At 38.7% G+C, this 72,089-nt stretch overlaps 1 pseudogene; it reads left to right on the forward strand.

Annotated features, from left to right (window-relative positions):
- The first annotated feature begins 23,620 nt into the window (after window positions 1-23,620).
- On the forward strand, window positions 23,621-24,270 carry LOC116747067 (annotated as a pseudogene).
- The last annotated feature ends 47,819 nt before the right edge of the window (window positions 24,271-72,089 follow it).

Below are 72,089 nucleotides of genomic sequence, written 5' to 3' on the forward strand. Positions count from 1 at the left end.
TAGCATACAGTTAGTTGCATCACCTTCACATAGGGAAGGCTTAAATTGAGGTAGTTTCCATGATCTTCTTTTTTATATGGAGTCACACACATTCATCCTTGTGTATGACTTCTGGACCATCCTGCCAACTGAGCACCAACATCATGGTTCTGGATGTAGAGTTGAGCTTCAGTCTGAATGCCAAAAACAGCAGCCAGCACCCTTTGCATGAAACCCAAAGCTGGAGCCTCATTTCCTGAAATAGAATAACATTCTAGCTTTCCCATCTGCCAATTGTAACACACAATTTGTAGTTAAGATTTGAATTTCTCAGCAACTGTGCCTAAGGGTCTCTGGGACTCTCCTAAAATCAGTGAGAAAAAGTGACAGTCTGTGAGCAGCTTGCTCAGGTCCGTCATCTTTATTTAATGTTAGCACATAATTGAACTGCAAGAAGTTAGAGTACTGGGGCAAGAGAATGTTCCTTTCAGGGATTTTTTTTTTTTTTCATATGTTTTCATTTCAGACAGGGTGGCTCCCTAGTTGCTGGAATAGGAAGGGACAAGAAAAAAATCTGCTAGTTTTCTTCATTTACTCATCTCTGTTCAAATCTGGTTTCACATTTTGATTCAAAAGAAGGCCATCAAAAGAGGTTGTGCTCTTCAGCTCCATCATGTAGGTGACCCTGAAATCGTAGAAATTGGGAGAAAGTCAGAGCCTAACACATTGCATTTGAGGGCTGTAAAACAGACAGCAATGATATGGCCACTGATTTTTAGTAGGTACTACTGACAGAAGCCTCTGGTCTCTTCATCAAAGAACTGCAACATAAGTTGACTGGAAGGTCTTCTCCTTTTAATGGTGGTGGGAGAGACTCTGGGTTAGGTAGCTGCTCTGGTGTGAGTGAGTTTGCCTCTTTAGGATGTTCTACTGTGAAGGGGTTCCTGGACTACTTACTGCTATTGGCAGGTACTGGGAAGTTAGCCAAACTTCTCCACAGTGATGGGGAATGTCCAAGTATGACATATGATGGGATGGGCCCATGGTCTGATGTAAACTGTATTTGAATACTGGTGTTACTGTTTTCCATCTGTGTTAACCTGGGAGCATTAACCTCTCTGAGCCTTGGATTTCTTATCTGCCAAATAGGGTGTATTAGTCAGGGTTCTCTAAAGAAACAGAACCAACACTGTGTATATGTATACACACACAGAGAGAAAGAGAGAGAGAGAGATGTACTCTAGGGAATTGACTTACATGATTATGAATACTTGGTAAGTTCAAAAATCAGTGGAGTAGGCCAGCAGGCTGGAGATCCAGGGAAGAGTTGCAGTTCAAGTCCAAAAAGTGTCTACTGGTAGAATTCCTTCTTGCTCAGAGAAGGTCAATTTTTGTTCTATTCAGGCCTTCTACTGTTTGGATGAGGCCCACCCACACTGTGGAAGGCAATTCCCCCTACTCAAAGTCGACCAATTTAAATGTCAATGTCATCCAAAAAACACCTTCACAGAAACATCTAGTATAATGTTTGACTGAATATCTGGGCACTGTGGTCCAGTCAAGTTGACATAAAATTAGCCATCACATGGAGATAATTCCACTTAACTTTAGGACTGTTTGAAGACTTAATGAGATAATGTATGTAAAGTCAAAAGAAGTTGACCTTTCCACAAATGGTGGCTGCTATTTTCCTGATTGAGCTGTTAGTAGCCAAAAAAACAAGATCAAAATTGGTATAAACTTCCTGGAGGGAAACTTGGCAATATGTACAAAAAGCCTTCAATGATTTGTTGTTCGAAGTGTGCTTCCATAATTAGAACTGTATCCAAAGGACATAACTCAGGATGAGAATAAAATCTAGTTTTGAGGATGCTCATAACAGTGATATTTATAATACAAAAAATTGGAAACAATCTAAATGTTCGACAATATGCAATTGAATTAATAAATTAAGATATAGGTCACACAATGGAGTATTAAGCAACACTTTACAACAATGTTGCAGAAGACTTTTTAAATGGAAAATGGTGATATAATGAGAAGTTAAAAAAAGGGACTGAAATAAATATGTACAGTGTGAGGTTGTGATTGTATTAAAGCTATATGCATAAAGACTGAAATGTCATTCTCCAAAATACAAAGGATAGTTATTTCTGGGTGGCAAGGTTAAGGGTGATATTTGATGTTACTGTTGATATTTTTTGTACATCTGAATTTTCTGATTTTTTAAAATATGAATGTGTCACAAAGGTAATTTTTTTTTTTTTTTTTTTTTTTTTTTGCGGTACGCAGACCTCTCACTGTTGTGGCCTCTCCTGTTGCAGAGCACAGGCTCTGGACGCACAGGCCCAGCGGCCATGGCTCACGGGCCCAGCCGCTCCGCAGCATGTGGGATCTTCCCGGACCAGGCCACGAACCCGTGTCCCCTTCATCGGCAGGCGGACTCTCAACCACTGCGCCACCAGGGAAGCCCACAAAGGTAATTTTTAAGCAGTTTTGTAATGGGTTTGCTACAGTAGACATGAGACTGGTCAGAGAGAATTTGGCCAGGTGGTGATGCTCTGAAAGAAGCGGTAAGGCAACAAGGTCAAAATAAGTGGAATCTTTCAGGTGTGGCCTCACCTGGAAAGAAAGCCAGCTCCAGGAGGAGCCTTCACTGGAAGAAAGAGGGTGCTCTTTTCTCGACCATTTGAAAAGCCTTCATAAGCAGGGTCATGCCAGAGGGCTTTTGAGGTGTCCAATAGGGCCAGGACTAGGGTGAGGCAAGCAAGGAACCCAGGGTACAAGATGTAAGGTGGCACACACTCTCAGGTGCTGACCCTGTGCTTGCACGGCAAAGACATTCCAGCACCTTCTTTAGCACATGCCTGAGTAAGTGTTGCCTTATATTCTGCACCCTGGGTGCCTCAATTGCCTCACCCTAGTCTCTGTCCTGGTGTCAACAAGTAACTCCTAACTGATTGCTCCTACAGAAATGTTATTAGCTGAGTTGGAGCTGGAGTGAAGGAAATGTGTCACCATGCTCAACAGGTGGATGAGTCTGTGGGAGGTGGGTCCCTCTTTCTCTACTGCCTGTCAATCTAAGATGTGTTACTAATAGTATGAAACTGACTATCGTTTGTTTTTGTAATTGGGGTGGGTATATTTTGGGAGTTTGTGGTACTGGGCAGGAAATGATACAGTAAAATACTTTACAGTGATACATGTTGGCTATTTGCTATGGTCTTATTAAATTACTCCTAGAGTAACTCATTTATCTTACATGCCCAGGAAATAGATGCCAGACATTAAGATAAAGACAGTTTTAAAAATTAAGAATCTAATCAAGGCTGAGGAAGTTAGCTACAACCTCAGTGAAGATTACAAATTTCTCTGAGCAGTCAGAAGTCAGAAATGGTGCCCCTTGAACTCACGAAACCTCAGCCATATAAAGAGCACAGACATGGAATCCTGGTATAGTAACTGTGAGAAGATTCAATCTAAAATTCTCTTAAATTTGAAGATACTAGAATGATTCAACTTAATGCATCTGCCTAAATCCATTGTACAGTTATACTTTTAGATGGGAATTATAAGGCTGACTTGTTAGACCAGTTAGACACATTTCTTTAAACATTGCAAGTACACAAATGCCAAATAAGTGCAGATTCCTTACTGTAAAAAATCAAAACACATAACTCTTAAAGATTTATGTTTTAGTTCTAAACCTTCCTGGGCTTAAAAGAACTCTATCTCTGTGGTAGGCAGAATTCTAAGATGATCCCCCAATGACCCACACCCTTGTGTACTCTCCTCCCCTTGAGTGTGGCTGGAACTTGCAAATATGATATCATTCCTGTAATTAGGTTACTAATCAATTGACTTTGAGCTAATCAAAACAGATTCCTGGGTGGACCTGCCTTAACCAGTGAGCCTTTGAAAGAAGGAGAAGCATCAGAGAAATGTGCTCCTGCTGACTTTGAAGATGTAGATCAGCTCTGGCCAATGGACAACAAAAAACCTGGGACCTCAGTCCTAAAACCACAAGCAATTCAATTATGCCAGCAACCAGTAAATTTGGAAGAGGACCCTGAGGTTTAGATGAGAACCAGTGCCCTAGATTTCAGCCTGGTAAGACCCTGAACTAGCCCATGCCTGACCTCCTGATCCACAGAAATGGTGTAATGAAAAACTAACGTTCCCTCTGTAGTGGATTGAATTGTGTTCCCTGCAATATGTTGAATGCATTGAGGCCCTAACCCCTGGTACCTGTGAATGTGACCTTATCTGGAAATAAGTTCTTAGCAGATGTAATCAAGTTAAGAGGAGGTCATATGGGATTAAGGTGGTCCCTAAATCTGATGACTGGTGTCCTTATAAGGAGAGGGAGATTTGGAGACATGCATACACACACAGGGAAGATGGCCAAGTGAAGATGAGGCAGAAATCGGAGTAATGTAGCTAAAAGCCAAGGAATGTCAAGGATTGCTGGCAACCACCAAAAGCTGGGAGAAGCAAAGAAGGATTCTTCCCTAGAACCTTCAGAAAGAGCATAGCCCTGCTATCTTGATTTCAGACTTCCAGCCTCCAGAACTGTGAAGAAATAAATTTCTGTTGTTATAAGCCCCTGGTTTGTGGTAATTTGTTATGGCAGCCCTAGAAATCTAATATACTCCCTAAAGAAACACTTATGCTATCTCTGGCAGAGACTGGCCAGATGCTTACCAAACCCATTTCTTCGAGCACATGGCTAGACCACATTTCCCAGCTGTCCCTCATCTGGAGGTGCTATGTGCTTAGTTCTTGCTGATGGATTGTGAGCAGAGGTGTTGAGACACGTCAGGTCATCGAATTAAAGCTGGTGTGCTTTGTCCAAGCTGTATCTTTTCTTCTTCCATGGTGACCTTGGAGGTCATGTGTCGAAGCTGGAAGGCCCACAAGATTAAATGAGCCTGGATCTTTGAGTCTCTGCTTAGAGGAAAGCCCTAGGCCAAGAACATCTGCATTGGACTTTCCATGAGAGAGAAATAAACTTATGTTGTGCTAAGCAACTGAGATTTGGGTGTTTGTTTATTGCCCTATTACACCATCCCAAATATTCTTTGACAGTTGATAATACACAGTGTCCAGAGATATCAGCTGGGCTGCAAAGTCTGAAGCAGCAGCCAGACAGCAATGTTTTCCTAATCCCAACTGCCAGCCTGAGGTCCCTTTTTATACTCATAGTGTCTTGTACTATATACAGACTAAAGATTAAAAAAGGATGATCTTTGTATTCGTCAGGATTCTCCAGAGAAATAGAACTGACAGGAGATAGATGGATAGATAGATAGATAGATAATGAGGAATTGGCTCATGCAGTTATGGAAGCTAGAAATCACACAATCTGCCATTTGCAAGCTGAAGACCCAGGAAATCTGGTGGTATAGTTCAGTCTGAATCTGAAGGTCTGAGAATTAGGGGAATCAATGGTGTAAGTCTCAGTCTGAATGTAGGAGAAATCCAATGTCCCAGGTCAGCAGCAATCAGGCAGAGAAGGGATGAATTTTCCCTGCTTTTGTCTTTTCTTTTATTCAGGTCCTTAAACGATTGGATAATGCCCACCCACATTGGGAGGAAAATCTGCTTCACTGATTCAAATGCTAATCTCATCCAGAAACACCCTCATAAAAATACCCAGAAATAATGTTTAGCTAAATATTTGGGCACCCCATGATCCAGTCAAGTTGACACATAAAATTAATCATCACAGTCTCATAGCCCATGTTCCTGTTTGTGCCTAATTATTGCCAAATTCTTCCATCCACTCACAGAATCCTGTAACCTCAGGCTGCTCCTTCACAGAATGGGATTTTTAATTTTAATACCTCAAGATACTTAAAAGTCTTTATGTTTAGTTTTAAATACTTTGAACTTGACTGAATCTTGCATTTTCCATCTTTCTCAACATAACTCTTACAGATTTTAAAAAGACATCTGTAATAATTTCTTAAGGCTTTGTCCCTAGTTTTTCTTTTTGATGTTGTTGTTTTTGCAGTACGTGGGCCTCTCACTGTTGTGGCCTCTCCCGTTGTGGAGCACAGGCTCCGGACGCGCAGGGTCAGTGGCCATGGCTCACGGGCCCAGCCGCTCCGCGGCATGTGGGATCTTCCCGGACCGGGGCACGAACCCGTGTTCCCAGCATCGGCAGGTGGACTCTCAACCACTGCGCCACCAGGGAAGCCCTGTCCCTAGTTTTAAGGACATTATACCGACATGTTTGGACATTTAAGAGAACTTTAAGATTCACTATAGTTTTAAGTTTAATTTATTATGTTTATTGGAATTAATTAAATGCTGTGAACGTTTTGTTAGTCAGACATTTAAGGGGCTTAAAAAGTAAACTGAATTATTCAATTTATAAAGATCTTAGTTAAATGGGACCAATTATCAGTCAAAGGCATTTGTATAAGAGATCATTAAACTTTACTAGATTATAAATAGAATAATAAGATTTGTAGGTTGAACTCAAAAGCTTGAGGAAAAGCTAGGTTTGGAGTTTGTAACTTTAATAAATAAAATATTTATATTAAACCCCTTCATTTGATAGCAAATCATTTTCTGCAAACAAAACAAAATCTCACATTATAGCTTAAAAACAAAATCAAATGAACAAATAAACCTGCTTCTACACCACACAGTAGATAGCTTCTAATCTTCTCTGTGTTGGGGAACCAGATAATCAGGATTTTGAGAATACTGCTCCCTTCAGTGTCTGAGGAGCTCCTCAACAGAGAAAGAGCATGAATTTTAGTACACGTAAAAGGTGTAGTGTATTTAGACCAGAACAATCACCAGGGATGTTTGCTAAAAAATCAGGTCCTGGGCCTCTTCCCTGTAACTCTGCTCCCCTCTATCTGAGGTAGGATTTGAGGGATCTGGAATTTTTAACACAGTGCTTCTCACAGGGTGGTTCATGAAGCAGCATCAGCTGCTTAAGATATCTTAAGATATCTTAAGATATTTCTTTACGGGCCACAAAAGGAAAAATACACAAGTGAGACTATATCAAACTAAACAGCTTCTACACAGCAAAGGAAAAAATCAGCAGAGTGAAAAGGCAATATTTGGAATGGGAGAAAATATTTGCAAACCGTCTATCTGATAAGGGGTTAATCTCCAAAATATATAAGGAACTTCTTCAATTACATAGTAAAAAACTAAAAAACAAAACAAAACAAAGCAAAAACTAATAGCCTGATTAAAAAATGGGCTAAGGACTTGAATAGACATTTATCTGAAGAAAACATACAAATGGCCAACAGATATATGAAAAGATGCTCAACGTCACTAATCATCAAGGAAGTATAAATCACAACCACAAAGAGATATCATCACCTCATGCCTGTCAAGATGGCTACTATCAAAAAAACAGCAGATAACAAGAGTTGGCAAGGATGTGGATAAATTGAAACACTTGTGCACTGTTAGTGGGGATGCAAAATGGTGTAGCTGCTATAGGTAATAGTGTGGAGGTTCCTCCAAAAATTAAAAATAAAACTGCCGTATGATCCAGCTACCCCACTTCTGGGTATTTATCCAAAAGAATTGAAATCAAGATTTCAGAGATATTAGCACTCCTATGTTCATTGCAGCACTATTCACAATAGTCAAGAGGTGGAAACAACCTAAATGCTCATTGACAGATAAGTGGATAAAGAAAATGTGGTATATACATGCAATGGAATACTATTCAGCCTTAAAAAGGAAGGAAATTCTGCAATATGAGACAACCTTGAGGACATTATGCTAAGTGAAATAAACCAGTCATAGAAAGACAACTACTACATGATGCCACTTATATGAATATATAAAATACTCAAATCCATAGAATCAAAGAGTGGGATGGTGGTTGTCAGGGGCTGGGGGGAGGAAGAAATGCGAGTTACTAATCAGTGGGCATAAAATTTCAATCAAGCAAGAAGAATACATTCTAGAGATTTGCTGTACATTGTACCTATAGCTAACAATGTATTATATACTTTAAAAATTGTTAAAAGGGTAGATCTCATGTCAAGTGTTCTTAACACAATAAAATAAAATAAAACAGAAAGGTAAAATAAAATTAAGGAAATATGGAAAATATTTCTTCTAATGTTCTCTGCTAGTCTGAGTCACTTGTTATTTAGGAATGGCTTCTCTGTTTGCCTGGCTCAGTGGCTGTCTTCCTCCCTGAAGAATCTCTGCCTACTGTTTCTCAGTTCCCAATGTTGCAGACCCATCAGAGGTTTTTATTCTCTTGACACCCCCAGCTTTCAGTCTTCAGATTGAATATGGGCTAGAAGGTCACCCACTGGGCAGAGCCATGACATTTCCTGTCATCACAATAGGGTCTATTGGCTGAGGCAGTCTGTTTGATTTTTCAATGATTCCTTGTGAATTGATGCAAGTGCAATTTTGTGACACATATTGTTTCTTCAGAGGCCTTTTAAAATGTCTTCTTGGTTGTGACACATATAATTGAAATGGCCACATATCAGAGTGTATCTATTATACATGCTTGCAAAATGTGAGGACAGGAAGTACAGTAAGATGTTAGAGGTAACTCTTGGAATGCCACTGTTATCTGATAATTTATAACTGCAAATGATGAGGAAGTCACAAGTAATTTTACTGGAATAAATATCAATTTTTGCAGCATTGCCATTGTCTCCCCATATGGGCTCATGAAAGGGAAAACTGCACTCACCAGGGTAGGCATGCCCCTAACATTTGCAGGGCTTGAGGCAAGAGTATCAGTGAAGACCCTAACAGTGCAGTGCCTGCCTCTTTTCTTTCCACCCCTGGCTTTGTCCTGAACCATTATTCTAGCCCAAGTGACTAAGCTCCATCTACTCCTGCACCCCAATAACCAGCCACCCCTTAGCACAGTCTGCTTTCAGGAGGATGGACCCAGGGACAGGCTTGCATGGGTCCTGGAAATGGCCTGAGTCCCTCTGAGCAGGGAATTTCACGGTCCTGAGATCCAGAGCTTGACCTAGAAGAGGGACTGTGGGCTTTGAATGGATACATCCTCTTGGCTCTATGCTTTACTTGCCTCATGTGGAGGACTCAGCTGGAGGAAATCTAGAGCAGGGTCTTCTAAACATTAAAGTCTAACCTGTGGGCCTCCCTGTAGGTGAGGGGCCCAGATAAGGAGCCCTGGTTGCCCAGGTCTAAAGGTAGTACTGGTTATGGGGTTCAAAGATGAAGAAGATCTAATTGCCAGCAAGGATGTGTCACCATTGGGGAAACTACCTTAGGACCCTTATGGTACTCTTTGTCTTATGTTATGACATTTAATTTTTATCAGTGGCCACAATCAATTAATGTGGGACCCTAAGTCATTATGCTGCCATCACTCTTCTCTTATCTCAGCCACACCCTTCCCCTGAAATCCTCCCCCCAATAACAATTCAGTTTTCCTATATTTATGATTTTCAATCATTAAGCCACCTTTAAGAGTTAGAGTGTCTCAAAATTCTTTGGGAGTTTGAAATGCTTTATGGAAGAGAAAAAGAGTTTAGAGGTTAAATAGGTTCAGGGAATGCTACATACACCCTCTCCCTAACCTGGTGACTTACAATTCAGCTTAGCATATTAAAGGCTCTGAGAATTCCCGCAGTAAGCAAATCTGTTTCACTTTATTTAACTCTTTGTTTCCATATGTACTTGAAAATAGACAGCCCACTCCTTTGATTCCAAAGAGGTGCTTACTGATCGCTTCTGCCCTAAAGGAAAATTAAACTAAGGCATTTTTCTATTTATTTGATACCTATTTATTATCCCAAAGACTGGACTTAGAGGTACAAAGGGAAACTAAAATAAGACTCTGCCTTTGGGGAGCTATTAATCATTTTACCAGTGACTTCAAATGTGATTCAATTTAAATTTGGAGAAAGCTCAGTTTTGTTTAGGAATCTTAGTTCAGTTATAACTTGAGGTCAGTTTCCACTTAAATGGCTGGGAAAAAATGCATGACACAGAGTGTGCCTCCTGCTGATTACATTTTTCAGTGTGCTCTGTCTGTAAAAGGGGTCTTAAAGTTAGAAAATCAGATATCCTTTTATCTTGGATCTTATGTGAGCCATCCCCAAACCTCGGGGTACTTTGGGGCTGATGTGACCCACCACTACCTCCTAGGATTTGTTGGGGTGCTAAAGTGGCCCATTACTACCTCTTAGGTTACTTAGGAACTGATGTGATCTGTCTCAACCTCCCATGGTACCTTGAGGCTTCTGTGGCCTATCACTACTTCCAAGGGTACTTTGTAGGCTGTCAGATGATCAGTGATCTTCCAGGAGGCTGCCCAATCCAAGAATCAATAAAGCATTAGAGTGGTTGCTAATTAGAACCATTGTTTTCTTTGGTGGGGGGGGCACACAGACTCTTTTGGGAGAGTTTCAGTGCTTCCTGTACATTTCAAATCTTCGTTTTATCTCACCACTTGCTTCCCATAGTCAGGAATGTGTGATGTAACCTGAGATGAAATAAGAACTGCTTGTCTCCTTAGGGGTGTTTTTAGGTACACCCTTTAATGAAAGCAGGGAAAGGCCTGGGTGGTCTCTCAGCAGCTCTTTAGTTACCGCGATTGTAGCAATGTTATCGGTGCACCATCTGTATTTCTTCCACACTCACCTCTACATGTGGAGGGCTGCTCACTGTGAACACCTGTGATTCTGCCAGAGGGCTTTTTTACCCCTTTGGTAAGGGGAACATGCTCAGCTCTCACACATAGTAAGCATAAATTGCCAGAGCGTTAATGCTTCTGGAAGCAGGCTTCAACCAATGACAATGGAAAGTTAGTGAATACAGTAAGTCCCCTACGTATGAATGAGTTCCGTTCTGAGAGCGTGTTCATAAGTCCAATTTGTTCATAAGTCGGGCAAAGTTAGCCTAGGTACCCAACTAACACAATCGGCTGTATAGGACTGTACTGTAATAGATTTATAATACTTTTCACACAGATAATACATAAAAACAAACACAAAAAGAAAACCTTTTTAATCTCACAGTACAGCACCTTGAAAAGTGCAGTAGTACAGCACAACAGCTGGCATCCAGGGGCTGGCGTCGAGTGAACAGGGAAGAAGAGTTACTGACTGGAGGAGGGAGAGGAGGTGGGAGATGGTAGAGCTGAAGGATCGCCAGCAATAAGGGCCGGAGGGCAAGCTGCAATGTCACTCACGCCTGACGTTGATGGCACAGGCTCTGGCTCCTTGCTGGATTCAGTTCTATCTAGCCTCTTTTCTCGTCATAGATGACACGGTAGCACTGGATTGCATTCTGAATGGCTGCTGCAACTTTCGTGTACCATTCTATGCTCGGGTCCTATGGCTCAAAAACTAACAGTGCCTCCTCAAATAAAGAAAATCCCCTTGCCATTTCCTGCGTCGTGAATCTCTTCAGTTCTTCAGTTACTTCTTCTTCCTCTTGTCTCTCTTCATCCTTTCTCTAGGCTTCCAATTCCATTAGGTCTTCATCAGTAAGCTCCTCGTGTTGCACAGCAACAGTTCTGGACAGTAAAGTACAAAAAAGCACAACCACTTGTAGGGGATGCACCCACGTGACAATGTACGTCAGACACATGAACTAACTTACATGATTGGACACGCGGACGCACGTTTGTATCTTTGAAAGTTCGCAACTTGAAGGTTCGTATGTAGGGGACTTACTGAAAATACCCCAGCTTTCTCATCCTTAGTTGGAATAGCTCTGAGGTGTATTCTTTATTGTTTCCCATGATTCCCCACTGAAACTGACCTCCAGTTGCCACGATAGTAACTAGCTTAAAAAAACATTCTTTATTGGCTGCCTTCGCTTCCATTTTCATTTCCCCACTTCCCTACTGGTGTTTCCTGACATTGCCTCCTTGCTAAAAATGCCTACACTTAGATACGTGTGTAAAGTCTCCTTATTGGAGAAACCCCAAACGAGCCAGTGATCCTAATACATTTAGTCTTGAAGTTTGCTAATGGAGGCTAGAGAGACCTTCTTTACCTGTGACTATCATTTGGCACTAATTGTTTGAAAAATGTTATAGTCCATTTTTAGTTTGTTACTTTAAAATTGAAGAAAAGTATATTCTGAATCTACTAGTGGTAGACATTATAAATCACGAAAGAAAAACATGTATTGATATCAGGAGTTGCAAAATTAAAACACTTGGTCTAAAGCCTTTTCTGTCAATCTTCTTTTGACTTGAATCTGGCTGAATTCACTGGTACATTATTACTTGTAAGCAGAAAAGGTTTTTTTAAATTATTATGTGCACATCCTACATGTGTTATCTACAGATGAGAAGTCCAAAAGTGGTCGTAATGAAAGGCAGAGGCATCTTGTGTCTCAGTGTGGTAGGTAGCTTCTAAGATAGCCCCTAAATACTTCTACCTCTTTGTACCCATGGCTTCGTGTTATCCCCTTCCCTTGAGTAACTTGATTCAGTAAACTTTCTCAACTATAAGGAGATGTCACTTCTGTGATTAGCTTATAAGAGATTGTAAATTCCATCTTGCTATCCAGACACTTCCCTTTGCCTGCTTTGTTGAAGCAAGCTGCCTTGTATAGGAGGCCCATGTAGCAAGGAACTGAGGATGACCTCTGGCTAACAGCCAACAAGGAACTTGGATTCACAGTCCAACAAGCCAAAAGGAGCTGAATTCTGTCCACAATCATGAAGTGAGCTTGGAAGTGGATCCTTCCCTAGTTGAGTTTTGAGATGAGACTCTAGCCTTCTCTGACATCTTGATTGCCACCTCATAGGCCATCTGAGGCAGAGGACCCAGCTAAGCTATGCTCAGATTCCTAATCTACAGAAACTGTGAGATAATAAATGTGTGTTGTTTTAAGCTACAAATATATGTGGTAATTTATTATGCAGCAATAGGTAACTAATATACTCAGCACGTGTAAATATGTGCAATAGTTAAGAATTTGAACTTTCTTATTCTTTCTGTATTAGGGCAAATATTTGGGATGTAGAAGGAAAATTCAGACTCTAACAGTGTCAATGTCACCCTGAATACTGAATCAAATTGACCATGGTAGTGATGGATTATGCTTAAATTTCAGGCTTGAGCTCCCGCTGTTCTCAAAAGAAAAGGAAGATACCTTCTCTTTGAAAGTCTATCTGATCAAGATTCTTTGTATAAAAACGGCCACTCGTAGATTAGCTTCTGAGTATATTTTCTACCAATGATCTTAAGTCATCCCTAAGCTTATGCAAGTCTCTTAGCAACAGAAGATGATCCCGAATGAGAAAGCATCATGAGCCAACGCCCCTGCAAGCATCTGAGCCAAAAAAGATGGAATTTTAAACTTTATTTTTTTTAATATTTAAAATGAATTCATCTTGAGAAAATGGAGCAGCATGTATAAATCTATTAGCTCTTTGAATAAGTTCAGTTGTTTCAAGGTTACATCTTCTGTGTCTAGGATAAATATATTTTAAAAATCCATACAGTAAAATGTAAAAAAACAGTTTCCTTGGAATCGACATGTCTACTGCCAGAGAAGTCACATTTCTTGTAAAACAATGCAACATAATGGATGGTGGTGGAGTGAGGCCAGGTGGTTTTAAGTATCAAGCTGACGGTGGAACGTGGTATTTAGAAGATAGTCACAGCACAACATACAAGGAGACACAGAAATCTATTGGTTGACAACTTAACAAAATGCAGTGTGTTCTCCAAAGGATTATTTCAGCCTCAGAAATAGCTACCTCTCACATAGCTTCACTTTATGCTCAGCGTATTCTGTCTGTTGTGGGTGAATTCCACAGAATCATCTCAGAGATAAAACTGCTTCATAACTGGGTCTTTTTGTGCCTTTATTCTCTAGCCTACACATTTTTGAGTAGGGGTACGTAAGATGTTACACTGGGGTATAGGAAGAAAATATTAGAATTTTTCCTTTAAAAAAATAGGAAAGAAATTAACCTTTATCAAGAGTTGATATTCATACTGACACTGATGGTCTCACTCAGTTTCTCTGCATAGAAGGCTATTGTGTGTCATGCCCAGTGTCTGTGGTTTCCTGAGAGAAAAGTGAGATCCCATAATGCAGACAGGTTGACTGAGGTCCCTTCACTATTTGTTGGTTCTATTCCAGGGTATTGAAGTTCCCATGAGACTGGTTAAGTGGACTTGACGGTTATATTTTCTTGCAAAGTAGAAACTACATATTGAAACTGTATATTGAAATGAAATGAGTGACCTTGAAAATGTTTTCTACCACACACAAATCCACTGGCTATCCTAAAGCAAAATGTGAAAAAGAGCTGTTGAACTTATTTTTGCTCTTCTTTTTACAGTTTAGATTATTCATTTGAGACCCCTCTTCTTTAATAATACAAGCGTTTATGCTATACATTTCTCCCTAATTATAGATAATTGTGGAAAACACATGGGTAGATCTTGTTTTTTTAATCCAATCTGCCAATTGTCTTTAATTGGCGTATGGACCATCTTAGCTGCAACTCACAAATTTTGTTATGTTGTATTTTCATTTTTTACTCAGTTCAAAATATTTTCTAATCTCCCTTGGGACATCCTTTTTGATCCATGGATTATTTTGGAGTGTGCTAATTTCTAAGAGTTTGGGGATTTTCAAGATGTCTTTCTGTAATTAATTTCTAGTTTAATTCTATTATTGTCAAAGAACATACTTTGCATCATTTTAATTCTTCTAAATTTGTTAAGTTTTGTTTTAGTACCCAGGGTATAGTCTATATTATTGAACATTCTATGTGCACTTGAAAAAAGTGAGCACTTTGCTGTTGTTAAGTGAATTTTTCTATAAAAGGATGTCATTAGGTCCAGGTGATTGATAAGTTTCTTCAGTTCTCTTATATCCTTGCTTAATTTCTGTATACTTGTTCCGTCAAGTACTAAGAGAGGAGTGAAATTTTTTCATCTGTAATTGTGAATTTATCCATTTCTCCTTTCGGTTCTATCAGATTTTGCTTCACGTATTTTGAAGCTCTGCTTGGTGCATACATACACATTTAGAACTCTTATGTCTTTTAGTGAGTTGATCCTTTTACATTATGTAATGTCACTTTTTAATCTCTGGTAATTTTCTTTGCTTTTAAATCTACTTTGCCTGATATTAATATAGAATTTTATACCATGAATAAATAAAAATAGATTTTTGATAATATTTTATATTGTATCATCTTACATTTCTGTTTCATGTATGCTATACAGTGTATGTAATATTTAAGTGCACAGTGGTTGTATAATGTATGTAAAATATAAGTAGTATATAAGTATAATAGTGCTTGCAGATGTATTATTTAAAAGTTTGAACTCTGCAAGCCAGAAGGGAGTGGCAGGGAATTTTGAAAGTGATGAAGGAGAAAAACTGCAACCACGATTACTCTACCCAGCAAGGATCTCATTCAGATTTGATGGAGAAATTAAAACCTTTACAGACAAGCAAAAGCTGAGAGAGTTCAGCACCACCAAACCAGCTTTACAACAAATGCTAAAGGAACTTCTCTAGGCAAGAAACACAAGAGAAGGAAAAGACCTACAATAACGAACCCAAAACAATTTAGAAAATGAGAATAGGAACATACATATCGAAAATTACCTTAAATGTAAATGGACTAAATGCTCCCACCAAAAGACACAGTTTGGCTGAATGGATACAAAAACAAGACCCATATATATGTTGTCTACAAGAGACCCACTTCAGACCTAGAGACACATACAGACTGAAAGTAAGGGGATGGAAAAAGATATTCCATGCAAATGGAAACCAAAAGAAATCTGGAGTAGCAATTCTCATATCAGACAAAATAGACTTTAAAATAAAGACTATTAGAAGAGACAAAGAAGGACACTACATAATGATCAAGGGATCAATCCAAGAAGAAGATATAACAATTGTAAATATTTATGCATCTAACATAGGAGCACCTCAATACATAAGGCAAATGCTAACAGCCATAAAAGGGGAAATCGACAGTAACACATTCAGAGTAGGGGACTTTAACACCCCACTTTCACCCATGGACAGATCATCCAAAATGAAAATAAATAAGGAAACACAAGCTTTAAATGATACATTAAACAAGATGGACTTAATTGATATTTATAGGACACTCCATCCAAAAACAACAGAATACACATTTTTCTCAAGGGCTCATGGAACATTCTCCAGGATAGATCATATCTTGGGTCACAAATCAAGCCTTGGTAAATTTAAGAAAATTGAAATTGTATCAGGTATCTTTTCTGACAACAACACTATGAGACTAGATATCAATTACAGGAAAAAATAGGTAAAAAATACAAACACATGGAGGCTAAACAATACACTACTTGATAACGAAGTGATCACTGAAGAAATCAAAGAGGAAATAAAAAAATACCTAGAAACAAATGACAATGGAGACACGATGACCCAAAACCTATGAGATGCAGCAAAGGCAGTTCTAAAAGGGAAGTTTATAGCAATACAAGCCCACCTTAAGAAACAGGAAACATCTTGATTAAACAACGTAACCTTGCACCTAAAGCAATTAGAGAAAGAAGAACAAAAAATCCCCAAAGTTAGCAGAAGGAAAGAAATCATAAAAATCAAATCAGAAATAAATGAAAAAGAAATGAAGGAAACGATAGCAAAGATCAATAAAACTAAAAGTTGGTTCTTTGAGAAGATAAACAAAATAGATAAACCATTAGCCAGACTCATCAAGCAAAAAGGGAGAAGACTCAAATCAAGAGAATTAGAAATGAAAAAGGAGAAGTAACAACTGACACTGCAGAAATACAAAAGATCATGAGAGATTACTACAAGCAACTCTATGCCAATAAAATGGACAACCTGGAAAAAATGGACAAATTATTAGAAATGCACAACCTGCCAAGACTGAATCAGGAAGAAATAGAAAATATGAACAGACCAATCACAAGCACTGAAATTGAAATTGTGATTAAAAATCTTCCAACAAACAAAAGCCCAGAACCATATGGCTTCACAGGCGAATTCTATCAAACACTTAGAGAAGAGCTAACACCTATCCTTCTCAAACTCTTCCAAAATATAGCAGAGGAAGGAACACTCCCAAATTTATTCTATGGGGCCACCATCACCTTGATACCAAAACCAGACAAGGATGTCACAAAGAAAGAAAACTACAGGCCAATATCAGTGATGAACATAGGTGCAAAAATCCTCAACAAAATACTAGCAAACAGAATCCAACAGGACATTAAAAGGATCATACACCATGATCAAGTGGGGTTTGTTCCAAGAATGCAAGGATTCTTCAATATATGCAAATCACTCAATGTGATAAACCATATTAACAAATTGAAGGAGAAAAGCCATATGATAATCTAAATAGATGCAGAGAAAGCTTTCGACAAAATTCAACACCGATTTATGATGAAAACCCTGCAGAAAGTAGGCATAGAGGAAATTTTCCTCAACATAGAAAAGGCCATATACGACAAACCCAGAGCCAACATCATCCTCAATGGTGAAAAACTGAAAGCATTTACACTAAGATCAGGAACAAGACAAGGTTGCCCACTCTCACCACTCTTATTCAACATAGTTTTGGAAGTTTTAGCCACAGCAATCAGAGAAGAAAAGGAAATAAAAGGAATCCAAATTGGAAAAGAAGAAGTAAATCTGTCACTGTTTGCAGATGACATGATACTATACATAGAGAATCCTAAAGATGCTACCAGAAAACTACTAGAGCTAATCAATTAATTTAGTAAAGTTGCAGGATACAAGATTAATGCACAGAAATCTCTGGCATTCCTATACACTAATGATGAAAAATCTGAAAGTGAAATCAAGAAAACACTCCCATTTACCATTGCAACAAAAGGAATAAAATATCTAGGAATAAACCTACCTAAGGAGACAAAAGACCTGTATGCAGAAAATTATAAGACACTGATGAAAGAAATTAAAGATGATACCAATAGATGGAGAGATATACCATGTTCTTGGATTAGAAGAATCAACATCGTGAAAATGACTCTACTACCCAAAGCAATCTACAGATTCAATGCAATCCCTATCAAACTACCACTGGCATTTTTCACAGAACTAGAACAAAAAATTTCACAGTTTGTATGGAAACACAAAAGACCCTGAATAGCCGAAACAATCTTGAGAACGAAAAACGGAGCTAGATGAATCAGGCTCCCTGATTTCAAACTATACTACAAAGATACAGTAATCAAGTCAGTATGGTACTGGCAAAAAAAACAGAAATATAGATCAATGGAACAGGATAGAAAGCCCAGAGATAAACCCACGCACATATGGTCACCTTATCTTTGATAAAGGAGGCAGGAATGTACAGCGGAGAAAGGACAGCCTCTTCAATAAATGGTGCTGTGAAAACTGGACAGGTACATGTAAAAGTATGAGATTAGATCACTCCCTAACACCATACACAAAAATAAGCTCAAAATGGATGAAAGACCTAAATGTATGGCCAGAAACTACCAAACTCTTAGAGGAAAACATAGGCAGAACAACACTCTATGACATAAATCACAGCAAGATCCTTTTTGACCCACCTCCTAGAGAAATGGAAATAAAAACGAAAATAAACAGATGGGACCTAATGAAACTTCAAAGCTTTTGCACAGCAAAGGAAACCATAAACAAGAGCAAAAGACAACCCTCAGAATGAGAGAAAGTATTTGCAAATGAAGCAACTGACAAAGGATTAATCTCCAAATTTTACAAGCAGCTCATGCAGCTCAATAACAAAAAAACAAACAACCCAATCCAAATATGGCCAGAAGACCTAAATAGACATTTCTACAAAGAAGATATATAGACTGCCAACAAACACATGAAAGAATGCTCAACATCATTAATCATTAGAGAAATGCAAATCAAAACTACAATGAGATATCATCTCACACCAGTCAGAATGGCCATCATCAAAAAATCTAGAAACAATAAATGCTGGAGAGGGTGTGGAGAAAAGGGGACACTCTTGCACTGCTGGTGGGAATGTGAATTGGTACAGCCACTATGGAGAACAGTATGGAGGTTCCTTAAAAAACTACAAATAGAACTACCATATGACCCAGCAATCCCACTACTGGGCATATACCCTGAGAAAACTATAATTCAAAAAGAGTCATGTACCAAAATGTTCATTGCAGCTCTATTTACAATAGCCCGGAGGTGGAAACAAGCTAAGTGCCCATCATCGGATGAGTGGATAAAGAAGATGTGGCACATATATACAATGGAATATTACTCAGCCATAAAAAGAAACGAAATTGAGCTATTTGTAATGAGGTGCATAGACCTAGAGTCTGTCATACAGAGTGAAGTAAGTCAGAAAGAAAAAGACAAATACCGTATGCTAACACATATATATGGAATTTAAGAAAAAAAAGTGTCATGAAGAACCTAGGTGTAAGATAGGAATAAAGACACAGACCTACTTGAGAACGGACTTGAGGATATGGGGAGGGGGAAGGGTGAGCTGTGACAAAGCGAGAGAGAGGCATGGACATATATACACTACCAAACATAAGGTAGATAACTAGTGGGAAGCAGCCGCATAGCACAGGGAGATCAGCTCGGTGCTTTGTGACCACCTAGAGGGGTGGGATAGGGAGGGTGGGAGGGAGGGAGACGCAAGAGGGAAGAGATATGGGAACATATGTATAACTGATTCACTTTGTTATAAAGCAGAAACTAACACACCATTGTAAAGCAATTATACCCCAATAAAGATGTTAAAAATAAAAAAAAATTAAAAAAAGTAAAAGTTTGGAAACCATTTTTCTAAACTTGCATAATCCAAAGTGTACTGTGACTTGCACTCTTTCCACAGAATGTTAACTGATATTATGAATAAATATAAATAATATGAAGGTTCTCATAGACTTACAAGGATAGGAAATGCTGCATTAAGCAGAACTGAACATGTTTCTTTGCTACATGACCTCTTGGTGCCTTTATGGTGCCAGTATGTATGATGACTCTCCAAGATGGACACAGTGTGCAGTATTCTCCAAGCTCTGGTTCTGGGAAGACGTTTGTTAGCCTTATTTTGTGATCAGTCCGTGTGCTTCATTGTACCCAGACTTATGGTAAAAATACTACGTTTGGCTTTTTGTGTGTTTGTAATGTCTTGCTAGCATCGAGTTACCAATATGTTTTTCTTCATCCTAAGTAAAGAGTAGTATCACTTTATTTTCCCAAAAGAAGTGAAATTGTATTGGGCAATTAATCAAATTCTGACCAGATTGGAAATATGAATTACTTTTATTAATCTATAATAAAAATAAAATAATATCAAAATATTCACTACTTTATTTGAAGGTCTAACCAAATAGTGAGATAATATTCTCTCTCTCTCTCTCTTCCCCCCACTTGCTCCATATACATATATATATATATATATATATATATATATATATATATATATATATATGGATTCTGATGCAGGCTAAAGTTTGAGAAGCATTGTGCTACTATAATGCATTTAAAATTTTTTGGATTGCAACCTACAGTAATAAATGCATTTAATTTATTCTTATTTATTTTTATTTATTTATTTATTTTGGCTGCGTTGGGTCTTCATTGCTGTGCGCAGGTTTTCTCTAGTTGCAGCGAGCGGGGGCTACTCTTCATTGCGGTGTGCGGGCTTCTCATTGCAGTGGCTTCTCTTGTTGCGGAGCACGGGCTCTAGGCGCGTGGGCTTCAGTAGTTGTGGCTCATGGGCTTAGCTGCTCCGCGGCATGTGGGATCTTCCCGGACCAGGGATTGAACCCATATCCCCTGCATCGGCAGGCAGATTCTTAACCATTGCGCCACCAGGGAAGCCGAATAAATGCAATTTAAATGGTATCCCAGTACACATCTATATTACATTCTCTCTATTTATACAACTGAAACCAAATTTCCATGAAACAATAGTAGCCCTGAATGTGCACCATGATGTTTTCTAGTCTTTACCATCTCATTCCATTTCACTAAAAAAATATGAATCATGACCCTTAAAATGAATGAATTTTATAATCCATTAATGGATTATGACCTACAGTATGAAAAACACTGATCTCATGTCCTGTCCTGTGCTGTAGAGGCTGGATTATTGAAATCTATGTTTCACAGACTCCCTTGCAACTGGATTCTGCATGTATATAACTCATGTAAGATGGAAGGCAGAGTTTTTTTGAAGCAGCATTAACAGAGCTCCCAATGTCAAGTAACTAACTTCATGGGTATTGAGGGGCAGGGTGTGGGGTTTCAGTTTACCTGTTGTGGATCATAGCAGGTATGGTGTGGTTCTGCAGTAGCGCTGGTAATAATGGTGTCCTGATTACAGCAGCTTTTTTTTTTTTTTTTTAACAGCAGCTTTTTGATTATGGCAGTGGCTATAAGTTTCTGGAGCTAGAAGTTTCCTGATGTAGAGGAAATAGCAGATTTGAATTTTAACTAGATCAGTGCTACTCAAAGTGTGGTCCACGTATCAATGTTAGTCCAAGTTTGTTACTTGTCTGCAGTAAGTACAGAAATTGACATTAAGTATTTTTAAAGTTTTATTGCAATTTGACATTGCTGCCACATTCAAATGAGTGATCAGTTGACTTTGACAAAGTATGGGTCTGTCATCTATTGGAAAAAATTATCACACTAATCTTTCACCATAGGTGATTTAAGAAGCACTGAGCTAGATTATTCTGGAAGTTATATGGACATTGAAATGAAGGTAAAGAAATAGGGAGATTTCCAGTTAGGATGACACAGTGATTTCGTGTTTTATATACCCTTCTAGTCCAAACATATAGCAGAGAGAGATAAAATGTAAAAATAGAAAACCAAAAAAGATACAGCCAGCTCTAAAAACAAGAAAATGGAACAGAAAGCAAAGCAGTAGTACTGGACTTGCTGAGTTCCAGGTTGAGAAGCAGAAAAAAGCATCCAGGATTTTGGTGACTGTGAAGTATAAATTTCTTCGTTGATGATATGTTGGTAGTAAGTTCAGTGTTGTCTACAAATCTCTTTCAACTGATCTTAAAAGATTGCTATTTTCTCTCAGATCCCCATTGTCCTCCTTATCTTTTGGATAAGGAGTATGAAGTCAGTCTATATTTAATCTGCCAGTTTTTTTTCCCAGATAGCTTTTAAGATATTCTCTTGGTCTTTGGAATACTGCAGTTTCACTATGATATGTCTGAGTGTGTTTTGGGGATTTATTTTTACTTATCCAGCTTGATATTTAGTATGATTCCCAATGTCATTATCTTTTCAAATATTATCTTTCATGCTCTGTGTTCTCTTCTTTTGGAACTTCTATTAGAGATATGGTGAACATTCTTATTCTATTCTCTAAGTCTCTTAATTGTGCTTTTACATCTTTTAGTTCCTTTTCAGTTGTACTCCATTTACATAATTTTTTTCATACTATTTTTCTAGTTCAGCACTACTGTCTTCAGCTATGTATAGTGTGTTGTTTAACATATCCATTGAGTTGGTAATTTCAAAAACTATATTTTTTTATTTCTGAAAATTTCATTTTGCTGGTTTTCAAATCTTTCTGTTTAGTTGGTAACAGTATTTCCCTCCATGATTTTTAATTTCTTATTTTTTTTAGCCAATTTAATGTGCTTAGGAAGTATATGTATAATTCCATTATATGAAGTTCAAAAGAATAGTACTCTTCATGTTTTTTTTATGCTGATTCATATTCATGGTGGCCTGTTTTCTTGTATTGGTTGTAATTTGTTATTATGAGCTCATGCTTTGTGGAAGGGGAGAAAATATTTATGCGTGGAAATCCTTTGTGACCCATTTTGAGAATGAGTCCCTTCATAGAAATCTTACATTTTCTCTTCTAGGCCTCTTGAAGTGTAATCTAAGACTACTTTTCCAATTTTATACTGATTTCTAAGGAGCTTCCTGGATCGCTCAATGTGTTAGGATAAGAGAGAATATCTTTATTTATTTTTTGCTTATTATTTTTTTGAGTCCCTGTTTTCAATTCTTTTTTAAAAATTGACTTATGGTAGATGTACAATATTATATGTTACAGGTGTACAATACAGTGATTCAGAATTTTTAAAAGTTATACTCTATTTATAGATATTATAATATACTGGCTATATTCCTTGTGTTATACAATATATCTAGAGAATATCTTATTCATAAGTATGGTATATCACTCAATGGGATCTGATTCTCCAGATTTCCAATGTGTGAGTGTGTGGGGTTTCCCCATAGAACCAAACAATTCTCCAGACACCAGCTGGGGGGTCCTATGATTCAACTCAGTTCTGACACTTATCTACCCGGAGATAGCATCAGATTCCATAGGTTAAGGGGTCAGCCGCACCAGACTGTCCCCCCACAACACACTTCAGATACCAATTGCAAGCCCAGGTTGTCATCTGTACTTCTGACCAACTGACTATAAATCAGAGGTTCCCACGACCCCCTCCTTGGGTTTTATTAATTTGCTAGAGTGGCTCACTGTCCTCTGGTTCTTTCTTTCCTTCCTTCCTTCCTTTCTTCCTTCCTTCTTCCCTATAACTTTTTATTTTGATATAATTTCTAACTTAAAGAAAAATTGCAAGGATGAAGTTTCAGCCTAGCTTCACTGAGGTCATCCCCTGAGTCCACAGAAAGCTAAACCATGGCCATGAACTCGGGTTACTGGAACATTCACAGGCTGGCTCATACCATCTGCCTGCTTCTGGAATACAAAGAATTAAACTATGAGGGAAAGAAGTACATGGCGGGGGATGTTCCTGACCATGACAGAAGCCAGTGACTGAATGAGAAATTGAAGCCAGGCCTGGACTTTCCCAATCTGCCCTATTTAATTGATGATGCTTTTGAGATCACCCAGAGCGATGTCATCTTTTGCTACATTGCTTACAAGTACAACCTATGAGGGGAGACAGAAGAGAAGATTCATGTGGACATTTTTGAGAACTAGGTTATAGACACCTCCAAGTAGCTAGTCAGTGTCTGCTACAGCCCTGACTTTGAGAAACTGAAGCCTAAGTACTTGGAGGATCTCTGAAAAGATGAAGCTCTTCTCACTTTCTGGGGAAGAGTCCATGGTTTGCAGGAGACAAGATCACCTCTCTGGATTTTCTTGCTTATGACAGTCTTGACCTGCACCATATATTTGAGCCCTAGTGCCTGGATGCATTTCCAAACATGAAAGATTTCATTGCCCACTTAGAAGGCCTGAAGACGATTTCTGCCTATATAAAGTTCAGCTGCCTTTGCCCAGGCCCTGTGTACATAAAGATTGCTGTGTTGAGCAAAAAGTAGAGTCCTGTGAGATCAGAAGATAGGAGCTGTCCCTGCTTCACTGGGGCCCTGAAGAAAAGTTGGACCTCCCTGTACCTCCAGAATCATCCCTCTTGTTCTTTTCTCCTTCTTTTCTTTCCCCTCCCTCATCCCTCAGGCCTTATTAGACCGCTTCCCCTCAGCTAATCCCTGTTCATCTTGGCCCTGTAAAGGTTTACTGTACCTTACTTTTCTTTAGCAATTCCACCCCCCCAATCTTATCCTTCCTGCATAAGCCAACCAGACCATCTTTCCCTTCAGTGGTTGCCTCTGCTTTGAGGTACCTGATTGGACCCTTCTCCAGTAGAGCTCAGCTCTGAGCTCCCCAACACTGCTCTGAAGACCAGTATTGGCCAGATGTGGAGACCCTGCTCCCCCAGCATGGTCCCTGACCCAGCCCTGCCTGATCCCCACCCCAGCCCTGCCTGATCCCCAGTAAAGCCTTCTCTCTCTCTCTCTCTCTCTCTCTCTCTCACACACACACACACACACACACACACACACAGAGTTTATGAAGTAATGTACAAGGGAAGAAAATCCTAGACTATCTCATGAAGCAAATGTTACCATATCAAACCCAACAGCACTAAAACTAAATAAATAAATAAAAGCATCTCAACTGTACTAATCATATTTTTTATTTTCTGTATTTTATATGAGGCTTTGACATCTCAGGGCCTTGCTAATTCTGAAGAGACTACCCCTTTCAGAGCTAGCTAATTCCTAGAGATATTAAACAACTTGCCTGCCAGGATGTCTTTGATATGCAAACCAACCAATCCATAGTCCATGCTCCCAACTACCTCCTTTATTGAACCCTCACACACCAAGCCAATATTCTCCCTGCCCTAAGTCACTCAAGGGGCAGGTACAGGACAACTGAGGACCACCCTCATTGCCCAGAGCTCACTGAAATTATTCAAACTAACAAATCCTAAAATGCTTAACTTCTCTTGCCTTTTTCTTCCCACCAAAACAACAATGAAGACTTGTGCTCATATTTTTCCCTTGCTCCTTCTGCCTCCTAACCGACCCTAGTACTTCCCCATGTGGCCCTGCATGGTGTGACATGTCCTCTTCTCTTGGAAACTGTGAGTAATAAACTCTTATTTCAAAGGCAGTTGTCTCCATATCTGTCACTTTACCATACCTGATTAAAACAAATCCCAGGAAGATTTCAAGGCATCAACCAACTAGAGTTTATCCCAGAAACAAAATGATAACTGATTATCAGAAAAATCTATTAAAGTGATATACCACACTAAAAAAAACACAGTCCTATAATCATATCACTTGAGCAGAAAAAGCACTTGATAAAATTCAATCAAATGTATCCATCCAAAACCTAGGGCAAACATATATTTAATTGTGACACTTTTGACATATTCCCATAAAGTCAGGATTTCAATAAACATTAATAAATGCTTCAGTCCTACAACATACTGAAGTTATTAACCAATGCAAAAAGTCAAGGAAAACAAAGTGTATCCAAACTGGATTAGGAAGAGACAAGCTGTCTTTATTTGCAGACTGTGTGATAGTCCACATAGAAAATTCAGGAAAATTCAAGAGAACCTACACATAAATTAGTAAAACAAATAAGAGTTTTGCTGGATAAAATATCAACCTATAAATCCAATTGAAGTCCTCAGGGTGCCTTCAAGTTGTAGTTTATAACACATAATACCTAGTGAAAAGCAAATTTCAGAAATATTCATGTGGTGTGGTCTCACATATAAAGTTTAAAACCTGAAAAATAATACTATATGTGTTCTAGGGATGCATACAAATGTAATCATTTAACTAAAGCTTGCATGATAATGACAAATTCTAAATTCATGATACTGACTGTCTCTGGGAGAAAAGGGAGAAAATGAGATTAGGGGTGGTAACCCATGGAACTTCACCTAGATCTATTATTATTTTCCTTTAAAAATCAGTTACAAATATTATAACAAATTAAGATTTGATAAAGCAGGGTGGTAGATGCATGGATATATCTTATATTTATTGCTATAGTTTTCTGTACAAAACATTTTACAATAAAACCAAAGGAATTAGGGAGATAAGTTAGAAAGCTGTTTGGTAATCTAGATGAAAGTTGATAGGAATACAGTCCAAGACAGTATTCTAGAAAGGAAGAAAGAGAAAGAAATATTTGGGCTAGACAGGGAGATGGGACTGTGGAGGAAGAGTGCATAATATCTCGCAGGTTTCTAGCTTGGATGACTGGTGTGGATGGCATTGCAACCACTAAGATATGACAGGAGTGTATTTTCTGCCATGTTTTGTTTGAAATATCCGTGGGACTTCCTGGCGAGAGTATGAGACTAAAAGTTGAATGCATGATTCTGAAAGTCGGGAGAAAGTACGGACAGGCAATATGGGTATGGGAGTCAACAGCATTATAGAAGGTGGTGAAAACTATGTGAGTAGGTGAGACCATCCAGGTGATGATAGCAGAGTGAGAAAAGGAGCAGGAGGAGGATAAAGTCCTAAGAAATATTAATATTTAAGGAATTGGAAGAGTAGGGGAAGTTCAGGGAATTGTTGGGGAGACACAGAGGAGAACCATGAAATTGCTGTGTCACAGAGGTGCATGGAGTCGAAAATTTCAAGAAGGTAATGTTTGGTGGTTTTACATATAGCAGAGAAGTTCAGCAAGAAAAGGATTAAAAAATTTGCCTATTACATTTAGCAAATAAGAGGTTACTTGTGACTTTAGCAAGCATAGTTTCAGGGAATTGGGAGTTGGGGGAAGAAGTCAGGTTGAAATGGGTTGAGGATATAGTGGAAGATGAATATAGTAGTATAGATTGCTCGTTTAAGAACATCGCCACTACTAGCTTTAACAATATAATCACCATAACTATCGCCACTACCAATAACGATAATTATTTCCCTCATTACCAGTACAATAACTGTCCTGTCCACTGACTTTTTTGTAATTCCTTTTCCCTTCCTTCAGCTTCTCTCTTTGTATGCACATCTACTACATTTGTTTGGCTCTGTGTATAGGATAGGTTCTTGATCTTGAAGGGTTTACTCTGTAGTAGAAAAGACAGGCATGCAAACATGCAACTTTAATACATGCACTCTGTGGTAGTCATTCATATTATTCTCCGGGTATTTCCTGCTTTCCTCATTCTAGGAACACAGTAGGATTATACATCCTTGTTCCCTGTAGCTGAGTGGGGCCACGTGTTTAATTCTGGACAATGAGTTGCGAGTTAAAGGGACATATGCTACTTGTAACCTGGGCATTTAAATTTAATTGCTGGTGTGAAACCCTCTAGAGCCAAACTACAGTAGAGTGGCTAAGTACAGCCTGTAGGCCAAATCCAGCAGGAAGCATGTTTTACAAATAAAGTTTTATTGGAACACAAATGTGCCCATTTATTGTCTATGGCTTCATTTTGCTCTAATAGCAGAGTAGTTGTGACAAAGAATGGCCCTCAAAGCCTAAAATTATTTACTATACAGAAAAAGTTTGCTGAACTTTCTCTAAAACAACTTAGCTTGCCCTGATGCTCCATACTAAGGCAGTGTAGTGATAAAAATTTCTCTGATGTAAAGTGTGGTGTATTTGAATGAACACAGGCTCAGAAGCTAGATGGGGTCTCTGAGTCTACAGTTAGCCCTGGGTGCTATGGAACCCTCTACTCAGGCCTTTGTGTGGCTCAAATCACTGTCTGACAGCACCAGCCACAAGGAAGAATGAAAGCAAATGGAAACAATCTCAGACTTGCTTTGTATGGTTCTTAGGGGTTTCTATAGACTGAAAGTTTGTGTCCACTTCAAATTCATATATTGAAATCCTAACCCCCAATGTAATGGTATTAGGAGATGGAGCCTTTTGTAGGTTATTTGGTCATGAGGGCAGCACCCTCATGAGTGGGATTAGTGCCCTTACAAAAGAGACTCCACAGAGCTCCCTTATCCCTTCCACAATGTGAGAACACAGGGAGAAGGTACCATCTATGAACCAGGAAGTGGGCTCTCACCAGACACAGAATCTGCCTGCACCTTGATCTTGGACTTCCCAGCCTCCAGAACTATGAGAAACAAATGTGTGTTGTTCATAAGCCACTCTATCTATGGTGTTCTGTTATAGTAGTCTGAACATATTAAGACAGGAGTAAAGGGAATATTGATGAGTGAATGTTCAGTATGGTCAAGCACTCTCTAAAAGTCAGAGCTGTCTAAAATCAGAATGAGTTGCCTTGCAAGAATGAAGGGTGCAAGTGACCCTGGGGTATGGAGCATAAGCTCCTTTTTGCCCCAAGTATACAAGAAGAAGCCAACTTAACTCTTGGAAAAATGATATATTAGTTTTCTATAGCTGCGTAACAAATTGCTAGAAACTTAAAACAACGTACATTTATTTGCTCACAGTTCTGTAGGTCAGAAGTCTAGCAGAGCATGACTGGTTCTCTGCTCATTGTGTCACAAGACTGATATCGAGGGGTTGGTCAAGCTGAATTCTCATCTAGAGGTTTTAGGGAAAGATCCACTCCAAAGTTCATTCTTATTAGAATTCAGTTCCTTGTAGTTGTAGGACTGAGGTCTCCATTTCCTTGTTGGCTGTTAGCCAGTGGTGGCTCTCAGCTTCTAGAGGTTGCACACATTCCTTGTCATGTGTCTCCTTCCATCTTCAAGTCAACAATAGCGCGTTGAATCTTTCTGGTGGTTGAGTATCTGACTTCGTCTCCTGTGACCAGTTGGAGGAAACTATTACAATTTTAAAGGGTTCACATGATTAAGTCAGTCCACCTGAATAATCTCCCTGTCTTAAGGTCAATTGTGCCATATAACATAACCTAATTATGGGTGTAAACTCCATTATATTCACTGCCTGGGGAATATGCAAAGTGTGTACACTGGGGTGGGGGGGAACCTGGGCTTGCATCTTAGAATTCTGCCTACTAAGATGAGAAGAGAATTCCAATATTGCATACTTAGCTGGACAAGTTGATGTTCAAAGTACATTCCAATCTTGAGAATCTATGATGCTCTGACTACATCAAAGTTCAGATTGAGAAGAGGGCCTAAGTCACAATTTCTGCCTTCATGCAGTTTTCAATGTGGGAATAAAATTAACACACACAAAACTATTAGCATTGTGCTAAACAAATGGTTAAACTACGTAAATTAGGAGTCTATAGAAGATAAAGGAGGAGAGAGATTGGAGAGGGTTAAAAACGGTTAGAGTGTTTTCTTGGAGAAGGTGTGACTTGAACTGTTATTTGAAGGAGGATGAAATAGAAAATAACAAATGTCTTCCTCTTTCTAAACCTCTGGATGGTTTTTATTCATTGTACATTCACATTTCCAGTGTGATACTGAAAAATAGGCTAAGAAGATTTACCCAAAATTTAGAAATAGGCAAAAGTATGACTACATATCTTTGCAAGGTCATACTGGACTATTGGCAATATACTCGTATTGCATGAAGATCGATTCCCTCGGTCAGTGGTTCTCAAACTTTCATAAGCATCAGAATGCCCTGGAAGGCTTGTTAAAGCACATAATGCTGTGTCCTAGCTCAGAGTTTCTGATTCAGTAGGTCTTGAGTGGCTATCAAGAAATTGCATGTCTAACAGGATCCCAGGTGATGCTGGTGCTGCTGGTCTGGGGACCACGCTTTGAGAATTATTGCTCTAGAGGAACATACCATTGTTTGACTTACTATTTACCGTTGATTAAGGCAAGGATTCTGTAAAGTTACAGGCTAAATTATAGAAGTTGCCAGTGATTTTTGTCCCGAAGAAATACAAATAATTTCTGTCCAATGAAAAATATAATTCCAATAGTTTTATTCCCCTGTAAGACATTTAGCTGTTTTATGTTTCAGCAATTTAGCAATCTTATTTCAGCATTCTTTCCTTCAGTGACTGTATATACTAGTCTCTCAGATCCTTCTTTGAGCTAGCATTAATACATACCCTCATTAACAAGTTAAATAAATCTTCGTGTTAAAATAAACTTTGGACATGCATACTATGTTTGTATGATAGTCATGATTTTTAACTTTTAGAAATGTATACCTTGACAGGGTTGTGTGATCAAATAAGTTTTTGACAAGCCAAGTTAAACAAATTTACACAGGATTCTTAACAATGCACCTCTCCCAGACTTTAATTTGCTATTTAAAAAGTAGATGATGCAGCATTTCACAAACTTATTTGACACTGGACACTTTTTCCTCAAAGTGCCTTTAGAAAACATTGCCCTACACAGTTATTATCAGTGACATCACAGCCATTTCCACAATTTCTAAAAGAAATATGTTACCTAACTGCACATATTGAATCTCATCTCAGTGGGAGAGCATATTTTTAAAGTCAAGGAAGAGAACTTTTGTGTCATTTGGCACTGAGGAGGCCTCCTCCACCAGATTCAGGGTGGAGAAACTTTTGTCCCCTTTTTATCTCTTAATACCAAGCAGGACTCCAAAGTTCCCCTCAGAGTTCCTGTGAGATGACAGAGAAAAGTTCAATGCAATTTTTTCTTCCCAGATCCAAATCTCCCATTGCCAAAAACCTTTCTTTTCAGCCCAAAAAAATGTTTGTAGATTTCTCCTTTTTCAATGATGTCTAGGATAACTATGCCACAGAGTTGGAGAACACTCCACCGGTGGTTTGAGAGCAAAGGTAGTTACTATGTCAGGAATTCAGGGTTCTGTTTCTGTAGCCCCACATCAGTAGAGGCCTGGATTGAGCCCAAACCATGTTCCAACTATGGTTTCTCATTCTGGAAAGTTCTGTTGTAATTTGGGACCTTTTTTCCCCCAGAAAGGCTCTCACTTTCTCTCTCCACAGCCAACTGACTCCCTTGAGTGCTAAACTAAAGTTGGAGAATTTGAGGATTGTAAAGATTGACAGTTTGTGGTTTGCTTCAATTTAGAAGCAAATCTTGTAGGGGATCATGTCTCTAAATTTATGAAGTAGAGAAACTACTCTCCTTATGAGTGAGCAAGGACTTGGAAGACTTCCTATGGTCAATCGTGTGTTGGTCTAAAGTGAGTAAACCACATACGTTTATGTTTGAAGTTCCTGGAAGCATTTACACCAATTGGATTGTGATATGGTCCTTCCGACCTATAAATTTGGTCACCTGTCTTTTTTTTAAATTAATCTATTTATTTATTTATTTATTTTTGGCTGCATTGGGTCTTCGTTGCTGCACGCGGCTTTCTCTAGTTGTGGCGCATGGGGGCTACTCTTCATTGCAGTGAGTAGACTTCTCACTGTGGTGGCTTCTCTTGTTGCAGAGCACAGGCTCTGGGCACGTGGGCTTCAGTAGTTGTGGTACGTGGGCTCAGTAGTTGTGGCACATGGGCTTAGTTGCTCCGCGGCATGTGGCATCCTCCCAGACCAGGGCTCGAACCTGTGTCCCCTGCGTTGGCAGGCAGATTCTTAACCACTGCGCCACCAGGGAAGTCCCTCGTCACCTGTTTTTTAACCTGCTGGAATGTATTCTCTCAGGCAGCTTTTCCCCATGTTCCATTGATATGGAACACCCACTGAGGTTGGTAACCTCATTCTTGGTGGGCTCCACGAGAGTTGTATGGATATCCTTAGCATACATATGTCCACACTCACACTACCCGCACTAGTCCCTTCTATATTGTGCAGATTGGAACAGGCCCTGACTCTACGGAACCACCTAAGGCTGGAGGAAAAATTTTCCTCAGGTGAGTCTCCAAGTTCTAAAACTGAACCCTGGCTTTAACTACCATCAAGGCCATCATGTGCCCACAGTGATTCAGGTCAGCTCCCTGTGAGCAAACCTTTCTATATTTGGTCAATTTTGTCTGCTCCTCTCTTGTAGTTTACAGTGGAGTGCACAAGCAAAGCACTTTTCATACTATGTCACAGGATTTGCTCTTTGCCTTGGAGAAATGTTCCTACGATTCATTCTATTTGCATGTACAATGGTCACCATCTTGCGTCTCCTTTTATTAAAACTTTTAATTTTGAGATAGTTGTAGATTTACATGCAGTTGTAGGAAACAAGTCAGAAAAAAATTGTGTACCCTTTACCTAGTTTCTCCCAATGGTAGTATCTTGAAAACTGTAGTAAAATAGCAAAGCCAGGATACTGACATTGAAACAGTCCAGGAACAGAACATTTTCATCACCACAGGAGTCCGTCCTGTTGTCCGTTTATAGTTATATCCACCACCTTACCTCCCTTCACCTGACCTCCTGGCAACCACTAATTTGTTCTCCATTTCTAAAATTTTACCTCTTCAAAATGTTAGGTAGCTAGAATAATACAGCATGTAACCATTTGGAATTGGCTTTTTTTTTCCACTTAGCATAATTCGCTAGAGATTCATCCAAGTTGTTATGTTTATCAATAGTCTGTTTCTTTTTATTGCTGAGTAGTATTCAATGATATGAATATATTACCACTTGGTTAACCATTTACCTGTTGAAGGACATTTGAGTTATCTTCCAGTTTTGGACTATCACATTTGTGTAAGGTTTTTGTGTGAATTTTAAGTTTTCATGTTATGAGTGCAATTACTGGTTCATATGGTGATTTCATGTTTAGTTTGTTTAAGAGATTGCCAGATCAACTTACGAATGACTGTACCATTCTACATTCCTACCAACAATGTATGAGTGATCCAGTTTTTCCATATGCTTGTCAGCATTTTGGTGTTATCAATTTTTTTTTATTTTATTATTTTTAAAATTTATTTATTTATTTATTTTTGGCTGCATTGGCTCTTCGTTGCTGCACGCGGGCTTTCTCTAGTTGCAGCGAGCAGGGGTTACTCTTCATTGCGGTGCGCAAGCTTCTCATTGCAGTGGCTTCTCTTGTTGCGGAGCACGGGCTCTAGGCACGCAGGCTTCAGTAGTTGTGGCACATGGGCTTAGCTGTTCTGCGGCACGTGGGGATCTTCCCAGACCAGGGCTGAAACCCGTGTCCCCTGCATTGGCAGGTGGATTCTTAATCACTGTGCCACCAGAGAAACACAATATTTTTTACTTTAGCTCTTCTGATAAGTATGTAGTGATATCTCATTGTCGTTTAAATTTGCATTTCTCTAATGGCTAATGATATTGAATATCTTTTCATGTGTTTATTTTTATGTAGGTATCTTTTTTGGCGAAATGCTTGTTTATGCCTTTTGCCCATTTTCTAATTGGATTGATTATTTCTTTACTGTTGCATTTGAGAGTTCCTTATTTATTCTGGATACAAGTCCTTTGTCAGATATATGTTTTGAAAGTATTTGAATAAATTCTATTGATCTGCCCTCAAGTTCACTGATTCTACAATATCTTCTCTCATCTCTACTGTACTATTGAGCCCATCCAGTGAGTTTTTATTTCTCATAATTTTCACTTCTTAATTTCCATTTAGTTTTTTATAACTTCTGTTTCTTTGCTGAGATTTTTAAAAATCATTTTTCACTTGTTTCAATATAATTTGTAATTGTTTACTGAATCTTTCTCAGATAATTCCAACACCTGACTCATCTCAGCATTGACATCAATTAAGTGTTTTTTTTTTCCCTTCAGGTTGTGATTTTCTTGGTTCCTGATGAAGAGGGATTTTCGATTGTACATTGGAAATTTTGGCTATTACACTAGGAGACTAAAAAGTTAGTCCCCACTAACTTTTTAATTTTAACAGGCATTCACTTTATTGAGATTTAGCATGCAGGTCCTGGCCTAATTTGGGGACTGTGGTTCCAATGACAATATAATTTTCAGAGCCTTTGTGGTCCTATTTTTGTCCACTTGGCTTATATCATGTCACTGGGGCTCTCATTGATCCTTGCCAGTGTTGTTTGAGGGAGCTGAAGAAGTTTGCTCAGGCTTGGCTGTCTGGACCTTGTAGGTGGGGGAAGGGAGTCTCCCTTCTTCAGGGTTGAAGGGTGTTTCCTGGTGCTTGTTTTAGCAGGTTCCTCCTGTCTGGGGGGGATGACGAGTGCCTCCCTAGTTGGGTGCTTGTCGCGAGAGTTCCTCTGAGTGTCTGTGAGTGGGGGCAGGGAGAGTCTTAGGCCTGCAAGGACAAATAGGCTTCCTGGGCTGGGTGCATCCTGTCGCAGTTTCCCACCCCCCCCCCCCCCCGCCTGTGGAAGATGGAGAGCACATCCCAGGCTACATACACAATTACTGTGGCATGATCCACTTGTTAATCTCCCCTCTTCGACCAGTCTGCACACAGACACACATGCACACATACACAGTGTCTCTGGGTGTAGGAGGGTAGCCTCAGGTCCAATGGGGAAGCAAAATGCTTTCCCAGTTGGCACTCGTGCTGTTGACCCACTTTGCCAGAGCCCTATAGTTGTGTGGTGTCTCTAGGTGGGGGAGGTGAGTCTCCAACAGGGTAAGGATAGAGAGTGCTTACCCTAGTAATTTATTGTCAGTAGGGTTTCCAATTGATTCCCCTTGCTGGTTCTGCCAGGTGCACATAATAATGTCAGTGGGACTCCTGTTCCATCTGGGGGAGGAGTGAGCCTATCTGGGCTGCCTTTTCTCTTAATAGGTTAGGAGTTAAGATATGCCAGGTCTGGGTGGCCTTCCTGGCCTTCTTCTGTTGGGTGGTGGTTCAAAAGATGCCCTGCCACTGTTGTGTTTCTCCAGTCTTGTGGTCCATCTTCCACCTTTCAGAGTTTTTCTTTGATTGTCTCTTGCGTTGTTTTTAGGGGTCATAGTCATGTTTAGCAGGGAGCAGAGAGAGATATGTCTACATCATCTTGTCTGGATGTCTCACCTTTCTTTTTTATATATAGTCTCTATTTTAGCATTCCTAGTAAGTTTACAAGTCTCTTCACTATCACTTTTGACTTAATCACTGTTTTTGCACTTATCGGATGTTAAAGAATTAATATTTGTAAAGCATCTTAGAACCAAGTACAAAGTCAGCAAATATGCATCCATCTAACAAATACTGTGAGAATAGACACCAAAACGTTGGCACATAAGCACTAAAAATATAGTAATCATGCTTTTTTTATAGAGCAGGACTTTCTTTGTTCTTATGTAAGTTTGTAAGTAAAGAGGACTTACGTGTTTGAAATCATAGTGATCATTTATTGAGTTCTTACTGTCCCTGGGTAGTATGCTAAGGTCTTTAGTATATTAACTCACTAACTCTTGACAATAACCATATATGATAGTGTAATGGTTGAATAGTGTCCTGCCAAATTGACAGCCCAAGTCCTAACCCCCTATACTGGTGAATGTGACATTATTTGGAAAAAGGATCTTTGCAGATGTAATTAAATTAAGGATCCCAAAATGAAATCATCCTGGATTAGGGTGGGCTGTAAATTCTATGACTAGTCTCCATATAAGAGAAAGGAGAGGGAGTTTTTGAGATACAGAGAAGGTCTGTGTGAGACCTTCAGACAGGTATGGTTCCAAAGCAGAGACTGGAGTTATATAGCCCTAAGCCAGGGAACATCAAGGTTTGCCTGCAGCTACCTGAAGCTAGGAGTGAGGCATGGAATGGATTCTCTCTCAGAGCCTCCAGAAGTAACCAACTCTGCCGACATTTTGATTTTGGACTTCTGGCTTCCAGAACTGTGAGAGAATACATTTCCGTTGTTTTAAGCCACCAAGTTTGTGGTCATTTGTTGACAGCCTCAGGAAACTAATACAGGTGTATTATTATATATCTCCATTTTATAGATGAGGAAACATGGCTGGAAATGTTAAATGACTTGCATATATCCACACAGCTAGTAAGTGGTGGAGGTGGGAATTAAACCCAAGACTATCCACTACAAAGCTTGTATTTTCAATCTTAACTTTCTAAAATATCATTCATAACAGGTTTAAACAGCACCAAAGCCTCCACACTTCTCACTCCCCCAACCCTTTCTTCAGAGGTCTTTCCCTATTCCAAGAGACTTCCGTTGCTCTTAAGCTGTTCCTGCTTCATGTTGCTAGTAGAGATGATTGATTCACCTCATGGTTCGGTATTACTGACCCTCACTTCTTCCATCTCAAGGCAAATTTAAAGCGGTTCTAGAGGAGAGGGCAGTGCTTAACACAAAGGAAAAGCTTCTGATAGGCAGTCTTCAGGCCATGAGCAGCCAATCAGAAGTAGAGATGCTTTTAGACTGAGCAGGGTCTGTCAGTTCATGTCACCCGTGCTGATGCCTTGTTTCCACCACACTTAAAGCCATTCCAGCCATTGTTTTGAGGATCAGGCTATAGCAAAAGATACTTGCCTCCTGAAACTCAGTCTGTGGGCCCCGGAAGTGAGCAAGAGCTGTCATGCAATTTGTCCCTTGTCAAGAAACCTTGTATCAGGTGCTGGGGAGAAAAGAAGCAATTGTTACTTCCCTGTGGTTCTTCTAAAAATGTTTCTTTGTTAATAGGATGTCATTAAACATTATGCACAATTGGCTGGATATTTAAATTATAGATGAAAACATTTTTTTTTTGTAAAATATGTGCATGTAAAAATAAACCAATGTGTAAGAACAGAGTGCCTAAGCAGCGGACGGCACGCTGTGGGGCTGGGCATCCTGATGTTATGTCTGCCATCAAATTTGGTGTCACTGAGTAAGTTGTTTCAATATCATATACTTATTAAGCACCTACTGTGTGCTAGGCATTGTTCTGGCTGATTCTCTGCTTAGTGTCAGCTACATGGGATAAATTCTTAATTCACCAATCCTCTGAATATAGCTAAGATGAAGCAGAATATCATTTTTTTTGCTTCTTCTGGCAGGAGTTAAGAAAAATGGGAGCGGGCTTCCCTGGTGGCGCAGTGGTTGAGAGTCCGCCTGCCGATGCAGGGGACACGGGTTTGTGCCCCGGTCCGGGAAGATCCCACATGCCACGGAGTGGCTAAGCCCGTTAGCCATGGCCACTGAGCCTGCGCGTCCGGAGCCTGTGCTCCGCAATGGGAGAGGCCACAACAGTGAGAGGCCCGCATACCGCAAAAAAAAAAAAAAAAGAAAGAAAAATGGGAGCACATAGTTCTACACTAGAGCCAAGTAAATCTGACACTGAATTCCGTTTTAACCTTGACCTCTCCAAATGGAAATTTTTCCACATTCATTCAGCTGACAACCTTGAACAAATGGATCAGTGGTTAGAAGTCAAAGAGAGAGTTAGCAACCAGTTCTTTTCTGAAAGACTAGCCAAAGAACTGTTTCTAGAATACTAGCTAATTACTTAAATGTTGCTGGAAAAAATGTTCTAGTACATATCAGTTAAATTGCTTGGATAAACATGGGCATATAAAACCTTATCAGTGTAATCATATCTTAGAAAATGTGAGCTTGTGCCCCAGTATCCTTCTCTTTGAGAACTTTAAAGAACAAAATGTTCCCTTGACAGTGAAGCACTTCATGTGGCAAGAGCCCCCATGGGTAAAGCCTAGTATGGGAGCAGAAACCAATGCTGTAATTGAACAATCTCTACAGCTTGTTATATGGTCTAGTTAGTGATGGAGAAGATCCCTGATTCAAGAGCAGACCCAGTAGAGAGGCAGTCTTTGAACTGCAAGCCACCATGTGCTGGTTGTAAAATGTGGCATGATTGGAATTCAGCTGGGGATTGGCTCTAGAAAATACTGTGTATACAACATACCCAGTGTCAAAGGTAAGAATATTCTTCTTCTTTCTTTTAACATCGTTATTGGAACATAATTGCTTTCAATGGTGTGTTAGTTTCTGCTCTATAACAAAGTGAATCAGTTATACATATACATAAATCGCCATATCTCCTCCCTCTTGCATCTCCCTCCCTCCCACCCCTCTAGGGGGTCACAAAGCACCGAGCTGATCTCCCTGTGCTATGCTGCTGCTTCTCACTAGCTATCTATTTTACATTTGGTAGTATATATAAGTCCATGTCACTCTCTCACTTCATCCCAGCTTACCCTTTCCCCTCCCTGTGTCCTCAAGTCCATTCTCTATGTCTGCGTCTTTATCGCTTTCCTGCCCCTAGGTTCTTTAGGACCTTTTTTTTTTTTTTTAGATTCCATATACCATATATATGTGTTAGCATATGGTATTTGTTTTTCTCTTTCTGACTTACTTCACTCTGTATGACAGCCTCTAGGTCCATCCAGCTCACTACAAATAACTCAATTTCGTTTCTTTTTAGGGCTGAGTAATATTCCATTGTATATATGTGCCACATCTTCTTTATCCATTCATCTGTCAATGGACACTTAGATTGCTTCCGTGTGCTGGTCACTGTAAATAATGCTGCAGTGAACATTGTGGTACATGACTCTTTTTGAATTATGGTTTTCTCAGGGTGTATACCCAGTAGTGGGATTGCTGGGTCATATGGTAGTTCTATTTGTAGTTTTTTAAGGAACCTCCATACTGTTCTCCAGAGTGGCTGTATCCATTTACATCCCCACCTGTAGGGCGCGGCCGGATAGCCATTACGCATGCACTAAGTATGCCGCTAGGGCGTATGCACCTAATATGCTAATCAGGTTTTGAAGCAGTGGCCTATCCAAAGTCCGGCTTGCGAAATGCGATAACCATACGGACGAATCAGGGACTTACACGAGTCCTTAAGCCCTTATATAAGCAGACAGGCTCGAGCGTACGGGGTCTTCCTTCCATCCGCCCGAAACCAAGCTGTACTCCAATAAAGTGTGATGCGAGAAGAATCTAGCGTGTGGTGATTCGTCATTCTGCTGGTCAGAAGCGGCTCGCCGCGAGTGGTGCCGAAACCCGGGATCCTGCGCGCCCCGCATGGAGGACCGATTCAGAACTCGACACACGGAGTGAACCGCCGTTAAGTAGTCCAGTTTAGGTATGTTTTTTGCTGCAATAGAGCCCGAGATTTTTATTTTCGCTTTCGTTCTCTTCGTAGCTGTCGCACTTTTTGTCTGCGTGTGGCTACGGTGCCATCAGCCCGACCGAGTGTGTCTCCCCTGGCCATTAGATAGGTCAGAGATCTTCCCGCTTTAGCAAGTTGCTCATATATGAGAGTGAACTATGGGGAATAGTTCATCCGCGGAACCAACCGTTGGATTCCATGAGCCCATCCAAGCCCTTCTGAACGATCGAGGACTTAAGATTTCACATAAAACTATTAGTAAACTGTTGCAGGATATTGATGGTGCCGCCCCATGGTTTGCGGTGTCTGGAAGCCTGACTGTTCCATCTTGGGAAAAACTGGGGAAGGACTTGGCTGATCGTTACAAAATGGGGGAGCTCTCTCGAGGCACGTTTCCGTTATGGAGAATGATACATTCATGCTTAAGAGAAGGGAAATGTGAAGATATTGTACAGATGGGCCATAAAGCTCTTAGCATACATCAAGATAGTGCGTCAGAAAGTGAAAATATAGGGACTACGGTAGATAGGCCTAAGAATCCTAGGAAAAAGAGAGAAAAACAAATAGAAAAATCAGATGCAACGCCAGGATTGTATCCACTTTTAGATGAATTTAAAGCGCTTTATTTGTCTCAAGATGAGTTGAATCCCAAGGAGGAGGCGGATCTGGAAGAAGCAGCTGCCGAATATGAAAGAGGAGGATATGGCAGTTCCCCATGTGCTCGTCCGCCATTTTGTGCCTCTGCGGGTGCTTGTCCGCCATTTTGTGCTTCTGCTAAATCAAAAGCTTTAACATGTACTCAGACTTCCGCTTTTATTGCTAGCGCCCCCCCGGCGCTGCGGTTCGGGAACCGCCAAAGTGTACATTCATACCCAGAGAAGTCTGGTCTCAGGTACCCACAGCTTTTCCGGTGTTTGAAGACCCAGCCACGCGTCAAAGATATTATGAGATGGTGGATTATAAAATACTTAAGGATCTTGCAGAGGCTGCCAGGGGATATTTAAGCAGAAGTTGAATATCCTGCAGCTGAATGCAACCAGAGTGGATCCAGTGACTCTTGGAGAATTTACCGCATGGCTAGCTAGAGCATTTTCCTTTTTTAAGGAATGGGTGGGTGTGGGACTGTTCGCAGCCTGCTGTTTGTTTGGGATAGTGTTGTGTCTCTGGTTGGTCTGTCGTATTCGCATTCGAACCCGGCGAGATAGGATAATGCTCACTCAGGCGCTTGTGGCCATCAGTGAAGGCGAGTCCCCCGCAGCCTGGCTCTCCACCCTAAAAAACATATGATCGCCCTTGCACAGAGGGGCCTTGCCGCCATTGCACCTCTATAGGGGATCGGCCCTAGGGGCTGCCTCTGCACGGAGAGGTCTCGTTACCATTGCACCTCCATGAGGAGCCCATGCCACGTGAAGACAGCCCTTGCACCCTGCAGTTCGATTGCGAGCATTGCACGCAGGAGGGTGTCTGCGAATGCAAGCGGAAACTACCGGTACACCGTGTACATACCCCGGTATGAGCACTGGTACAGGTCAATGTCCGCTGCAATGGTCGAAAAGAAAAAAGGGGGAGATGTAGGGCGCGGCCGGATAGCCATTACGCATGCACTAAGTATGCCGCTAGGGCGTATGCACCTAATATGCTAATCAGGTTTTGAAGCAGTGGCCTATCCAAAGTCCGGCTTGCGAAATGCGATAACCATACGGACGAATCAGGGACTTACACGAGTCCTTAAGCCCTTATATAAGCAGACAGGCTCGAGCGTACGGGGTCTTCCTTCCATCCGCCCGAAACCAAGCTGTACTCCAATAAAGTGTGATGCGAGAAGAATCTAGCGTGTGGTGATTCGTCATTCTGCTGGTCAGAAGCGGCTTGCTGCACCCACCAACAGTGCAAGAGGGTTTCCTTTTCTCCACACCCTCTCCAGCATTTATTGTTTGTAGATTTTTCGATGATGGCCATTCTGACTGGTGTGAGGTGATACCTCATTGTAGTTTTGATTTCATTTCTCTAATGATTAGAGATGTTGAGCATCTTTTCATGTGTTTGTTGGCAATCTGTATATCTTCTTTGGAGAATGTCTATTTAAGTCTTCTGCCCATTTTTAGATTGGGTTGTTTGTTTTCTGATATTGAGCTGCATGAGCTGCTTGTATATTTTGGAAAGTAATCCTTTGTCAGTTGCTTCGTTTGCAAATATTTTCTCCCATTCTGAGGGTTGTCTTTTGGTCTTGTTTATGGTTTCCGTTACTGTGCAAAAGCTTTTAAGTTTCATTAGGTCCCAGTTGTTTATTTTTGTTTTTATTTCCATTTCTCTAGGAGGTGGGTCAAAAAGGGTCTTGCTGTGATGTATGTCACAGAGTGTTCTGTCTATGTTTTCCTCTAAGAGTTTTATAGTGTCTGGCCTTACATTTAGATCATTAATCCATTTTGAATGTATTTTTGTGTATGGTGTTAGGGAGTGTTCTAATTTCATTCTTTTACATGTAGTTGTCCAGTTTTCCCAGCACCACTTATTGAAGAGGCTGTCTTTTCTCCATTGTATATTCTTGCCTCCTTTATAAAAAATAAGGTGACCATATGTGCGTGGGTTTATCTCTGGGCTTTCTATCCTGTTCCATGGATCTATATTTTTGTTTTTGTGACAGTACCATACTGTCTTGATTACTGTATCTTTGTAGTATAGTCTGAAGTCCAGCAGTCTGATTCCTCCAGCTCCATTTTTCTTTCTGAAGATTGCTTTGGCTCTTCAGGGTCTTTTGTGTTTCCATGCCAATTTTGAAATTTTTTGTTCTAGTTCTGTGAAAAATGCCAGTGGTAGTTTGATAGGGATTACATTTAATGTGCAGATTGCTTCGGGTAGTATAATCATTTTCACAATGTTGATTTTTCAAATCTAAGAACTTGGTATATCTCTCCATCTGTTTGTATCATCTTAAATTTATTTCAACAGTGTCTTATAGTTTTCTGCATACAGGTCTTTTGTAGGTAAGAATATTCTTGATGGTAGAGGGTTATTCTGAAAGGGTCAGTTGTGTGATATAATGATGGTAATGAAGCAAACAAATCTTATGGGGTCACATAGCATCTGACACACACAGGCAACAAGGACCTCCCAGGTCTGAAGGAACAGCATAAATAAAAGAAAAGTATGTTGAATATTCCAATCATTTTTATTTGCCCAATTGATTAGTAGGAATTCATGTCAAATTCTGACATGAATCTAGGAAACTCCTTTAGTGAGTCAAAGGTCCCATCAAACAGGAATAATTTTTTTCCTGAGGGTGGAGTGGCAGTGATGTGTTGGTGAGGATGTAAAGCTCAGAAAAAAGACGACCTTCGTTCTTAAATGTTAAATTTACTTAAATTTGGGAAAAACTATTATTTTTACTAGTGTGTGCCCTATTAGAGAGTAGATATTTTTTCTTCTCCAGTAGAAGAAGCAAATTGATACTTGCCACACATGCAGAGCTTGATCCCTGTGGAGAAGATATTTGAGGGGTTCCTTTTAATTAAGCCAGTGGAAGGGAAGCCCAGGAGAATGATATCATGCACTCTCATTTAAGTTGGCAAAGCCATCTTCTACTCCAGATGACCTAGCCCAGGAAGAGTTCTGGGAGGTAGTAAGAAAGTTTGCATGAGGAGTTATGGGGAACTCCATCTCTTTGTCTGCAATTCTTGGTCAGAGGGTCTCCAGCTTTTTCCATCTGCAGACACTTTTTCACTGGCCAGGTCTGGAAGTAGTCAGGAGGATGACCTGCATGCTCCTCAGTCCTTAACATGCCAAAGTCAGGGTTCCCCAGCATTAGATGTCTATCAAAAGCTTGGATCTCTATGGCTTTCTAACTACCATCACCCTTTCCTGATTCTTATCCTGTGTCTTTCAGAGCACTTCAGTCATGTACCCTGCCTGCCTCCCACACTGGTGCATTAACATGCTCACTGAAGCTGTTCCCTCCCCCTCCCCCTGACAAGAGACCCATCTCTCAGTGACAGTTCTTCAGGAACAGGACAGATGACTTGTCCAATTGTGTGCTCCTGTTTTGAGTCTGAAACTGCTGGGAGGTTTGGAGAGTAGAGATGGATCTATCTCTTTCTGTGCTACTGTTTGAGGAACCTGTGGTTTGGGATCAGGACTGAAGAGAGTCAAGAGTGTGAGGGTCTAAGAGCAGAATTCCACCACTGCGTGGCTCTGCAGTTTAGAGCCAGAAAGGGAACAAGCAGGATGGTGACAGCCAGATGATTCATGTGATTCCACAAAGGGCAGTCATTCTTAATCACACTTAATCACCTTGATTGGGACCATATCCTCCCCTGGTGAGAAGCAATGGGAATTTCTAGTGTTAATTTAAATTATTTTTTTAACTTAAAAAAATTGAATCTTAAGAGGCCAGCTTTTATATCAATTTCAATAGCCCTCAATCTTATCTATCTATCTATCCATTCATTTATCATTGATCTATCATCACCTATCTATCTATCATCTAGCTATCCATATCAGGGTTTCTCAACCTTGGCGCTATTGAAGTTTGTTCCAGATAATTCCTTGTTGTGGCAGACTGCCCTGCGTTTTGTAGGATGTTTAGCAGCAGCATCCTTGGTCTCTACCTACTAGATGCCATTGCATTGTGGCCTCTTTCTCAGTTGTGACAACTCCAAATGTCTCCAGACCTTGCCAAATGTCCTCTGGTGGGGAGCAGAATCACCCCTATTTGAGAACTGCTAATCTATATCTCTCTCTATAAAGCAAAGTGGTTAAGAGCACACACAGCCTCTGGAGTCAGACTGCCTAGCTTTGAATCTGAACTCCACCTGGCTCACTAGTTATGAGTCCTTGGGCCTCTCTAAACCTTGGTTTTCTCATCTGTAAAAAGTGGATAATAATAGTACCTACCTCACAGGGTTTCTGTGTGGTACTATTAAAAGAGTTAATATGTCTGTGAAGTACTTAGAGCAGTAACTCACGTATATTGAGCACTATAGAAATTGTATCACTGGAATGTTAACATTTGATCAAGATTCTATCATTTAAAATAAATAGAAGATGACAGAGTAGGAAGACCCCGAGCTCACCTCTTACGATTATTTACAGAGCAACTATTTATGAGAACCTGAAGATTGGCAGAAAATATTTTCCATGATCTTGTTCTAATGTTACAGAAGAAACATGCATACAGTTTGTAACTCGTAGTTAATGTTATAGGTAGGAAGAGATATCAAAGATATGAATAATTTTAAAAATGTTAGAGAAATGAAGTAATAAACATAGAAGTTACAAAATGTTTCTCTGTCTTTGTTCATGCAGGTCAAGTCAAACAAGCATGTTTTCTTCCTCTAGGAAACTACATGATCAAAGCTTACTTTCCCTTATAGACAGTATATACTTTAGAACAAACACATTGATACTGGTTTAAAATTACACTGTTACTTAAAAAGAGAAAAGAAGTGAATTATTTCAGAAGTTATACTCACCAAACGAGCTCAATATTTTTAAAAACTGTACTTTCACAGAGTACCAGAAGCCTAAATATACTTTCAAAATAGCCTTCAGACACCAAGCAAATTTATACAAGGCACAGTTTGAAAAATCTAACTCTAGCTTTCCATTGTTAGCTTCAAAGCCAAGGCAATGTGAATGCTGGATGACAGAAAGCTCAGAGGGCTGCTGCATGTTTCAGCTCTTGCTGGGGCTCTGGATTCTGACCTCAGAATACAAAGCAGGGCCCTCCCTACTCCCAGACCTCAAGGGAAAGGGCAGCAAAGACATCTGAATCCCCTTCCCTCAACGTGGTGTGTGGTTGCCTAATTTTTATCTCTCTTAGGAGCCAATGACACATGATTGAGGTAAATCCCAAGTTGTCTCTTTAGGGTTCTCAGAAAATGAAAGGTTTTATGTCTGAGTACTCAGTGGGAACAGATAAAACTGACATTCATTTTATTTATTTTTATATTTAAATGGTTTCAAAGCCAAAAGACTTTAAGCACACTGACCTGCCCAGAGAACCCCAACCTATGCACAACCCTGCTTGCAAAATCCTGCACCAATGATCCAAAGGTATTTCAGGATCATAATTCTGGGGTCACCACCACTTGAAGTTATCATAAATGTCTTTGAAGCAAATGAAATATGGGTAAGAGGAATTTTCTTTTAAAACTTTTATAAATCCAACTGAACTTCAACCAAAATGGTGATAGTGAAACACTCAACTCATCTGAAGACAATCCTATAAAACTTCAAGACTTAAAATTATCTGACAGATATAAAAACAATCTCAAAAAAGGAAGTGGTATTGTGTATGATGCAGAAAATAAAAGATTATAGCATTTAGTCATAAGATACTTGGACAGGGAGTTTTCTCAATGACAACATGCTCTTAGTCTTACAGCTTGGACCAGTTACCCATTTAATTAGTATCACTTTTTCCTACTCTTGCCAATACTCTGTCAAGCACTGAACATATAGTAATGAACAAGATTCCATCTCTGCTTTCTTGGAGTTAACACGTATTGTGTGGCCAGACAGGTAAACAGGCACCTCTAATTCCTACAGGTAGGATGAATGCAGTTTGAGATGGGACCACATAGGATGCCTGACACATCTAGAGTATTCACCTGAAAGATGGAGTTAGTGAGGGAAGGGAAGTGGGTGGGGGGTGTTGGAGGTGGTGGTGAAAAGTGGGAAGCATTCCAGGCAGAAGCAGAAGCAAAAGGCATCTGAGAAAGAACCCTGTGCCCTAAAGCAGCTGCTAGTAGTTCATTTTGGCTAGAACCTATAGTTGTGGTGGGGGTACCGGGTAAAGTTGAGACTGGTAGTCAAGGAGAAGGCACAATCATGGCCTGCCAATCAATTTTCATGGTGGCCCATGCCTCTTCTCTGAAATCTCTCCCAGCTCCTGCTGAGTGGGTAACGGACCATAGGAGTCTGTCCTCTCCCTTGTCACCAGTGATTGGGCCAAAGGTCGGTACATGATTCAAGCTGGCAAATCCAGGTTTCTTTTCCTGAGGATTTGTATTTAGAACATGGGGATTGAATTCAGTCGTTGTTGTGTGCTCAAATGGGGGAAACTGTGAAAAGCCATGATTGAGACAAACAAATTTGGCTTCTATGTAAGTGCAGCAGAGAAAGTAGGTTCAGACATGGAGAGAGAATTAGCCAGATGCAAAGAAAGCAGCTCTCTCAGCTCCTATAGGGTTTTCATCTCTTATCCCCAGTCCTGTCTAAAGCATGGCTGTGTGCTTTCTGACCAACGACTTGGAGATGACCATTTTCTTTAAGTTAGCTTGAAAAAGATTTATTCCTTGCAATCATGTCATCTCTGCCATGGGATTAATGCCAGGCTCTATGTATAAGGATCTTGAGCTCCCACTGTATGATGGTTACGGGGAAAAGTCCTGGTACTCTATCTAGTGTTACTTTGGGCCAATTGCGAGTATTGGTTAGGAAATAACTTTAAGTCAAATCACTAACACACCAGTGATCCCTAATCTTTGCTTAATATTCACCTTAATGTTTTCAATGGATTGGGGCTTTGGTAACAGAAAATTAACAAGGAAATAAAGCACTTGTCACATTTCCACCAGCTTCCTTGAAACTTACAAATCTGAAGTCCCTGGTGAAAATGCAGTTACCTCTGTATTTGCTTATTCATAGGATGTCTTTGAAAATCCTGAGGTTCTTTCTACACCAGTGAGAACTCCTTAGGGAACTCTGTAGCGCCCAAGTTTTACATTCCCTCCCTGTGATGAAAGCACAATCCTGGAAAGGTGAAAAAATCAGTCAAGCAGGTGAGATACACTTCTTAAAAGGTCACCACTATGAGAAATGTGGAAGCCAGAGAGATGGCTTATTGCCAGTCTCCTCCCAGACACATGGTAACCAGATTGGGTTCCCTGACTAATTGACTTTCAGGGTCAGAAAAAATTGTGATATTTGTAGGTTTACTCAGAGAAGGAGAATCATATTAAAATGTTTTGTGAGGATCATAGTGACATTGGATGCTCCTGTTGTCCCACCCCTTCAATCTACAACCAGTAAAACACTCATAACTCAGCAAAGATTCTTCTTCCTGACACACCAGGATGCTGGACAGTTCCACACATCTGTACATCTAAAGGTGGGTGGTCTGGAACACATGGAGGAGGCAGAACTGGGGGAACAGAAGAGGTGGTGCCTGTGATCTGGGCCCCTGGCTGTGACAGCTGAACCTGCAGCCCCAGAGCACTTGGTAGCAGCACAGGAGGCTGTGCACATGAGTCTGGCCTCCCAGCTGCAGTGGCACACACAGCTGCAGGGAACCAGGTAGCAACAGCAGTGGGTCCTGTGACTCCATCCTTCCAGCCATGGAGACCAACTTGACTCCAGCCTCCTTGACTACAGGGGTGGCACCCATGAACCCAACAACTCTAGAGGTGGCAGATGCACCTGTGACCCTGGATGTCTCCCACCATACCCCTCCCCCCATGGCAGTGACCATACTTGTGACCCAGGCAACTCTAGATGTGGTGGAAGCATCCACCATCCTGGTGTTCCAGGTGGTAACAGCAGAAACACTGGAAGCAGTAAGGCACTAATGCCCCCAGAAGCACAAACAGCAACAGGAAGTCACCAGGAGACAACTCTAGCAGACATTGTGAAGGGTGGAAATACTGATTCTCAAATATAGCCAAAGGCTCAGGTAAGGGAAACCAAAAACTTGTGTTATATCACCACCTACTGAAAAATTAAAGAAAGGTTTCTAATTACTAACCTGTTGAATTGTTAGAACTAGGTAAAAAAAAAAAAGCTTCACCTAAAGAAGAAAGGCGTTTGCTATTTCAAATTCATAAGAAGAAGAACAACTCATCGAACATCATGAAAAGCCATGGTAACATGGTGTCACAAAAAGAAAATGACAATTCTCCAAAAAACCAAACTTAAAGTCAAGGAATATTGTGATCTGAAAGAGAATTCAAAATAGCTACCATGAAGAAACTCAATGAACTAGAAGAAACTCAGAAAGGCAGTTCAATGAGCTCAGGAGTAAAATTAATGAACAGCAAGAGTAGTTTACCAAAGAGACTGAAATTCTAAAAAAGAACCAAACAGAAATTCTGAAGCTGAAGGACTGAATAAATGAGATGAAGAATGTATTAGAAAAGGACTGGAAATAGAATAGACCATATAAAAGAAAAAAAAATAGTGAGCTTGAAAATAGAAATCTAGAAATGATACACATAGAAGAGGAGAGGGAACTAAGGACTAAAAAAATAAAGAAATTCTAAAAGAACTATCTGACTCCATTATGAAAGGCAACATAAAGATAATTGGTATTCCAGTAGGAGAAAAGAGGGAGAAGGAGGCAGAGTTTACTTAAAGAAATGATAGCTGAGAACTTCCCAAACCTGGGGAAGGAACTGAATAAATAAGTCCATGAGCTAAGAGAACACCTTAGCTTTACTTCAGTGCAAAAAACCTCCAAGATACACTATACTAAAACTGTCTAAAGTAAATGACAAAGGTAATAGTTAATAATGTCAACTATGAACTAGCCTGCACAGGAATAAGTCATATGAAGATTCAATACTGGGATGGATCATTTAACATCACTGGTACATTTGAGTGTACAAGCAATTCTTTCTTGTTTCTGCTTCTATCTCCCTGCTTCTTTCTCAGCCACTGTTTGACTTCTTCCTAATTTCCTGAACTAGGATTATTTTATTTGTTGCTTTGATCCCTATTTATTTTTGAGAGAATACGCTATTCTTCTGATGAATGTCCAACCAGAAATAATTCAGGAACAACAGCAAGTCCAGACTCTTGCTCCTCAATTACATATTCTCTCTCTCATGTAAAGAATAAATAATTCTGGGACATTAAATAATGAAAAAAAGTAAGTGACAAAGAAAGAATTCTAAAAGTAACCATGGAAAAAAAACAGTAACCTACAAAGGAAGCCCCATTAGGGTATCAACAGATTTCTCAGCAGAAGCTCTATAGGCCAGAAGAGAGTGGAATGACATACTCAAAATGTGGAAAGGTTAAAAACTGTCAACCAAGAATACTCTATCCAACAAAGTTATCCCTCAGATTTGAAGAAGAAATAAAGGCTTTCCCAAAGAAAAAAAAAGCTGAGGGAGTTTATCACCACTAGTCCTGCCTTAGGAAAATGTTGAAAGGAGCTCTTCTACCTGAAACAAATAGACAAAAGTACACAAAACTTTGAGTAAGGTGACAGAATCAGAAAATTGCAATGCTACATCAGAATTGGTTGTTAAACACTTAACTGTAATATGAAAGTTAAAGAGAAAAGAAGCAGTAAAAATAACTATAGCTACCTTAATTTTGTAACAAACTCACAACATAAAAAGGAATAATTTGAGACAATAAAAACATAAAAGGGGAAGAGGAAAAGGAGAGAACCTGTATAGGCAAATGAAGATAAGATGCTATCAGCAGAAAAAGGACAATTTTATCTATGAGACATTTTATACAAACCTCATGATAACCAGAAAACATAAATCTAGAGAAGAGACATGAAACATTAAAAAAAACTGAGAAAAACATCATAGAAAACCACAAAACTAAAATAGCAGACAGAATAACAAGGAAAAAGAAACAAGGGAGGTAAAGAGCAACCAAAAAACAAAAGAAAAGTTGGCAGTACTAAGTCCTCATTTAGTTTATTTTTTTAAACATCTTTATTGGAGTATAATTGCTTTACAATGGTGTGTTAGTTTCTGCTTTATAACAAAGTGAATCAGTTATACATATACATATGTTCCCATATCTCTTCCCTCTTGCGTCTCCCTTCCTCCCACCCTCCCTATCCCACCCCTCTAGGTGGTCACAAAGCACTGAGCTGATCTCCCTGTGCTATGCGGCTGCTTCCCACTAGCTATCTATTTTACATTTGGTAGTGTATATATGTCCATGCCACTCTCTCACTTTGTCCTCATTTATTAATAATCACCCTAAATATAAATAAATTGAGTTTACCAGTCCAAAGACACAGAGTGACTGGATGGATTAACAAATAAAACCCAACTATATGCTGCCTCCAGGAGACTCATCTCAGCTTTAAAACAATCATAGGCTCAAAGAGAAAGGATGGAAGATGATACTCCAAGAAAATGGCAACCAAAAGAAAGCAAGTATACCATACTCGTGTCAGACAAAATAGACTTCAAACGAAAAAGGTTAACAAATGACAAAGATAAAAATTATGTAATGGTAAAGGGGACAATTCACCAAGAAGACATAGCAGTTATTAATATATATGCACCCAAGATAGGAACACCAAAATATATAAAGCAATTATTAACAGACCTATAGGGAGAAATTGACAGCAACTCAATAATAGTAGGGGACTTTAACACCCCACTTACATCAATGGATAGATCATCCAGATAGAAATTCAACAAGGATACAGTGGCCTTAAATGAAACATTATAGTAGATTTAGTTAGTATATTTACACAGAACATTCCTTCTGAATGCAGCAGAATACACACTCTTCTCAAGTGTACATGGAAACTTCTCCAAGATAGATCACATGCTAGGCCACAAAATAAGTCTCAACAAATTTAACAAGATTGAAATCATATAAAGCATCGTTTCTGACTACAGTGGTATGAAACTATAAATCAACTATAAGAGGAAAACTGGAAAAATCACAAAAGTGTGGAAATTAAACAACATGTTACTGAACAACTATTGTGTCAACAAAGAAATCAAGAGAGAAGTTAAAAAAACCTGAAAACAAATGAAGATGAATATATAACATACTAAAACCTATGCGATGCAACAAAAGTGGTATTAAAAAGGATAGCAATGTAGGCCTATCTCAAGAAACAAGAAAAATCCCTCCCCCTAAATTATCTAACCTTACACCTAAAGGAACTAGAAGAAGAAGAACAAATGAAGCACAAAGTTAGTAAAAAGAAGGAAATAATAAAGATTAGAGTGGAAATAAATGAAATAGGTACTAAAAAGATAATAGAAAAGATCAATCAAACTAAGAGCTGGTTATTTGAAAAGATAAACAAAATTGACAAATCTTTAGCTAGATTCACAAAAGAAAAAAGAGAAAAAGCTCAGATAGATAAAATCAGAGACAAAAGAGGAGAAAGTACAGTGAATGCCACAGACACACAAAAGATTATAAAGGAGGGTGGGAGGGAGGGAGACGCAAGAGGGAAGAGATATGGGGATATATGTATATGTATAACTGATTCACTTTGTTATAAAGCAGAAACTAACACACCATTGCAAATCAATTATACTCCAATAAAGATGTTTAAAAAAAAGGTTATAAAAGAATATCATGAACAGCTATATGCCAGAAAAAATGGACAAACTAGAAGAAATGGGTAAATTCATAAAACCTTCCAGGACTGACCCATGAAGAAATAGAAAGTCAGAATAGACGGATTACTAAGGAGATTGAAACAATAACCAAAAACCTCCCAAGAAACAAAAGTTCAGGACCAGACAGTCTCAGGTGAATTCTACCCAACATAAAAAGAAGATTTAATACCTATCCTTCTCAAACTCTTCCAAAATAGTCAAGAGAAGGGAATGTTTTCTAAATCATTTTATGAGGCTAACATTACCATGATACCAAAACCAGATAAGGACAACACAAAAGAGAATTATGGGCCAATATCTCTGATGAATATAGATGCAATAATCCTCAACAATATATTAGCAAACTGAATACAACAATACATTAAAAAAATCACATACCATGATCAAATGAGAGTTATTCCAGGGGTGCAAGAATGTTTCAACATCTGCAAATCGATTGACATAATACATCACATTAACAAAAAGAAGAATTTAAATCATATGATTATCTTAATAGATGCAGAAAAAGCTTTTGACAGAATTCAACATCCATTTATGATAAAAACTCTCCAGAAAGTGGACATAGAGGGAACATACCTCAACATAACAAAGGTCATATGTGACAAGCCAATAGCTAACATCATACTCAATGGTAAAAAGCTGAAAGCATTTACTCTAAGATCAGGAACAAGACAAGGATGCCCATTCTTGCCACTTTTACTCAACATAGTATTGGAAGTCCTAGCCACAGCAATCAGAAGAGATGGAAATAAAAGGAATCCAAATTAGAAAGGAAGGAGTAAAACTCTCACTGTTTGTAGATGACATGATACTATACATAGAAAATCCTAAAAATGCCACTAGAAAACTACTAGAGCTTATCAATGAATTTGGTAAAGTTACAGGGTACAAAATTAATATACAGAAATCTGTTGCATTTCTATATAGTAACAACATACCATCAGAAAGAGAAGTTAAGAAAACAATCCCATTTACCATCACATCAAAAAGAATAAAATACCTTGGAATAAAACTACCTAAGGAGGTAAAAGACCTGTACTCAGAAAACTATAAGACACTAATAAAATAAATTGAAGATGATGCAAACAGATGGAAAGATATATCATGTTCATGGATTGGAAAAATTAATATTGTTAAAATGACCATACTACACAAGGCAATCTAGAGGTTCAATGTAATCCTTATCAAAATACCAAGGGCATTTTTCACAGAACTAGAAAAAATAATTTTAAAATTTGTATGGAAACACAAAAGATCCAGAACAGCCAAAACAATTTTGAGAAAGAAAAGAGCTGAAGGAATCATGCTCCCTGACTTCAGACTATACCACAAAGCTACAGTAATCAAAACAGTATATCACTTGCACAAAAACAGGCACATAGATCAATGGAACAGAATAGAGAACCCAGAAATAAACCCACACACTTATGGTCAATTAATCTACAACAAAGGAGGCAAGAATATGCAATGGAGAGAAGACAGTCTCTTCAATAAATGGTGCTGGGAAAACTGAGCAGCTACATGTACAAGAATTAAATTTGAATATTTTCTCACACCGTATACAAAAATAAACTCAAAATGGATTAAAGACCTAAATGTAAGACAAAAACTGTAAAAATTCTAGAAGAAAACATAGGCAGAACACTCTGACATAAAGCATAACAATATTTTTTTGGACCTGTCCTTTAAAGCAAAGGAAATAAAAGCAAAGATAAATAAATGGGACCTAATTAACCTGAAAAGCTTTTGCACAGCAGAGGAAACCATCAACAAAACAAAAAGACAAGCTATTGAATGGGAGAAAATATTTGCTAATGATATGACCAATAAGGAGTTAATATGCAAAACATACAAACAGCTCATACAACTCAAATGTCAAAAAAACAAACAACTCAATTAAAAAATGGGCAGATCTGAATAGACATTTTTCCAAAGAAGACATACAGATGGCCAACAGGCACATTAAAAGACGCTCAACATTGTTAATCATCACAGAATTGCAAATTAAAACCACAATGAGATATCACTGCACACCTGTCAGAATGACCGTCATCAGAAAGAACATGAATAACAAATGTTGATGAGGATGTGGAGAAAAGAGAACTCTTGTACCCTCTTTGTGGGAATGTAAATTGGTACAGCCACTGTGGAAAACAGTAGGGAGGTTTCTCAAAAAACTAAAATATAGAACTACCATATGACCCAGAGAAAAATGAAAGCACTAATTCAAAAAGATACATGCACCCCAGTGTTCATAGCAGTGTTATTTACAATTGCCAAGATATGGAAGCAACCTAAATGACCATCAACAGATGAATGGATACAGAGGTGGTATATATATATATATGCCACGGAATACTACTCAGCCATAAAAAAGAATGAAACTTTGTCATTTGCAGCAACATGGATGGACTTGGAGTTTATTATGCTAAGTGAAATGTCAGACAGAGAAAGACAAGTACTGTATGATATCACTTAAATGTGGAAGCTAAAAAATAAAACGAACTGGTGAATATCACAAAACAGAAACAGACCCAAACATATAGAGACCAAACTAGTGGTTACCAGTGAGGATAGGGAAGGAGAGGGACGCAAGATAGGGGTAGGGGATTAAGAGATACAAACTATTATGTATAAAAGAAATAAGCTACAAGGATATATTATACAGCACAGGGAATAGAGCCAATATTTTATAATAACTATAAATAGAGTATAACCTTTAAAAATTGTGAATCACTATGTTGTACACCTGTAAATTATATAATGTGCATTCAATATTTTATTTTTTTATTTTAATTTTTTTTTTTTTTTTTTTTTTTGCGGTAGGTGGGCCCCTCACTGTTGTGGCCTCTCCCATTGCAGAGCACAGGCTCCGGACGCGCTGGCTCGGCGGCCATGGCTCACGGGTCCAGCCACTCCATGGCATGTGGGATCTTCCCGGACCAGGGCACGCATCCGTGCCCCCTGCATCGGCAGGCGGACTCTCAACCACTGCGCCACCAGGGAAGCCCAACATTCAATATTTTAAAAAGGCCTGGCACATAGAAGGTATGCCATAAATATTTGCTGATTGACTGAATGAATTGACAAATGAGAATGAGTGTTCTGGCTGTGGGTTCACACAGAAATATACTTTGGGTAATGGAGAACAAAAGAATCCTAGATTAGTGTTAGGAGATAAATTAGAAGGAGAGGAAGAAGGATGTGAAATGAAGTATAAGAGGTAGCAAAAAAATGAGAAAGAGGAGAAACGGGTGTATTCAGTGGTTAAAGGGGAAACTGAGTTTTAACATATATTTCCCAGAATGGACTCTGGAATTATCTATTGTATTGGAAGATCCATCTGACTTTACCTAGTAAAAAAAATAAGCTTAATAAATAGCTATGTATGAGATATTGAGTTAGTAAAAAGAGCTTCATTCAATGAGAATTTCCTGTTAGACATCTATTACTGTACCAAAAAGGTCATGTGTCTCCAATCCACACAGTTGGCTATTATTTACCCAGGATCAGCTGTTATACCAATTTTATTCATGATGCTTTTGGGTACAGAATTAGAAAAAGTGAATTGATTATTTCCTGAGGAAAGAATTCCTGTTGAAGACATACTCAGAGCTTAAACACTACATCCACGGAGTTGCTCAGACAATGCCAGCTTAATTTGATCGTATCTATTGACCAGTTAATCAGAAAATAGCTCTTGTGTGGTCATCTGCTCTGTGAAATAAACATGAAATATCCCTGAAAGTGTGCTAATCCACACTCTGTCCAAAATCATAAAATTCTGAAAGTCTTTCTACCAAATAATTATTTAAATTTATACTATTTTAAAAAGTAAACATTATGCAGCAGTTTGAATAAAACTTTTAAAGATTCTGGTGCATGATTTTCAACTAAGAATAAATGTATATGTAATAAGATATTAATGAAATGGATCCTGATTAACTATAACAACAAATTAAACTTAGGTTAGAAAGGCAAATGAGAAGAAAAAAAATTAGAGCCAAGGGACTTACTTAAGAAAATAAATAAGATTTATGAGAAGCCAATTTCCTATAGGAAGCCCAGATTAGACCAGAAAGTGCTTTGTGATATTTAGAATCAAGATAATGAAGGTATACCAAGATGTGATTCCCAGGTAATCAGGATTCTTACTCATTGACCCTGAACTAAAGACATACCACCATAGTTTCTCACTACATGCTTCTTTTCTTTTTTCAAGTATTTTGAATAATCAACACTTTTGAAAGCTTGGTGATTTGCCTGCTTCCTTTTTTTATGACTTCCACACTCATCTCTAGGGTCCTTGAAAGCCTTCCTACCTGCCACCCCACTCTCAAATCCATCTTGCATCTAGAGAAAATTTAAGAAGCCCAGTGTATGAGGTGTACCTTCCCTGTGTGCCTGGCTTTGATACCTGGTCTTTCTTAATTGTCATCTCTTTTTGCTCAAGTTCCAGAGCTGAGGTCCCTGGTTTGGTTCTTGCACTGAAATCTTTCTTGACTCCCCTTGTCCTGGAGAACTCAATACCTTCCTTGCTTTTCATGATCCCTTCGAATCCTGGTCCCTCATTCTTGCTGGATCCTGGATATCCAATGCCTCTTGCCTGCCTTGTCCTCCCATTTACTAACTGAGTCCCATGACGCTCACTGTACTCAGCTAAATTTCTTCTTATGGCCTCCTGCTAGGTATTTATAGGCACTAAAAACTCTAATACATGTAGTTAAATGAGAAAGAGGAGTCTATACCTCAGTTTTTGGAGGCAATTATTTTGGATGTTATTCTTAACAAAAGTTATGCATTAGAATCACCTGGGAGAGCTTTTGGAAATGCAAATAACCTGGCCTCAACCCATATTTAAGTTTAAATTTTTTATAGATGATTCTGATGCTACCCATAGATAGAATAACAGGAGGCTATGAACAACATCAAGGAGCTTCTTTCTGTTTGCTCAGATTGGATGTTGCCTGATTCATGAATTGTTGAATAAACCAATAAGATCTTTAAAGTTTACTCAGTTGAATTTTGTTTTTTCACAATGTTGATTAAACATGTGATGTTTTAAATTTTAAAAGCAGTTATGGAGAAAGCATAGAGAATTAGCTATGCTTTTGAAATTCTCCTCTCCTCTGTGATTCCTGCCTAAAAATAGCTTAGTCAGCCATAGGTGAAGTCTCTGGATCTGTGGCTATCTCTCATTAGTCTAGAGCAGTGATTCTCAAACTTGAGTGGGCATGAGAGTGACCTGGAACTGTTGCTTAAATGCAGAAATTACAATTTGGAAGGTCCATGGCCTCTATGTTTGAATAGTTGTTCCAGGTGTTTCTGAGCAGGTGGAAGACATTTTGAGAAATGATGCCTTGTACTAGACAAACACACCCTTTACCTGGTGGTATTACCTCTGTGGCTAGGGGGCAGATGTAATGTGTCTCATGGATTTGTCTTGCACACCATTACCTAATTCAGGAAGAGAATAATCGCATACCTCAATCACAGAGTTTGAGTTTTTGTTTGAAAATACTTGGTTTCTTCAAGAGTAAAATGAAATTCTTTCTTTGAGACACTTTCTTTGTTGGGTACCTCCTGTCAGTGTGGAGCCGACCTGAAGGAAATGAAGCATTGGGACATTTGTTGTTCCTTGTTGAGGTGGGAACAGCCAGTGTATGACAGCAGATACTGTTTATTCTTCCAGTGGAAGGAGGGAGGAGGGGCTGTTTATTGGTACCAAGTAACTGAATGCTGAGGAAGGCTGACATTTGTGTTAGGAGTGTTGAGACTACTTTAGACTTGGTAATTTCTCTGAGTCAGGTTCACTTTGTGGTGAAAGATGGTAGCCAACTCAACTTGTTCTCTTTTACACACAGCTCCAGAACAAATGCCCCCAAAATAAAAACCAACCAAACAAATAGGTGAGGTGACTGTGCAGTTCTGGTAGGTGAGGATTTGCCCAGCAGCTTGTTCTTTGCTGATGAGGAGGGAGGTTTTCATTCCAGTCACTGTAGGATGCAGCAGACTTCCTCTGTTGACACCCACAGGGTAGTAACATTTCTGTGAAAAAGAACATGATTTTGAATCTTATTCCCTTGATGAAAATTTAGCAGACAGGAGGATTTTTTAAATTGCCACATTTTTCAAGTTGGAGTTCAGCAGATCAAAGTGCCTGAGGTTTCATCTGTGACACTGGTCATTGTTTGGGAGTGACAGTGGGACACTCTTTGTGAAGGCAATGGGAGTTAACACAAAAGCAGCCCTGGGGGCTGGAGGCAGTGGGAAGGACAGGTGGAGGAAGCAGGTAGGTGTTGGGGAGAAGAGGGAAGAGGAGAGGGCAGTGGGGGGAGGCCCAAGGACTTCTTGTTCTCACTGGCGTTTGTAGCACTGGGAGACTATTGTCCAGTAGGTTGTAAATTTCAAAAGCACAGGACATTTTTATCCACAATCTCTTTGACTCAAAGTGAATTACCTATTGAAAGGCACAAAGAACAATGTTCTCTCTTTTTATAATGAAGATTACAGGTCATATCCCACAGAGAGATTGTAGAGCACAGTTTGAGCCTTCTGTTTACAGCTCTATCAAGGCTTAGCAGGTATTGTTTTCCCGAAGGCCCCTACACAATCTGTCAACATGACACATGGTGGTGGTCAGAGTCACTATTACTTCCTCAATTATAAATAATAATAGCTAAAGTTTTCTTTGGTGAATAATTCTTTCTAGAAATGCCAAGAGCTGGTTTGTGGAGTAGCATTAAAATGGTTCTCCAAGGATGTTCCTCTGTAGTTGTAGAAATGGCAGGCATAACACAGGAAAGATGATCATGGGGTCCTCTTTTACTTTCATCCCAATAGCCACATAATGTCATGAATGGCCTTGCAGCAAATCAACGAATTTTGAGGCCATGATTTTGGTCAAAACCTTGCTTTTAAAACCCTGAAGTTAGGCACTTGGAGAAACTATGAGGCTCTGTAGTCACTTCAGCTACTAACCATCGGGGTGACCTTTGGTAATTCACCTTATCTTCTCTAAGCCTTAGCTGTCTCATTGTCAAACGGGGATATTGCCTGCCCAATCTCTTTTCATACGGTGCTTGGGAGAGTCACATCAGAGTATGAATGTGTTATACCATTGTGAAGTTCTGTACTTCCTTTTTAGGCCCTCATAGCCAAAGGCATAAGGGTCAGGAGACATGGATGGGGTAGAAATTGACTCCATTCACATGCCTTTTCAGACTTCTACAACCGCTGGGGGTTAGAGAAGAGCTAACACCTATCCTTCTCAAACTCTTCCAAAATATAGCAGAGGGAGGAACACTCCTAAACTCATTCTACGAGGCCACCATCAACCTGATACCACTACCAGGCAAAGATGTCACAAAGAAAGAAAACTACAGGCCAATATCACTGATGAACATAGATGCAATATCCTCAACAAAATACTAGCAAAGAGAATCAAACAGCACATTAAACGGATCATACACTGTGATCAGGTGGGGTTTATCAGGAATGCAAGTATTCTTCAATATACGCAAATCAATCAATGTGATACACCATACTAACAAACTGAAAGAGAAAAACCATATGATCATCTCAATAGATGCAGAGAAAGCTTTTGACAAAATTCAACACCCATTTATGATAAAAACCCTGCAGAAAGTAGGCATAGAGGGAACTTTCCTCAACATAATAAAGGCCATATATGACAAACTCACAGCCAACATCGCCCTCAATGGTGAAGAACTGAAACCATTTCCACTAAGATCAGGAACAAGACAAGGTTGCCCACTCTCACCATTATTATTCAATATAGTTTTGGAAGTTTTAGCCACAGCAATCAGAGAAGAAAAAGAAATAAAAGGAATCCAAAATAAAAAAGAAGTAAAGCTGTCACTGTATGCAGATGACATGATACTATACATAGAGAATCCTAAAGATGCTAAAAGAAAACTACGAGAGGTAATCAATGAATTTGGTAAAGTAGAAGGATACACAATTAATGCACAGAAATCTCTGGCATTCCTGTACACTAATGATGAAAAATCTGAAATTGAAATTAAGAAAACTCTCCCATTTACCACTGTAACCAAAAGAATAAAGTATCTAGGAATAAACCTATGTAAGGAGACAAAAGACCCGTATGCAGACAATTATAAGACACTGATGAAAAAATTAAAGATGATACAACTAGTTGGAGACATATACCATGTTCTTGGATTGGAAGAATCAACATTGTGAAAATGACTACACTATGCAAAGAAATCTACAGATTCAATGCAATCCCTATCAAACTACCAATGGCATTTTTAACAGAACTAGAACAAAAAATTTCACAATATGTATGGAAACACAAGAGACCCTGAATAGCCAAAGCAATCTTGAGAAAGAAAATGGAGCTGGAGGAATCAGGCTCCCTGAGTTCAGACTATACTACAAAGCTACAATAATCAAGACACTATGGTACTGGCACAAAAACAAAAATATAGATCAATGGAACAGGATAGAAAGACCGGAGATAAACCCAAGTACATGCGGTCACCTTATCTTTGATAAAGGAGTCAAGAATATACAGTGGAGAAATGACAGCCTCTTCAATAAATGGTGCTGGGAAAACTGGGCAGCTACATGTAAAAGAATGAAATTAGAACACTCCCTAACACCATACACAAAAATACATTCAAAATGGATTAAAGACCTAAATGTAAGGCCAAACACTATCAAACTCTTAGAGGGAAACATAGACAGAACACTCTATGACATACATCACAGCAAGACCCTTTTTGACCTACCTCCTAGAGAAATGGAAATAAAAACAAAAATAAACAAATGGGACCTAATGAAACTTCAAAGCTTTTGCACAGAAAAGGAAACCATAAACAAGATGAAAAGTCACCCCTCGGAATGGGAGAAAATATTTGCAAATGAAGCAACTGACAAAGGATTAATCTCCAATATTTACAAGCGGCTCATGTACCTCAAAATCAAAAAAACCAACAACCCAACCCAAAAATGGGCAGAAGATCTAAATAGACATTTCTCCAAAGAAGATTAGCAGATTGCCAACAAACACATGAAAGAATTCTCAACATCATTAATCATTAGAGAAATGCAAATCAAAACTACAATGAGGTATCACCTCACACCAGTAAGAATGGCCATCATCAAAAAATCTACAAACAGTGAATGCTGGAGAGGGTGTGGAGAAAAGGGAACCTCTTGCCCTGTTGGTGAGAATGTAAATTGATACAACCACTATAGAGAACAGTATGCAGCTTCCTTAAAAATCTAAAAATAGGGCTTCCCTGGTGGCACAGTGGTTGAGAGGCTGCCTGCCGATGCAGGGGACACAGGTTTGTGCCCCGGTCCGGGAAGATCCCACATGCCGCAGAGCGGCTAGGCCCGTGAGCCATGGCCGCTGACCCTGCGTGTCAGGAGCCTGTGCTCCGCAACGGGAGAGGCTACAAGAGTGAGAGGCCCGCGTACCACAAAAAAAAAAAAAAAAAAAAAAAATCTAAAAATAGAACTACCATATGACCCAGCAATCCCACTACTAGGCATATACCCTGAGAAAATCAGAGTTCAAAAAGTGTCATGTACCAAAATATTCATTGGAGCTCTATTTACAATAGCCAGACCATGGAAGTAACCTAAGTGCCCATCAACAAATGAATGGATAAAGAAGATGTGGCACATATATACAATGGACTATTACTCAGCCATAAAAAGAAATGAAATTGAGTTATTTGTAGTGAAGTGGATGGACCTAGAGCCTGTCATACAGAGTGAAGTAAGTCAGAAAGAGAAAAACAAATACTGTATGCTAACACATATATATGGAATCTAAAAAAAAAATTGGTCGTGAAGAACCTAGGGGCAAGACGGGAATAAAGACACAGACATACTAGAAAATGGACTTGAGGATACAGGGAGAGGGAAGGGTAAGCTCGGACAAAGTGAGAGAGTGGCATGGACATATATACACTACCCAATGTAAAATAGCTAGCTAGTGGGAATCAGCCACGTAGCACAGGGAGATCAGCTTGGTTCTTTGTGTCCACCTAGAGGGGTGGGATAGGGAGGATGGGAGGGAGATGCAAGAGGTGGGGGATATGGGGATATATGTATATATATAGCTGATTCACTTTGTTATATAGCAACTATACTCCAATAAAGATGTTTAAAAAAAAAGGAGGTAATAATTTTTGTATATAAGAAAAAAAAAAACTAGGGGCTCTGAAACTGTCCTCTTCAGATTGGCATGATTGGTTACAGATAGGATGAGGCTATGTTTGGGATGGGGGGGTATGATACACACACATGTGAACATACACATCTGAACACACACAAGAACTCCTGCCTCTGGAGGAGTAGGACACGGGATAGAAGATCAGGGGAAAAGGCCTGGAGGGAGAAGTCGCTCTTAGCACTTGAGTGACCCATTTTCAGTTCATCTTGTGGTTCCCTCCTTTCTGTTATGTGATCCAGGATTTAGAACACTGAATTTTTGTTCCCTCTGCTTAGTACTGTAGAGCAACAGTGGCCAGAGCTACTGCTGTCCCCTCCATTGCACACAGATTGGATAAATATGTATGGATGTGATGGAGAAGGCAGTACTTTTTTCAGTGGCCAGTCCATAATTTTTCCCCTAAGGGCTAAAGGAACCATTTCTAGGATTAGTGCTCAATGCATTGCTGGGAGACAGGAATTGCTATCCCGAAAATCTAGGTATTATTTAATTCAACAAAAAAAAGCAGTAAATAGATTTTCACTTTTCTCATGGATACCATTCTTGTTTCTAAGATGTCTTCATTAGGATATTCTTAAGGGCAACCCTCAGGAACATGAAAGAGTTGTCAAGAGCCTGTGCATCTGCATATAGCTAGATGATTTTCAAGTGAGCGTTTCATGATCATGCTTTGGGTTCTTCTCTGCTTACATCTGTTTCTCTTTGATTTCAAGTCACCGTGTGGCCCAATGGAAAGAGCACTGGACTGGAAGTCAGGAGAATTCATTCTGCCTTATTTAAGTCACTTAATTTCCCTAAACTTGAGGGTCTTAAGCTGGATATCTTCTAATGTCCCTTCCAACTCTAATATTCTATGATTTTATGACTTTGCGGAGAAAAGGTTAGCCTAAAGGAGTACAAACTAGGAAGGAAGTGGGTTAGGGGGCACTAAAAGCCTAAGTCCCTTAGAAATCATTCTCACAGAATATGATTGCAATCCAATGGCTTTCAACCCACACTTATTCTTTAATGCCACTTGGTTTTGTTAACCTAGGTACCAGGCAGTACAGTAGTTCCTTCCCCTTAAACTTCTATTACTGTTGTCTTTTCAAAGAAAATATGATCAGTACTCTGTAAATAAATAAAAATGTTATTTGGGGTGAGGAAGAAAAGAGGAAAAAAGAAAGTTTCTTTTGTGATGGGCCCTAGAAACAAACAGGGATCAACATGATGCAATCTTGATCTCACAGGTCAATACAAACAGTCCCCTACACTTTCATCATCCCACAGAGAGGAATGTTTGAGCCTTGAATGGTGGGACACATTAGGGTTTATGCTTCAGGAGAGAGACTCATGTACCTTTGCTGCTTCACTTCTCTATAGGTCAACTATGAAAGCAATCATATATGGGCTGGGGGTTATAGAGAGTCTGAGCTTGGGCATCAGCTTTTCAGGGGGGTTGCATGCCTTTGCTCATATCACCTGGAGACTTCGTGGTAAGCTAAGACCCTGAGCAGCTCCACCAGATGGAGGGATGGGGAGCCACCAAGCCCATCCTCTTCATTGCCAGGCACCTTGAAAAGAGCTGTGAGGGGTCAGGTGGCCAATCTCTTTACCACACATCTCCTACAGGAAGCTTTCCTTGATGACAGTAGTTCATGTTATTTTCTCTTTTCTGAAATTCCTTTCATACCAATTGCCTATAATATGTAATTCATAATTTATTGTATCAGTATAGAATGTTGAAATATTTTATTAATACATTAAAGGGAGTCAAAAGATACAAACTTCCAGTTATAAAATAAATAAGTCATGGGAATGTAATGCACAGCATGGTGACTATAGTTAATAACACTGTATTGTATATTTGAAAGTTCCTAGGAGAGTAGATCTTAAAAGTTCTTATCATAGGAAAAAAAATTTGTAACTACGTATGGTGATGAATGTCAACTGGACTTGTGGTGATTATTTTGCAATATATATGAATATTGAATCATTATGTGGTTTACCTAATATAGTATGTCAATCATACCTCAATAAAAATATATTTGATTTAATACTGTCTTTTTTCACACACAGTTCCATCTGAGTCTTTCAAAATATACCTAGAGTATCTTACTGATAGAGATTGTGTGTGTGTGTGTGTGTGTGTGTGTTGTCTCCATAATCACTACAGAATAGACCCATTAAAAACTCCTGAGTTAATTCTTGTCAACTGATGGAATACTAAGGGTTGTCTAATGATGATTTCATGTAGGTATGAATGTCTGATAGGGTAGGTGGAGGGACTGTCAAAGAAATATTCTGGATTTTAGCAATTTGGGACCCACCTTTCATAAGAAATAAAATAATTCTTATATTTGCTCTCTTCTGACCACTGTTGTCAAAGGTGCATCTGCTGTCTCCTTCTCCAAGGATTAACCAAAGAAACAAAACTAGTTTCACTCTGGCTTAAGACCAGAATATAAAGTTCCATAGTTGAAATTGTGAACTTATTTTACTGAGAGCTGACCCAGTACCTATCCAGGAACCGCCTCCAGTGTTCCCAAGACCCCCCGCTACATCCTCATCCACATTTCACATTACAAGGACCTTGGTAATTGCTACCCTCTTTTGTTTGTTTATGTGAATGGATGGAGCCTTGGAGCACTGTTGACTTCTTTGCCCATGTCTTTCCTATGTTTTCCAGAGAGCTCCATAGAACACTAGTTTCTCAAGATAAAAATAATCCAGTCAAATAAGCTTCAGAAATACTATGTCTTTTACCTATTCTAGGAGAGTCATCAAGCACAGTTACATATTAAGAGCACTAAGAAATGTTAGCATAAATTGGCTTAGCTTTGTTTAATTTAGAACTTCCACAATTTATTTGAATATGGAAACGTTTAAAGGGACAGTAAAAAAAATCGGAGCTCTAAAGGTTACATTTTACCTAATCTCTATTGTGAAGAATACTTTAAAAGAAAAATCAAGAAATAATTCTGGAAATTTTTTATCTGGCATAATTTTAAAGGAACTAGAAGGGCAGAGGAGGCAATAGTGAGAAAATAACTGTCAATTGAATTTGCAGATGGTCCTAAAAAAGAAGTGCTTTCAAATGCCAATGCATAGTCATACTTCTAAAGCAGAATATTATGGTTTTGTCAAGTTTTAAAAATCAGCGGTTCATCAATCAGATAAGAAGAATTTGCAAAGTGAGCACACGTTCAACATAGTTCTAGATGCCCTGTGTGCTGCATATCTCTATTCGCTCCTCCAGACACGTCTTCCACTCTTCTGTGCCCTTCTCTCTGTCTCAGGAGACTGACCTGTATATACTATATGGCCTTCCTCGCATTCTGATTTCTGGTGAGGTTTGTCCAATGAGAAGTATCAGCAGGAGATTGGAATGGTGACTTCATTTAGTTACTCCCCCAGCACTGCAGGCTTGTTGAAGCTGTCTGTATCCCCTACCAAAGGTCACAGCCCTCTCCACGTAGCTCTTTCTGAGTCCAGGTTCTGGTAAATACATCTTTCCCTCACACTCTCAGGCCTAGGAATGATAACAAAACTTCACTGTAACCTGCCTCTCATAATGTACTAACCCTGTGAGATCCATAAACTCTGACCTCATCTTGGTAAAAGGTCCCTTTATTAAAATCTCCTAAAGTTAACCAATTTGAGTATTTCACCAATTCTGCTAGAACTCTGATCAATATACTCTGGAAAAAATTTTTAAATAATAATAATAACAGTGTATGAAACATTGTCCCTACCTTCAGGGAGTTTACAACCTCATGCTATAAAGTTACCATAAGAGTAGTATATTTTACGGGCTTCCTTGGTGGCGCAGTGGTTGAGGGTCTGCTTGCCGATGCAGGGAACGCGGGTTCGTGCCCCGGTCCGGGAGGATCCCACATGCCGCGGAGCGGCTGGGCCCATGAGCCATGGCCAGTGAGCCTGCGCGTCCGGAGCCTGTGCTCCACAACGCAAGAGGCCACAGCAGTGAGACGCCCGCATACCGCAAAAAAAAAAAAGTAATATATTTAAGCACATCCACTGTGCCAGCAGAGAGATGCTATAGAGCAATGAGTTTTGTTTATCCTTTTCTTTTTTGCTTTTAATAGCTTTATTGAGGACATTGCTATGCAATTAAGTGCACATATTTAAAATGTATAATTAGATAAGTTCTGACATATGTACACACCCATGACACCATCAACACCACCTAACCACATCAAGATAATGAACATATCTATCATCCTAACAATTTTCCCATGCCCCTTTATAATCTCTCCCTCTTGCCAAACCCTCCCCTCACAAAAACCTATCCTCATGCTACCACTGATCTGCATTCTGTTAACATAGATTATTTTTCATTTTCTAGAATTTTATATAAGTAGGGTGATAAATGAGTTTTGCACTCATTTTTTTCTGGATTTTTTTCACTCAACATGATTATTTTGAGATTTGTTCATGTTGCAGTGGGTATCAGTAGTTTATTCCTCTTTATTTCTGAGTAGTATACCATGTGTGGATGTATCACAGTTTGCTTATCCATTCACCTGTTGATAGACTTTCGGGTTGTTTCTAGTTTGGGGCTATTACAAATAAAGATGCTATGAACATTTAAGTACAAGTCTTTGTAGGGATACATGCTTTCATTCTACTTAAGTGAATATTTGAAGGTTAATAGCTGGATCATATGAAATGTGTATGTTGAACTTTTTAAGAATCTGCCATACTCTTTCCCAAAGTGGTTTTATGTTTCCACTACAGTGTATGGGAATTCCAGTTGCTCCACATCCTCACCAAACACTTGCTATGGTGAGTCTTTTTGATGTTATCCATTTGAATAGATGTATATGGTATCTCATTGTAGTTCTAATTTGTATTTCCCTAATGACTATGGTGAGCATCTTTTTATGTACTTATTTGCTCTCTGTATATCTTCCTGAAGTGTATGTTCAAATATTTTGCCTTATTTTTTATTGAGACTTGTAAAAAATTATTAAGTTTTGAGAGTTCTTTACATATTATGGTACAAATACTTTAGTGTGTGCTCATGTGTGTGTGTGTGCATATATAGCATACACATGATATACAATATATGGTATCCTGTGTATGATTTTTTTCTCTGTATGCATCTTGTCTTTTCATTCTCTTTAATAGTGTCTTTGTTAGAGCAGGATTTTTAACTCTGATAATGTTCTGTACGTCAGATTTTTTTCTTTTATGGATTGTTCCTTTGGTGTCATATCTAAGACACCTTTGCCTAATCCAAGGTCATGAAGGATCTCTCCTAAATATTTTTCTAGAAATTTTGTAGTTTTAAGTTTTACATTTACGTCTATGATCCACTTTGAATTAATTTTTGTATATGATATGAGATACAGGTTGAAGTTTTTTTCCAGCCTCATTTGTTGAAAAGATTATTTTTCCTTCACTGAATTGCTTTTGCACTTAAAAAATTGACCATATATGTATGGGTCTGATTTTGGCAAGTGAAAGAACCTTGGTCCTTTTCTCCTTTGAAGAAAGAATTCAGCAGAGACCAAGATGGCAAAGCAGATACAGGGTTTATTAGAAGCACAGTACATGTGGGAGAGCACCCAAAGAAGCAGTTTATTTAGTGCAGAAGCAAAAGTTACACACGTATAGAAGAAGAGTGTGGGCATCCTCACGAGTGAGGAATGCACTATAGGGACAGTTCAGGTTGTTAATATGGGGTTAATCTTCCGGGGATTAGATTAGGGTGACTCCCCTTTTCCTTCTCCTAGGATTGTCATCTGCAATTCCTTATTTGGACTTCCACCAGGCTCCATTTTGAATCTTTCTTGTGAGCACCTAAGAAAAACTCATGGCAGGGGAAGGCGGGGTTCAAAACCACAATGCTAATGATATTACAATGCTGCCAATGTCACTATGGGACAACTTGAGACCACTTCTGGGCATGTATTGGGCTGGGAAATCCTCTTGACCACAAAACTGAGGAGGCTGGGGTGGGCTGCTTTGTCTTTTACCCAATCATAAGCAACCTGTGCATTTTTATTTGCACATGTTCCACAGTTTTCAAGGTCAGAGTTTCTTGCCCAGATGCACAAAGTTTCTGTTTTAGATGACATTCCTCCATGAGTCATGACCTCATTAAGTGCAAAGCAAGGAGGTGGCTTTGCCTTCTACCTAATGCCTATGCATGAAGAGGCTGTCCTTGGGCCTGGCCCTGTCTTTCCTGCCTCAGGTCTATTTCTGGTCATTTTATTCTGTTCCTATTTGCATGTCTTTACACAAATACCACACTGTATTGATTACAGTAGCTTTATAATAAGTCTTGAAGCAAAACAGTATAAATCTTCCAAGGTTTTTGTTCTCTTTTAAACTTGTTTAAAACTCTTTAACTTGTCTATTTTAGGTTCTCTTTTAAACTTGTTTAAAACTCTTTAACTTGTCTATTTTAGGTCCTTTTCTATCCACATGAATTTTAGAATCAAATTGTCAATTTTTACAAAAAGCCTGCAGAAATTTGCAGTGAGGTTGCATGGAATCTATGCTTCAATTATGGGAGAACTGACATCTTAACAATATTTGGCCTTCCAATCCATGAACACAGTATATTGGTCCATTTATTTAGGTCTTCTTTAATTTCTCTTATCAATGTCTTGTAGTTTTTCTTATTTTATAACAGACATCTCAAGTTGATGATTTTTTTTTTTTTTTGGTCATGCTGCATGGCTTGTGGGATCTTAGTTCCCCAACCAGGGATCAAACCCAGGCCCCAGCAGTGAAAGCACAGAGTACTAACCACTGGACTACTAGGGAATTCCCAATATCTTGTAGTTTTTCATGTGTAGGTCTTTCACATATTTTGGTAGATTTTTCCCCAAATAATTAATATTTTTGAGGCTATTGTGAATGGTACTGTTTTTAATTTCAGTTTTTGATTATTTGTTTCTAGTACTGTATATCAAAAATACTTTGATTTTTGTATGTTGATTTTTTATTCTACAACCTTGTTAAATTCACCTATTAGGTCTAATAGATTTTTTGTTAAGTTTAATTAGGTTTCCTACATATATGATCATGTTGCAAATAAAGACAGTTTTACCACTTCTTTTCCAATCTGGGTGCTTTTATTTCTTTACCTTGCCTTGTTGCTGTGACTAGAACCTCTAATACACAGTGAATAAAATGATGTAAATGGACATTTCTGTCTTGTTTCTAATCTTAAAGAGAAATCATTAACCTTTTGACTATTAGGTGTGGTGTTGGCTGTTATTTTTTTGTAGATGCCCTTCATCATGTTGAGGAATTTTCCTTCTATTCCTGCTATGCTGAGTTCTTTTTTTAAAAATTAAGAATGAGTGTTGGATTTTGTCAAGTATTTTTTCTAGGACTATTCAGGTGACCATATTTTTTTTTAGGTTGTTAATACAATTAATCTCATTCATTGCTTTTTAAAATGTTAAGTTAACTTTGCATTTCTTCGATAAACCCCGCGTGGTTATTATATACTGTCTATTTTGTTGGATTTGATTTGTTAAAATTTTGTTGTGAATTTTTGCATCTAGATGCATGAGAAATATTGTTTTGTAGTTTTCTTTTCTTGTTATGTCTGTCTGGTTTTGTTAATAGGGTAACTGTGGCCTTATAGAATGAGCTGAGAAGTATTCCATTGTTATCAATTTTAAGAAAGTGTTTGCGTGGAATTAGAATTATTTCTTCATTAAATGTTTGGTGGAATTCACCAGTGAAGCTGTCTGGACCTGAAGCTTCTCATATGGGAAGCTTTCAATTTCCTTTAATAGATACAAGGAAATTCACATTATCTATTTCTTCTTGAATGAGCTTTCATACTTTGTATCTTTCAAGCAATTTTTCAATTTCATCCAAGTTGTTAAATATAATGGAATAAGATTATTTATAAATTCTCTTATTATCCTTTTAATATCTGTAGAATCTCTAGTGATATCCACTCTTTCACTCTGGATATTGGTAATTGTGTCTTCTCTCTTTTTTTTTCCTGATCAGTTTGGCTAGAGTTTAATCAATTTTATTGACCTATTCAAAAAATTATGTTTTGGTTTCATTGATTTTTTTTCTATTAATTTTCTGTTTTCTGTTTCATTGATTTCCTCTCTGATATTTATTTACTTTTTTCTGCTTAATTTTGGTTTAATTTGCTCTTTTTTCTAGTTGTTTAAGGTAGACACAAACATGATTGATTTGAGACCTTTCTGTTTTTCTAATATTGGTGTTTAGTGCTGTAAACTTCCCCTAATTACTGCTGAATTGACATCTCACAAATTTTGATATGTTGTGCTTTCATTTTTATTCAGTTCAAAATACTTTCTCCTTTCATTTTAATTTCTTCTTTGACCTATGGGTTATCCAGATGTATGTTATTCAGTTTCCAAAATTTTAGGGATTTTCCAGAGGTCTTTTTATTATTGATTTTAAAGGAAATTCCACTGTGGTCAGAGGACATACTTTTTGTGACTTGAATCCTTTAAAATTAATTGCTTGCTTTATGGCCCAGACTATGGTCTATCTTAGTAAATATTCCATGTGCACTTGAAAAGAATGTGTATTTTGCTATTGTTAGGTAGAGTATTCTATAAATATAAATTAGGTCAAGATGACTGAAAGTGTTGATCAAATATATATACTTGCTGATTTTCTATCTACTTATTTTACCTAACTTATTTGAGTCTTTATAGGAAGAATACAGGTGAGTGTCACCTTTTTATTCAAACTGACAAACTGCCTTTTTATTGAGGTATTCTTATCTTTTACATGTCATCTAATCATTAATATGCTTATGTTTTAATCTACCAACTTGCTAATTGTTTTCTATATGTCCCATCTGAGCTTTGTTCCCATCTTCCTTTTTCTTTACCTTTTTTTGGATTAATTGATTTTTAAATGATTTCATTTTATTTTCATTGTTGGCTTATTACCTATTAGTAGTTGCTTTAGGATTTAAGTTATTACAGTCTGCCTTTAAATGATATCATTCACTGCATACATATTGTAAAAGACATAATAATATATTTCCATTTCTGCCCTCTTGGCCTTTGTGAAATTTTTTTCATGTATTTTACTTATACATGTATTATAAGCTCCACACTCCTTTGTTATTATTTTTGTTTAAATAGTCAATTAGCTTTTGAATAAATTTAAATAATATTATGTATTTATCCATGTTATTACTATCTCCTGTATTCTTTACTTTGTTGTGTAGAACCATATTTCCATCTAGTATCATTTTCTTTTTGCTTTAAGGACTTCCTTTAACATTTCTTGTAGTGCAGGTCTCCTGATGATGAATACTGCATCTAAAAATCAAATTTTTTCAAAGATATTTTAAGCAGTTATAGAATTCTAGTCTGATACTTTTTTCTTTCAGTACTTTAAAAATTTTGCTCCAGTTTCCTTGTTTGCACTGTTTGTAACAAGAAATCTGTTGTCATCTTTCCGTTTGTTCCTTTGTATGTAATGTGTCCTTTTTCCTTTGTCAGTTTTTAAGCTTTATCACTAGTTTTGAGAAACTTTATTATTATGTGAATTGGTATAGTTTTCTTTACATTGACAGTGTTAAGGTTTGTTGAGGTTCTTAGACCTGTGAGTTTACAATTTTCATCAAATTTGTAAAATAGTTGGTTAGTATTTCTCAGATTTTTTTCCTATACTCCTCTCTCTTTATAGGACTCCAACAGCACATATATTAAACTGCTTTAAATTGTTTCATATATCATTGATTCTGAGTTTATTTCCCCCCCTTGTTTGTTTGTTTCACTTTGGACAATTTCTATTGCTATGTTATGTTTAATTTCACCAAACTTTTCTTCTGTGATATCTAATTTGCTATTATTCCCTTCGAGTGTACTTTTCATCTCAGACACTGTGGTTGTCACATCTTCCATGTTTCTCTTTAACTTTTTGAACATATGGAATATTGTTATAACTCTTTAAATGCCCTTATCTGCTAATTCTAACATCTGTGTCAGTTCTGCATCAGTTTCAAATGATTGATTTTTCTCTTCATTATTCATCATAGTTCATGCTTATTTGCCTGCTTTGTAGTATTTTCACAGTTTTATTGAGATATAATCAACCCACCATTCAATTTACCCATGTAAAGTGTATACATCAACAATGTTTTTTGACTGATAATTTCTGATTGGATGCTAGACATGGTGAAGTTTTACATTTAGGGGATTGGATATTTTTTATTCCTATAAATATTATTGATCTATTATTTCTAGGATCCAGTTAAGTTAATGGAAAATAGTTTGATCCTTTCAGGTCTTGCTGTTAAGACTTTTTAGGCAGAAGCAGAGTTGTATTCAGTTTAAGGTTAATTATTCCCTACCACTGAGGCAAGACATTTCTATGTACCCTACCCAATGCCTTATGAATCATGAGTCTTTCCAGTCTGACTAGTAGTAAAAGGAAAAATTCCCAGCTCTGTGT

Source organism: Phocoena sinus, chromosome X (genome assembly GCF_008692025.1).
Source record: "Phocoena sinus isolate mPhoSin1 chromosome X, mPhoSin1.pri, whole genome shotgun sequence".
Taxonomy (NCBI): Eukaryota; Metazoa; Chordata; class Mammalia; order Artiodactyla; family Phocoenidae; genus Phocoena; species Phocoena sinus.